We start from the raw sequence: 71,379 nt of genomic DNA on the forward strand, positions 1-71,379 counted from the left end.
TGTTTTCTCCACATTTTTGGGTCAAGGTACCAGGCTCCATACCTGATCTTCTCCCATTTGGGCTGGTAGACACCCTGCACAATAAAATCATAATGATTAGGAATATCCTCTAATCATGTTTGTAGGTCTGACTCACCTCCCACAATGTGTATGTGAACCACTGCCCTCTACTAGCTGGAATGGCAGCCCTGGTCAATGGATGAGATCAGGTGCTCAGGTACCATAGTGGTGAGTGCAAGATGGAGTCAATTGTGTCCCTTTCTGGTGCCTATAGCAGATGTAAGTCCTATCACTGCTATATAAGTGTGAGGTGTTTCACTAGCTACCCCTAGCAATAGCAATATAATAAAAAGTACTAATTTTCATCACCATTGATTCTTCTACTATTCATTAGACTTCAGATAGTGAAATCATTCTCTCCATGTTCTCCTACCTACATCTCTATACTAGTGAGTTGTTCTTTCTCATAGACAAGGACATAGACAGGAATTCAGGTTTAACTAGAAGCTGTCAGTTTCCCTTGGAAATATTCCTCAATAATAAAATAGAAAGCGAAACAGAGGGGCAAAATCTATGGGGGGAATAGAGTGGACAGGAAGAAGAGCGCATGGAGCTGTGGGAGGGGCTTCAGTTGAAATGAATTAGCGAGGAAGAAAGTTATCCTTTTCCATTCACTCTCCTGCACTCATCTACACTGAGCAGAAGGACTGCCCAAAGGTGCACCAAAAATAGAGTAACACAAAATATCCCAACACCTAACAGCAGCTTGCAAAACTCTTTATCTCAAACACCAGTCCCCCAACATAGTCAGCCTGTGCAAAAACTTGCACGTAGATCCTGATAGAGCCCTTGGGAATTAACATTGTCTACGCCCTGGGGTTGTCTGACCACTGATTAAAGCTGTGGTTCTCAACCTTTTCATACCAGGACCTGCTGCCCATTTAATGACATAGCAAGGGCAGGATGGAGACAACCTTATTGACACATGTTCATGCTATAGTAGGTGACAAAGCATCACCTTGCAGAATTAACGTATTTCCTTATTATACTACTTTAAAAATCAGACTGTTTTCAAGGATTATGAATAGGAGTATAGATGTCACTCCTCGTTGTATGTGACATTACAGAATGGCCAGCAGGTGGCATTTCAAGACCATTAGTCTGCACAAAAAGCTCCGCACCCTGTATATAGTGGAGAGACTATTTCCTTTGGTTTTTGTAAAACGGGCTTTTGAGGATCAATATTCTCCCTTCCCTCTGACCCCAATTCTTGTCCAAGGAGAGAATTTCTAATGATGACCCAACGAAAAGGAGAGGAACACATGAAAACAAAACTAGCAAATCTGGCGTTAGTATCAGAGGTCTATAATCAGTACAAGCTCTCGGAATGATCTCCTGGGGTCTATATATTCTTTACGTTTTCTGCCATTAAAAGCTTGGAGGCAACCACTGGAGAGATGAGTTGTTTCTCACGGGGACTCAGATGATGGGGTAAGTAAAGCACAAGCCATGCCCTTCTACATGGCTAGTGGGCTTCCTTTCAATGACTGGGGACCTAGTAGGCTTGAAAGGAGAAATATGAGACACTGCAAGATAAAAGTCATTTACTATGGCCGTGAAAATTCCCTGTTGAACCCTAGTAGAAACAGCTCAAAATAAGAGAGATCAAATCTACTATGTATGCCCTGCAGTTCCTGCTGAATCCGATATTTCTCTTCCTAGGCACAATAGCAAATATCATTTTACAGGTCATCTCTTGCCAGTTGTTTTAGAAACATAATGAGAGTGGTCCCAAACCCACTTTTGTTCCACTGAGGACAATGGTAGTTTTGCATGCAGTAGAATGGAAGAATCAGTCCCAACTGTGATAGCGTATAACAGAGAAGCAGAATGAAATACTAGCTAATACATACTAGAAGTAATATATTGTTTCACAGATTTGATTGCTGATAATAGACAGAGTATAGAATTGTGGACATTGCCATTGATTTGATGTGGAAGGCGCTCAGATACTATGGTAGTGCGTGGCAGTATAAAACGCTAAGACTAAGATAACATAACACAGTACAAAATATAGGGCCAGATCCTGAGAGGTGCTGAGCGCCCTGAACTCCCATTGAAGTTAATAAGAGCTGCAGGTGCAGCTTGTTTAGTTTTCCCTGGCCTGCTTACCTTAGGAGGACTCTTTATAGCTTTCAGGGAGGATGAAACCCCCAGACGCTTTCTCAGCTCCGGTGGCACATTGTTTATCTCCACCACTTCCACAGGCATAGTCAGCGTGGGCTTGGTTTCAAAACCGGTATCAAACAGCCTCATGATGGTATCTTCATCGAGGTTATAATGTTCTCCTCCCTGCCATAATACGCCAAGCGCGCCGTTAGGAGGTAGCAGGAGGCAGTTCCTGACGTTGTCAAACACACCACACTTGGGGGGTGGAGGAAATATTTACAACATACTGGTAGAGAGCTAGATGTTCAGCAGATTGGGGACAGGCACCATTGCCCAGCACCAGTTCCAGCCTGGCGCAGGACAGTGGTTACCAACAGCTGTTATCTATTTAGGCAGATCATTACCAATCTGCTATCTGCCCTGCTCAGTAGGATTGAATCCTGTTACATGCTGTGAGCTGGCCCTTTAAGGCAGTGGCCCTCAAGCTTTCCAGACTACTGTACCCTTTCAGGAGTCTGATGTGTCTTGGGTACCCCCAAGTTTCACTTTACTTAAAAACTACTTGCTTACAAAATCAGACATCAAAATGCAAAAGTGTCACAGCACACTATTGCTGAAAAATGGCTGACTTTCTCGTTTTATATAATTATAAAGTAAATCAATTGGAATATAAATATTGTACTTACATTTCAGCGTATGGTATACAGAGCGGTATAAACAAGTCATTGTCTGTATGAAATTTAATTTGTACTCACTTCGCTAGTGCTTTCTATGGAGCCTGTTGTAAAACTAGGCAAATAGCTAGATGAGCTGATGTTCCACTGGAAGCACTCCGCATACTGCCAGGGGTACGTGTACCCCTGGTTGAGAACCACTGCTTTAAGGGAATCGGGGGTCAGCCTCACCTATGACTAGTTTATCTCAGAGCAGGCAGGTCATTTGATGAGGGACCAGGAGACTAAGAACCAGGCCTGCTTAGAGATGCCCAACTCCCACTGACGTGCCGTGTGATTTGGATGCCAAACTCTCTTGCGTGCTTGTGAAAATCACAGCCTAGATTCCTAAACAGGCAGAAAGTGATTTTTTCCCCCAGGAACTAATGCTATTTCCTGGAGACAGATCCACATTAGACTAGAAGAGCAGGGGCTTCCAGAGACTGAAACCAAGTCTTGCACCACACGCCTTGGGACACAACTTCTTGTGATGCTAAGTCACCATGCCCCTCTTTGAAACGGTTCTTCTTAGTTCCTCTTTGCTTTCCTGGTGTAGGAATTCAAGAAGTATGTCAAAGGTCCCTTTACCATGTGCTGCTCTGATCAGAAAAAGTCCTTTCCCACCCAGTCAGATCAGCTATACAGTAAAACAAGACGTGAGCACATGACACAGTGCAACACAGGGGTCAGTGATTCTGTAACTTCCGGTCTGCTTTCTATTTTGAAACAGGTCACTGAAGGCCATTTGTGCTCTGAGTGGGATACGAGGGCAGTGCTAGGCATACAGTCCCCTGAGATTGACAGGTCTAGTGCCTACCATGGCGTTCTCCTAAAGTCCGGGAACCGGGCACAGTGGGGAAGGCAGAGAATGGCTAGCCTCTGAGCACTCCTTGGCACACTCCAATGTCAGGGGTGAGGACAGAGGTAGAATGGCCAATGCAGCCCACATTTCTCATATAGCATTTCCCAATCCTGCTCCCTAATACTATCCTGTCCATTTCAATCTCAATTTTAAAGCAATAGCACTTGGCCACAATGAACACAGAAAACATCAGATCATGTGAGAGTCTCTGTCACACGAAACAATGGCTTAGTGTGCTAGGAAAGTGACTGCATCGCTTTATCACACTCTTACTCTGCTTCTTAGAGGGGATGGAGCAAAGAGCCATGCCAGATAACTGAAGATACCGCTGCTGTGATAAGCAGCCGCACAGTTAAGGGATGCTGGACATCTGCCTTTCCTTCTGAACAGCTACTGGAACATCTATTTTCCATACTGGGCTAAATCCTGGGAAGTGCTGAGTTGAAATTACTGGGAGTTGCAGGTGCTTGGGGGGGTCAGGGCTCCCCGTTCCATGGAAAGACCTGTGGACATAGGCCTCGGGGAGGGAAAACTTGGCTATGATCCCCTTGGGGAGGGGACATTGCAAGGAAATCCGACTTCCTGCTCAGATGTGGCAGTAATGGGGCGCCTAGTAAGACCGATGATTCCGTGACTGGGCTGGGCTCCACAGGACAGAGGGATGGATCTGCACCCAGCAGATCCCAAGATCCACAGGAGGGCAGGACCGTGCGTATCCATCTGACTCTAGATCTCAGGGGTTCATGGAGCCCCTAATGGGTCTATACTCCCAAGGTCTCCCCTGGACACAGCTGCCCCCATGATCCTCCTTAAAGGGTTCTCCAGCAAAGAGGGGCTCTCTGTTAACAGTAATACAGGGTGGAGCTGCAGTACCTCTTCCTAGTAATCTGCACTGCTGTAATCACAAAGCGACTACCCTAGCCCCACCCCCAGCTCAAACTCCCAAATTTGTCCCCATGAGGACCAATTCATAACCCCATGGAGAGCCCTTTGAGGATCCCGGAAGAAGGGTGGGGACAGTGCTGAAGAGATGGCTTATCCCACTCCTCTGCCCCCATTTCAAGCAGAGCAGGAGGAGGAATCTGTGTACAGACAGCCCTCCATGCACACAATTCAGGGGCAGGTTCTGCTCCAGGCTTTGGGCCTGCTCCTGCTCCCTTTGAAGTCAATGACAAAACACCCATGCCCTGATTTTGAGAGGCATTGAGCACTCACAGCTCCCAGTGAAATCTGAGTTTGGACAGCACCAATGGGGCCTAGTCCATGACTGGAGCTCCTCGGCGCTACAATAATACAAGTAAATAATAATAGCAGGTCCTGTGGGCACTCAGTACCTCAGTGCTTTCCATGAGGCAGGACTGGGGAACAGGGCCCACTCCTTGCAACCTTGTATTTTACCCTCCCTTGTTTGTAATCAACCTCTTAGCAGCCCGGAAACAAAGGGTCCGTCTGTCCCCAGTGGCCCTGTCTTCCTCCAGCACTGCTCACATAGAGATTTTGCTGTGTTTCCAGCACAACAGGTGCCGACACGGTGGCCTTTTGTCCCCTTATCAAGCTTTACACACCCCCGGTGATAGGAGTCAAGGGTTATTTTGCAAACAGAGCCTCATTCTAGAAGCAGGTAGACATGAGCTCCGTTGCAGCAAGGCAAAGGTATTTTTAGCTAATGGCTGCTGCCATGCAGTAGGGGGTATTCACTCCTTACAGTCTCATTTCTAGGGAATTCCTTTCTGAGGGTACGTCTATACTTACCTCCGGGTTCGGCGGTAAGCAATCGATCTTCTGGGATCGATTTATCGCGTCTTGTCTAGACGCGATAAATCGATCCCGGAAGTCCTCGCCATCGACGCTGGTACTCCTGCTCCGCGAGAGGAGTAAGCGGAGTCGACGGGGGAGCCTGCCTGCCGCGTGTGGACCCGCGGTAAGTACCTTGTAGTTCGAACTAAGGTACTTCGACTTCAGCTACGTTATTCACGTAGCTGAAGTTGCGTATCTTAGTTCGAACTGGGGGGTTAGTGTGGACCAGCCCTCAGATGCACCATGGGGCATTTAAACATAATCCGCATTTGGAATTGGAGGGAAGACACACGCCACCAGATTGTTTGTTATCGTACAGTAGGTCCAGTGGGCCTCATAAGGTAACCGTATTTCCCTTTACGGTCTCTGTCCCGAGACCCTTCACAAGGCTATTGACATACATGATTTTCGAAGGATTTGTTGACACAATGGGTCAGATCTTCAGTGCCTCGGACATCATAAAGCAGACAGATACCTTTCCCTGGCACTGGGGAATTCCCAGCCTCCTGCCTGGTGTAGAGGGTTGTATCAAGGGTAGGAGGGGCAGGACTGTAACATGCTGCGCTCCCGCCAACCCTCCCCAGCAAAACAGCTTCTCCAGAGCCATTTCAAACTGGCCCATATTCGAACAACTCTTAGGCTGCTCTATTTTTGAGCCAGAAGCTGCCAGTCGCAGGATCAGGAGAACTCTGAGCCACCTTTGTCTCGCTCAGTGCAGTCAAGGATTGAAGCTGGTATTTTACTATTTGTACATATTAAAGCGACTAGCATGAATCCAGAGAAACACTGACATTGTTTTCTGCAAAACAAATGTATTTCTATTGAGCTATTTGAATGACTGAGCAAACGATAACATAAACCAGGCTAGCAAATGACTCTACTTAAAGCCTTCAATTCCCATGACATAGGTGAGACTCAAAGGAGAGAGTTTGGTCTTTGACAGAAGATGGACTCTTGAGACAAAGCAGGCACTTGTCTGGTCTGGAGACTACAGTCTGACTTAGATCCACAGATATAGATAGCCACAGTGAGAAGATGCTGTGAAATCCCTGGTTATCCAAGACCTCTCTGTACTAAGTGGCACACTATAAGAGTATGTCTGAACACTGCTATGTAAATATTCAGGATCCAGGGGCCTGCTCTTGCTCCCGTTGAAGTCCATGGGACTTTGGCCGCTGACTTCAGTGAAAGCGTAACCAAGTACCCCAGGTCTGAAAGCACTTGGGATGGGATTTTCAAAAGCATTCACCATGGTCCTAACTCTGTTCCCATGGCGGTCAATGGAATCTTTACCATTGACTTCAATGGAAGCCGAGTTAGGCCAATGCAGAGTGCTATTTAAAATCCCAGGCATGGCGTGTAGATAATGTTTTCACCCCTCAGCTCATAGAGAGCCATGCCAGAAGCATTCCCCAAACTCTGCCCTATCTTAAACCCACCTGATCCCACTGACATTTGTGGTGCTGCAGTAACACTCAAGTTAGAATTTGGCTCCTAGAGAAAGGGAATGTGCCGATATTTATTTGCACATTTTTAAACTGTGTCCATCATAGTAACCTGTGTTCACTAAAATCAATGCCTGAATTGCTGAGTCACTGTCAATCAAAAAAATTGGCCCTGAGTCCAAAATGAAGCAGTTAAATCTAACCAATAACTCCCCCTCCACACGTCTCTCAGGCAAATGCTTGAGTAAACAGATGGACTTGGCAGATTTACAGAATAAACTGATTTGCTTTGCATTTGGGCTACTTCAATTACACTTCTGTAAAAGCAGAATAAGGGTTAACATTGTCAGACTTGGGTGCCTCAGGTTAAGCACCTAAAGCCATATTGAGGCTGGGATTTTCAAAAGCGACTATGGGAGTTAGGCTCCAAACTCCCAGTGACTGTCAATGGAAGTTGGGCATAAGTGGCCTATATCTTTCAAGAGGTGCTGAGCATCCGCATCTCCCATTGCCGTCTGTGGAAGCTGTAGTGCTCAGGGCATGTTAGCTGAGGGACCCACTTAGGATGTAGATGCCCTTCGGGTACCCAAGTCTGAAAACATTAGCCCAAGTCATTACTGGACTGCTGGGATAGGAGGGTTTTGGTTTTCAACTTACCCAAGAAGCAACCCAGTCACAAAACTCCTTAGTCACTTGCTTTACGTTCTCATCAAGGGGAGGAACGTACCTCCGTCTGGCTGCCTTCTCTCTTGCTGCTACCTCTTTCTTGGAAAACAATGTGTATGGACTCTTGCCTTTAGACTGCTTGAGGCTGAAGAGATGGATATGACACAGTTATTCACAGTCTGTAAGTGCCTCTCATCAGCACAAATGCGTTCCTGCGGTTTCAGATCTGTGGGGTTTGAATAATTGTCTCTGTGCCTGCTGCTCCCAGCTTGCAATTCATACTTCCTTCTGTAAGGAAGATACTGCTGCTGCTTCTTCTGCAGAGTCCCCTTATTATAGAGCTGGCTGCCCTCAGCAGACCTACAGCACAGAGAGATTTACGTGCACATCTTTACGGTCTGCAGGGAGACCAGCAGCTAGGTTCTGAGACAAAGCCCACTGGAGTCTATGGGAATCTTTCCATTGGCGTCAATGGCTTTGGATCAGGCCCATAAAGACTTATGTGCTGAAGCCCTGCTAAGCCAGCCAGCCCCGGGAAGCCTCCTGGGTGTGTCTAATCAGAGGAACCAGGCAGAAGACTTCAATATCGACTGAGCTGGCTCTCCTGTTTAGCTAGAGCCCAGTTACTAGAAAGGTTGGGGTGTCCCCAAGACCTTTTAAAGCTGAACTGGGGCGGGGTATGGAAAACACCCACCCACAGAAACATTCAGCTCCTCTCTTTCAATACATTTCATTTCAGAGGAGAGAGACTGGACTGAACCCAGGCCCAGCAGCAGAAGGTGGATTCAGATGGCCCTGGGTGCTGCTCGCTCTGTCCTGTCCAGTACTCACAGTGCTGATGGCCTGGGGCTTATTTCTTTACTTTTCCCATCCTCCAGCTGAAACAGCTCTTGCTGAGGGGTGTGGCTCGCTTGGTCACGATCCTTGTATCCAGCTTTACTATGCAAGCACATCTCCGGGTCCAGGATGGTCACAACCTCTTTGAAAAGCTGAGAGCCAAACAAAAACAGAGCACATGTCCAAAAACACCTCACACCCATGGAGACTACATAGGAGACCCCATTACAGATCATGTGCCCTGCCTTAGCTTCCCCATCAGCATGTGATGAACCGTTCTGTGACCTGATCTCGCCATGAACAGAGCCAGGATTCCTTATTTATCCTCAAATTCAAGGGGCTTTCATGGCACAATGAATACAATCACCTTCATTGTCTTACTGCTTCTTAACCTTTGAGCAGTATGATCCTTCTCAGCATTCTGCACTGTACCACTGAGGATGAATATATTCACCCTGAGTTCGCTGTGGCCCCCAGTACAAGGCCTGCCATCTCCCTGCTTCTGGTCCCTCTCTCTCCAAAAGACCATGATAACCTTCCCCTATTCCACCTGAGAGTGGAAAGCTTAATGCTTCCCACGCACTTTCACTCCCTGCCCCCGGCTTGCTTGCATGGAGTCCTTCAGTGTCAACCCCCCCCACCCCAAATCATAAGTGCAGGTGTGCACTGACTAGGCCCTGTTGTTTCCCAACAGAAGAGAGGTTGGGAGGGACCCCAGAGCAGAGGAAGGAAGGATTCTGGGAAAAAGTAGTTATTCAAGAGTCAGGCCAGGGTCCAGATCAGGGCAGGACCCACATCAGGCAAGACTTTGGCCAATTTTAATACAAGAGAGGGATAATCCATTCATTGCCCTGGAACAGCCAGTTATATCTGGAGGTGTGCCCAGTGATGTAAACCAACTGATCGCTGTATAATCTACCAGATATGGAATCGTGTGGTAGACTATTAAAGGAGCCCATTTTTGTATAGTGGCCCATGTTGATGGCTGAGTGGGAGCAGGTTCACTGACTGAACACAAATAGTGTGACAAATCTCAGAATATTAGCAGGGTGTCTCAGAAGCCTGCCGGTGACTGCTGCCAGTTCAAATCTCTCCCTATCTTTAAGGTCACCTTCCCACGACAAGTCAGCTTTAGTAGACGTTCAATTTGTAGGAAATAACATTGTTTTAAAACACCCGATGAGAAAAGCTGGGTCTGGATTACTTTTATATTTAAAACATGCTAAAAGGATGTTCAGTCTTGAGGAAGAACAGCAGCAACCATGGGGACTTTACCTCTGGAGGGATGCTTTCTTCCAGATGAGGGTAGAGCGCAAGGGGGTGTTGGCTCAGGCAGTGTTCTGTCTGTGCAATGTGATCCCACCTGGCTTTCTGCAAAGGACTGAGCCCGGACTGTCTTGTAAACGTTTTCCTTGCCTTCTGCTGGGATGCATTATTAGGTAGAACAATCGGTAAAAGCCCCTTTGTGCCACAGATTATGATGTTGTCAGATGGAGCAGGGACACCACTTCTGAAATCATCCAGGCCACTTTTCAAGAATCTCCAGCGCTGGCTGTTAAGAGAATCTGAGAACTTCGCTTTGTTGCTGCGCTCTCGAAAGCTCTTAGAAGGCAATTTCTCCTTGTACCTGAGACCAAACGCTGCTGGTCAGTGCTTAAAGTAAGGGGGATGAGTTTTAACAAAGCACAGTAATATCTCTGCCACCTGTCCAGCTCAAATATGAACTCACCATTCCATTCCATTCCCTTGCCAGACTGAGACTCTGCAAAATACACAGGGAGGTGTTATATATATGGAGATATACCTATCTCATAGAACTGGAAGGGACCCCAAAAGGTCATCGAGTCTAGCCCCCTGCCATCACTAGCAGAACCAAGTACTGATTTTGCCCCAGATCCCTAAGTGGTTCCCTCAAGGATTGAACTCACAACCGTAGGTTTAGCAGGCCAATGCTCAAACCACTGCCAGATCAGAGCCATGTGCCTATGTTCAAATGGTCTGTCCTAAAATGCAGACCTGGAATTGTCAATAAAGTTGGCCTGATTTTCAGAGATGATGAGCAGCCAGGACTCCAGCTGAAGACCAGGAGAGCTGCAGCTGTTCAACAGCTCTGAAAATCAAGCCCAAATATTCATTTATTAAATCCTCTGATTTTAAAAAAATGAAGACTTTGAACCAAATTCACCCTGGGTATGAACAGGTGTGATTCCACTGAAGTCCCTGGAGCCACCCCCACTTACGCCAGCTGTGAATTTGGTTCATGCTGTATCGTTAAAAAACAAACACAAGTTTTATTGTTTTAGCATTGATTAAAAAAAACAGGCCAAAGAATGCAGTGATCTAATGTCCTCCCCATATTTTGAGTGGTCTGTGGGATTTGAGTTAATGGTTTAGACCCAAGTGTCCACATCTCAATGGACATTAATTTGGCAATGGGCATTTGCATCCGAAAGGCCAAACACTGAACAGCCAAGGAGACTTGCACTGCCACTGCCTGGGTTATTATGGCTGATAGATGGATCCAAAGAGCATGCCAATCCTATAAGTCTCTCAGTCTGGCACGTTTCCTACCAAAAAAGTCACTCACTATATGCATAGTGACTCAAACTCATGCACTTCATATATGTTAATAGCTGGTTAGATGTGCTCAACCCCTGCCTTCTTAAGTGGTCACAAAACATTTTAAAGAAAGGAGAAAAACTCTTCCCTATTTATAAATTTAAAAACAGATATAAGTATCAAATAAGCCCATGCCAACAAAAGTGCAAGGATCATGCAAGGCTCATGCCTAATTGAGGACAGTCTTGCATATCCCATGCATGATCCCAGCATGGGCCCCTCTGTAACAATGTAAGAGTAGGCAGAGGATTATTTCACAGTCCTATGCTGAAAACACGGCATGCCACATGGACAAGGCCCTTTACCAAGCAAGAGGGAATGGCATGAGTGTTGCTAACAGCACACGGCTCAGGCTTTGATATGTCAGCCCTGTTGTTTGCCACCCACTCAAATCAGGATGGTGAACGGCTCTGCTGTCTGCCTGGGGCCATGAGGGTGAGCTTCACACGCCCAATGTGAATTTGCCAGAAGGATGGGCACAACTAGGCAATGATGTACAGCCTCCCCACAAACCCCGCTCACCACGGGGCTGAGTCCATCCCTGCAGGTAGGAGGCAGCTGCTGCGGACCGTTGGTGGGACAAGGTGCTCCTCTCCCCCTCCCCGCCACAAGGCAGAACATTAGGGCTGTCTCCGTTCCAAGCACCGGCTCCAACCACCCAGGCTGAGAATGCTGGTTGCTAGGAGACCGTGGCAAGGGGGTGCATGCAAGAGTGGGAGAGGCTGTTGGGCAGAGTAACTGTCACATAGGCTTTGACTGACCCCTCTCCTATTGTATCTGCCCCCCAACCTCCCTCTCTTCCCCACCCCCATCATGTCTATCATGTTGGCTCCAGTGCACCACAACTGTTGGCCAAGCTTCCTCTCCACACCATGGCTGCCAGGCCTGGCCCTCCCCCAAGAGCAGTGTGGCCACGGGGCCTGCCACTTCTTGTGTCTTCACGGCCTGCCTCCCACCTGGGCACAGCAGTTCCAGGGCCTTCCCTCCAATGGGCGGTAAAGCAGTCAGGCCTGTTCGCTCCCCCTCACACACTGCACCCACAGGGCCAGCCTCCTCACTCCCCCATGGGCACCCACCACACACAGCGTCACTGCCGAACGCCACACCCGCCCGGACGTAACCACCGAAGTAGCTCAGCCACGTAACCAGGAAACATGGGGAGAGTTAAGGCCACACTGTGGCTGATCAGGGTGAGGGTGAAGAGCCGTGGGCTGAGGTGGTTCTGTCTGCCTGGGTTCTTACACAGGTGCCCTCCCAAGAGTAGAAACTACCCCGACAGCGAAATCAGGTTGAGAATGGGACCTGATGAATGGAGTGTAGCTAGGGTATTGAGCGGCTTCACAACTTATTTCCTTGCTTGCACTGCTATGGAGAGTCTTTGATGCACCGATGCCTTGGTACAGAGACAGTCAGCTTCCTGCAGCACTGCTGGGTACACTGGGGAGCTGAAGCAGCAGCACCAAGGGAATGATTCAAGGGCTGATGACTTGGTTTGGAGACAATGAGCTCTTCCCCCCACCACTCCACCTTCCAGTCCCCATGCAAAGCAAAAACCCTCCCCCCCAAGTCCCTGACACACACATGCACATACAACGTCTCTTTCCCACAGTCTCCATCCATCCCTGCTAAATCCATCCGCTTTCTCTGCATTCCTGCTGAACCCTCATATCCCACGATCAGGGCCGCCGAGAGCGGGTTCGGGCCACGCTGAAAAAAAATTTCGGGCCCCCTAGCAAGGGTGGACCGGCTAAACAAGGCCGACGAGGGGGGGGGGGGGGAGCCGGGAAAACCGGGCCCCCGCCCCCGTTTTGGGCCCCCGGGGGGGTTTCCCCCCCCCCTCTTGTCGGCCCTGCCCACGATGCCCAACCCGCTGCCCAGACTCACTGGACTATGTACAGAGGCAGCTGCTGAGTCAGGGAGGCAGCAAGTGAAAACAGAACTAGCTGGCGGATGTGTGTGGTTGTGTTGGCTAACCTCGGCATCACTCAGTTAGATGTGATGAGTAAGGGAAGTGCTGTATGTTTAATTTTAAAGTTTCTAATGTGACCTATGTCCCAGATGTTAGAGAGTGTGTGCGTGTGTGTAGCAAATTTCACAAGAGAGCATTGTTAAATGTTTCCCCTGCATAAGTTAGTAAAGATTTCACCAAAAAGATACATAGAAAATTCCATTGTCCCTTGAAAAGTTATTGTGCTAAATTTGGAGGTTAAATTCAGTCATTAAGATATGAAAGAGAGCAATTTTAGCCCTGTTCTAAATACAAACCTTAACTCAAGCCTTAACTATGGAGTCGCTACTGATGCCTCCATAACTTGTAGCTAAGTAGGGTGACCAGATATCTCGATTTTATAGGGACAGTCCTCATATCTGGGGCTTTGTCTTATATAGGCACCTCTTACCCCCCAACCTCTGTCCCTATTTTTCACACTTGCTGTCTACTCACCCTATAGCTAAGCCAAGAGGGGAACTGTTATTCCATATGTAGAATACAGCTTAGCATCTATTCACATGCATGTTAACTTTAATTCTTTCAAGAATAGTTGGTTTATCTACTATTCTGTAGTATTACAGGGAGTTCCTTTCCTATATGCCAGTTGCTAATTTGTAGTGTATATGAATAATAAATTAGAATAAAAATATTAACGTGAAACTTGCTTCCTAGAAGCTGTTTAACCTTCCAGAAATAGTCCCATGTCTCAGCCAAAGTCATATACTTATATTATTCATTATTTATATAATTCCATAAATTTACATGGCAACTTAAAGGCAAAGAAGAAGAAGCAGCTCCACCTTGTGCAGTCATTGATACTTGGGCAAAGAGGGTATCAAATACCAGTGCAAATACTTTGACAAAGATGGTATAAAATATCAGTGTTTGCAGGATCAGACAAATGTTGACTTTTTTGTAACTTATAGTCATTTTATATATTCAAGTTTACTAATGATTTAGAGTACATTTCACACCCATGAAAGGTGCTGGAGTAACACTCCTGAAAACATCCCCACAGAGTTGCACCAATATGCCTCGACCTTTATCTCGAGATGCCACCTCTTGGACTGGGAGGATAGTTCATAGCCCTGTATGTTTGTTTTCTCCATGGCCCACTCAGTCCTTGGCCACTAGACTGAGACTTCCAGCAAGGGAGCCAGTTAGGGCACTTTGTGATGGTGGATTTGTTAGTCATTGGAAGACTGGGATGTGAAGGATTTGGAAGATGCTGTAATATTTTATGACTATTGTGACAGGTTGGATCACAGAAAACCCCTTGGGAGCTGTCAACTGATGTGCTGAGACTACCTCTGAGCCCGTTTTCCCTGGCAGCTTGGGATTTCAGTGCCCTGTCTGGTTTGAGCCAGACACGCTAGCCTGCTGCAAACACAGACCCAGGTCTGAACAACGTCCCCCCAAAAGCTGCAGGCTCAACTGAAAACAGCTTAAGAAGTGTTCCTGTCTCCAGCACTCAGATGCCCAGCTCCCAATGGGGTCCAAGCCCCAAATAAATCTGTTTTACCCTGTATAAAGCTTATACAGGATAAACTCATAAATTGTTCACCCTCTATAACACTGATAGAGAGATGTGCACAGCTGTTTGTCCCCCCCGACCCCAGGTATTAATACATACTCTGGGTTAATTAATAAGTAAAAAGTGATTTTATTAAATACAGAAAGTAGGATTTAAGTGGTTCCAAGTAATAACAGACAGAACAAAGTGAATTACCCAGCAAAATAAAATAAAACACGCAAGTCTAAGCCTAGTACAGTAAGAAAACTGAATACAGATAAAATCTCACCCTCAGATGTTTCAATAAGCTTCTATCACAGACTGGACGCCTTCCTAGTCTGGGAACAATCCTTTCCCCTGGTACAGCCCTTGTTCCAGCTCAGTTGGTAGCTAGGGGATTTCTCATGATTGCAGCCCCCTTTGTTCTGTTCCACCCCCTTATATATCTTTTGCACGAGGCGGGGATCTTTTGTCTCTCTCTGGATTCCCACCCCTCCTTCTAAATGGAAAAGCACCAGGTTTAAGATGGATTTCAGTTCCAGGTGACATGGTCACATGTCCTGTGAGACCCCAAGCCTTCATTCCTCCCAGCCTGACTCACAGGAAGGCCTGCAAGCAAACAGAGCCATCCGCAGTCAATTGTCCTGGTTGATGGGAGCCATCAAAATTCCAGACCACCATTAATGGTCCACACTTTGCATAATTACAATAGGCCCTCAGAGCTATATTTCATATTTCTAATTTCAGATACAAGAATGATACATACATACAAATAGGATGACCACACTCAGTAGATTATAAGCTTTGTAATGATACCTTACAAGAGACCTTTTGCTTGAAGCATATTCCAGTTATATTATATTCACACTCATTAGCATATTTTCAAAAAATCATATAGAGTGCAACGTCACAACTATTACATATTCTGTCTGAGAGTTTGATTATAGTTGTGCAGTTTGCTAGATGATTACAAAGAGATTCATTCTAACAGGAGTTGTCTTGCAAGTATGGAGGAAGGGAGACCATAAGCTCAGATAGCATCATTCACCAATACTGAAAAGAATAATACTGGTGTCAATCCCTTTGAAGTTTACCTCTGACCATGTTGAGTTCAACGGCTCTTGTTTGGTATTTAGGAGGGAGGAATCCAGGTAGGAAACTGAAACAAAGAGCTTGGGAATGGATAAAAATGGTCACTGAGCCCCTGGGACACAAGGGAGAGAGAAATGGGGACTACTGTGAAACACACTGAACCCCAGTCCCCAGAGGTGGGGTGTCTGGAGAAGCTAGGCCTACCTGTACTTTAGGTAAGACAGATGCATGTAGACTGTTTGTTGTGTTAAAAATTCTTTTCTTGTTGTGCTTTGAAGGCCGTTTTATGTCACTGTATTCACATACTGTCCACAGCTTCCAAGGGGAAGAATTGCAGGGCTCAGACCAAGTCAGGCCTGCTGGGGAATCACAGGGATCTGTATCCTGGTTCCCAACTCTGAGAGTGGGATACTGCTAGATTCCACGCCAGGGATATGAAGGCCTACAGATGAAAATATAGAGGTCTAAATCCCAGAGGGGTTGCCCTTGACAACAAGCAGAAGAGGCTAGAGGTACAGCTGGCCCTGAACTGTGACACAGACCACCAGCAGGACCAATTTTCCAGCATCTGTCCTTCATTTGTTAAAACATACATAAAACATTTACAATGGAAAGGGTTTGCTTTATGATTAGAGTCAGGATTCCTGGCTACTTTTCTGGCTCTGCCACTGACTTGCTCGGTGATTTACTACTTTACTAGATTCTCTGCTTGACACACGCCCTTTTGACGATCTGTTGGGGCCAATTCAGAGAAGCTGCATCTCTAGTTTAGGTAAGTCATAATTTCTGATGCTTCCTTCTCAAAGATCTTCCCTGTGCATCTGATGGGAGGATTCCATCCCTGGTTTAGCTTAGCATGCACAGGGGTGCTTGGACTGCTTCAGAGTGTGGAAAGCACTTTGAGATAATGGACACCCTTTCCTCCTCCCCCCCCAAATGCTTCCACTTGGGGGCATGAGGATTGCACTTCAGATGATAAGTCACAGGTTCTACCTCCAAACTTGGAGGAGCCTCAGAAACCTGAGTGGATCACAGAGCTTGCGCAGGAGGATAGGCCTCTGTGTGGAGGCTCCATGCCTACCCACTGATTCTATGTCCCTCCTCCCTAGCAGCATGGAGACATCAGAGCCACACTACCATGGACTCCCACTGGCAACAGTTGCCTGCAGGACCCCTACTTAAAAGGATATCCCCCTGTGGGCGGGGCTCTGCAGAAAAGGTATTACAGACGCTTGCTATCTGGCCTTTTCTGGGAGATCTCAATGGGACTGAAGTGGAGGATGATATGCATTCACACTTGTCCTGCTCCCCACCCTAAGTCTCCCCAGTCCCCTCCTTCATGCAGATCCCAACCCTGCAGAGAGTCCATCACAGGCTACAATGCAGAGGACCCTGCCCTAGAGATGGCTAAGCACCATTTTGTGCATAGAGAGTGAGATTCATGCATAGAAGGGCCTGTCTGCACTTGGATATTGGCCCATTTTGCCTGAGAGAGTGACACTATCACCACCATTAGTTACTCAGTGACGCCCCAGTGCAGCAAAGTGTTTTGCTGAGGAGGGATGAGATGATTATTATTTATGATGTTTATTTTGGTAGCGCCTAGGCACCAATCCCCATTGTGCTAAGCACTGTACAAACATAGAGTAATAGACAGTCCCTGCCTCCATAGAGCTTACAATCTAAATAGACAAAACTGACAAGGGACGTACCATACAAGCAGAGAAAATAGAGGTATGGTTTGCAAACATCATGTTAGTGCCAGAATTCTTTAGGATTTGTGGGGTGGTATTTTGCTAAACAGAAAGACAAAGGAAGGGAGAGAGGATATCGAAGGGAAGTGGGTGAGAAGACCAGGGCTGGAGGGGGGAAAGGGGGGAAGTGGGAGCGGAGGGAGAAAAAAGATAGCAGGATTGTTACGATTAAGCATGTGTTTAAATGTTTTGCTGAATCAGGGCTATCATGCCTTTTCCCATTGGCAATGTCATGCTGAAAGGAAGATAAGTCTCTGCTTGTTCTGTGATTACAACATATTATGACACATTGATCTAACATTGCACCCACTGTCTTCCCACACTGTACTTCAGGTGTAGAAATTTTGTCAGTTATGTACTTTAAAAATATAATCAACAGTGAGCCGCTTCATATGTATTTTTAAAGGTGAAATAACTTTCACCAAACCAAGACTTCATATAAAGAATCTAGAAAATCTGTATGGCCAAATCGTACAGGTATACTTTCTATGGGCAGATCTTTATGGATGAGAAAAAATACTAGCACAAACAAGACTGCACAAAAAAGCCTTTCAAGGCTTGATCCCACAAATCCTCAAGCATGTGTCCAACTTTAAACATCTGAATAGTTTCATTAGCTTCAAGGGAGTTTTATTTCTTTGCAATAATAAATTAAATTTAGTCTTAAGTGATCCAGTCAAATCTCAGATTCCAATTTCCATTTCAAATGTGCTGTTACCCTCCAGAACTCCAACTGCCTCAGTGTTCCTGCCTTTCTATTGATTCTCATTGTTTCTAATGTTCAGCTAAAACAGCATTTTCTTTAATTGTATTAATACAAAAAGCTTCACCACTATGAACATCAGATTTCACAGGAGAACATTGCATTTAGCTACAAGATTCAGATTTTTTTTTTCCCGATTTTGTCTTTGATTTAGAGACTAGGGACTGATTCTCTTCTCACCCAAGGCTTGTCTACATGGCGAGTTAATGTGCAGGAAGCCAGAATATGAATCCACACATGAATCCAGCTTGTCACACACTAACTGGCCATGTGGACCCTACTCCCGCTCACTAAAAGTTCCCTGCTGTTTGAAATGGGAGTACGTCAAAGTGCACTATAGAACTTTTAGTGCAGACAGTTAGCATGTGGCAAACCTGTGCACTGTAAAGTCACATCCTGGCTTGCTCTTCACTAACACACCATGGAGACAAGCCCATACACTAGTGTGAATCAGGAGTAACTCCCCCTAAAACAGTGGAATTATCTGATGTGAAACCAGTTTAAGTGTGAGGAAAAACAGCCCTTTGAAAAATAAAGGTTTCTAGTTTGGAAACAAACTTCTGCTGCATTGCTTCAAAGGCCATTAAAACTGTGTTTAATGCAATCTCTAAAGAGGCATCTGTTCTTGAAGAATCCCCAAGAGATAATACATATGGTATAGGGGAGAATTTGTAATTCCAGTGGTTGAACTCATGAGAGTTTTCTTTCCTTGTTCCAATGTTTTATTCTGTTGTTTGCATTTTGGAACCATTATAAGAAAACAGAATTAAATCACCCCCTCAAAACTGAAATCTAATAACCTTTCACTAAATTAAACAAAGTTGCCCATAAAATCGGACACTTTTTTACTTCAGGGGGTAAACTACATTAATTGTAACTTGGTTCTTCCAATTTCCCCATACATGTTGAATGTGGTTTAGTATCTTTTAAGAAGCAGAAAAATGCATACCACAAAAATATTCCAACATTTGCTGCAATAAAGGAGGGTGCAACATTAGTAATTTAAAAGAAAAACCCACATGGTTGTAGAGAAAAGCTTGACATGTGAACCCCAAAGGATCAAAACCCAGAAGGCAAACAAAACAAAACTTTTTATTTTTTAAATCTCATGATTTATTTTTTATTTTTTTGGAGGCCTGACTTGTGATTTTTGCATCTTGTGGTTGGAAAACTAGTGCTGCTAGCGCCATTGTTCCCTGCTACAGGAAAGGAGTCCTCTTAATTGACAGGGCTCACTTTCCCCTTGGAAATCACTGGGGCCATAATGGGAGACAGCTAGATCAGTAGGCACTGCTGAAGGGAGGGAGCCTTTGCTTTCACAGGGCTCCTTACTCTCTGCAAAATAATGACATGTGAAGGTTAATTCAATACTGAGGCAATTTGTGTGTGTGTGTTGATCCTATGACAATGGGCTTTTTCCCCCCTTCTGCTCTCCCGTCTGGGGTATTGTTGTTCTTCCACTTGTTCACCGGTGAAACTTTTAAATAGCTGGATATATTGTATAGCTAATATATGCTCTAACAAAATTCCATGCGCAATAGGATCCCTGCCAATGGGAGCATTTACTGCAAGCAGTAACCATAAATTCCACATGTCCCTTTTGCTAGATTTTTTCCCCCTGGTAGATCAGGCAAATAACGGTTGAGGGTTTTGTTACTCTTGAAAAACGTATGGGCAGCTCATTGCCCTGCCAGGGCCTGCTTAGTCCTGGACACAAAGATTGTTGGTTTTGCCTTTCTGGTATAACAAACAATCAAGGATTTTCCCATGGCCTGTGTGCTCAGGAAAGGGTACTGGATAAAGTGATTTTTAGCAATGTAGGCATCTCGGCCTTCTTATGCAGTGTAGTATCAGTGCAGTGTTACACCACAGTGGTTTATTCACCAGCAACTTAATTCAGAACTTCTGATGAACAGATCTCTGCAATAACTGTATGATAAAAGGTTTAGATCCATTGGGTGCCTTCGCCAGTCTTCTCAAATTTTAGCTCTAAAGCCACAATGACTATCTTGCTGCCTAGCATTTCTCTGAAGCAAAGAGCTTCAAACAATGCTCATATGAATCAGAATCTCCATGACCCCAGGGCACACTTGTGCAGATGGCCTATAATCAAGCAGCCAACCAGGTCAAGTCTGAGGATATGTCTACACTAGAAATGCTACAGTGGCATAGCTATAGTGTAGACACTTCCTACAGCGTCAGAAGGGGTTCTTCCGTTGTAGTAAATCCACCTCTCCAAGAGGCGGTAGCTAGGTCAAGGAAAGAATTCTTCTGTTCAAGAGGTGTCTAGACCAGGGCTTGGATCAGCTTAATTACATCACATAGGGCGTGAAATTTTTCACAGCCCTTAGTGTTGGTGTCACTAGGCATAGCTACCAGGTAACTCGGGGGAGTGCTGCCTCCTCGGACCCTTTGGGCTGGCAACATTAGTGATGTAGTTAAACCGTCCTAAATGTGTTATGTGGACCAGCTCCAAGGAAGTAGCTTACAGTTCTCAGGCTCTTCATGTCCCACCTGTGCTCTGTGTGGGTACTGTACTGACACTGTCATAATCACTCAGTCCCAAGTAAGTCAAATGAAAACGAATCTTCAGAGATCCCCCCTGCCCAGAGTCATCCCAGTGCATTTTTGTCTCTCTCCATTTGATTGTATTTCATGTTCTGTTGCTGTTACTCACTCAAACTATCTCACCCTGTCAAACTGGCTCTCCCAGCACTAGAAAAACCAGTCTCCACACACGAACCCACAGATGAAATGAGCTGATTGCTATATAAATACAACCCACAGAAAAACAGATGGGAATGGCCAGCCTGATCCAGATCAGCAATCCACCTCATCCAGTGGCCAGCCCCAGCTGCTTCAGGGGGGAGAGGCAAGACCCCTTCCCAAACCGGGCATTTAGGGTGATCCGTTTTGGGGGACTTTTTCTTATACAGGCGCCTATTATCCCCCACCCCCATCCCATTTTTTCACAGTTGCTATCTCATCACCCTATGGGCATGAAACATTAAGTCTGTGGGACATAGGGGGGCCAAACAGCAAGTGTGAAAAATTGGGACAGGGGATGGGGGGTAATAGGCGTCTATATAAAAAAATCCCCACACATCAGGACTGTCCCTATACAACTGGGACATCTGGTCACCCTGGTGGGACAATGCTGCAGAGGGGAGGCCAAGGGCTGGGCATAGGGTGACCAGATGTCCCGATGTTATAGGGACAGTCCTGATATTTGGGCCTTTTTCTTATATAGGCTCCTATTACCCCCCCGACCCGATTTCCACACTTGCTGTCTCATCACCCTAGCTGGGCGGGCGGGCCTAGGGCCTGGCTGCAGGGGCCTTAGCCCTGCCCAGGTGCCCAGCCAGCGCGTCACTGCCCGGCGCCCTCGGCCCGGCCTCGCCTCCCTCCGCCCTGCCCGATTGCCCAGGAAACCGAAACTCGCAGCATCCCTCCCCGGGCAGCAGCGCCGCGCTCCCCCGGCGGGCGGCGCCTCGGTGCCCGGCCGAGCAGCACCGCCTCAGGCCGCCAGCGCGCTGGCGTAGGCGGAGAGCGGTAGCCCGGCGGCCCGGCAGCGGCAGGCTCCTCTCCGGCTCCCCAGCAGCAGCGCGGGCTGTGTGTGTGCGCGGCTCGGCCGCCCGGCGCCCCCCGCCATGAGGAAGTTCTGCCTCTCCACGGTGGGGATCCTGTCCATGACCCTGCTCATCGCCAGCGTCGCCCTGCTGGTGGCCCACGTCCTCCAGAGAGCGGTGGACCTGCAAGTGAAAGAGGTGAGCGTCCCTCCCGAGCCAGCCAGGGCAGGGGGGAGGCTTCGCTGCAAGCGCAGCCCGGACCCGGCTCCTTCGCAAGCCGCAGGCGGCCTTGGCTAGCTCGAAATATAGCGAGGGGCGCAGGGGAGAGGCCGGGGATGGCGCTTGATGGCTTCCCTCGAGGCCTGGGTAATCCTAGGCAAAGCATCACTGGAGTCCAGGCAGGGTGGGGAGCAGTGCCATGAAATCAGGCTCGGGGGGAGAGCTAGAGAGGTTGCCCCTGAGCTGCAACGAGAAGGCTCAGAATAAATGTATTTTAAATAAGGCTGATTTTACATGTCCTGTTGCAATGCAGCAAAAATCCTTTGAGACTGGCAAGGGCTGCCTTTAAAACAACCATCCTTTGTTAATAAGCCTCCCCCCTTCCCGGGGAAGCCTACTGTGAGATGTGTGATTTTAAAATAGTGTGAAATGTAATCAGATGCAAGTAGCTTTAATGACTGTAATTAAGGGACACACTCCAAAGCAGCAGTAAGTAAGTGGTGAAAAGCATATAAAGCTTTAAGTACCTGCTGTCTTACAGTTCATCTTATACCAGGGGTCGGCAACCTTTCAGAAGTGGTGTGCCGAGTCTTCATTTATTCACTCTAATTTAAGGTTTTGCGTGCCAGTAATACATTTTAACCTTTTTAGAAGGTCTCTTTCTAGAAGTCTATAATATATAACTAAAGTATTGTTGTATGTAAAGTAAATAAGGTTTTAAAAATGTTTAAGAAGCTTCATTTAAAATTAAATTAAAATGCAGAGCCCCCCCGGACCAGTGGCCAGGACCCGGGCAGTGTGAGTGCCACTGAAAATCATAGGTGCCATAGGTTGCCTACCCCTGTTTTATACGATCCTAGTGACATTTATCTTGAATAATTCTGTCTTCATGTTTGCTGATAAATTTCTCTCAACTTTTCCTGACTTTTGTATGGATCAGTGCTTTATTTGTTGTCAGGCTAGGATAGCCACGGCAAATCATTAAAATATATTCAGTATTTTTAAACCTCATAACACGTGGCTATCAATTTTTAAAAGCATTTAAAATTAATTCCTGGGTGTTATTTAGCATAGTTTTTTTTTTTAAGCCATTTGTTCTCCCCTCCTATCTGCCCTTTGTTTCTGAATGGTTGTTGTCCAGAGTTTCTAGCCTGGAGTCAAGATGGGTCAATTCGATTAGCATTAATGGTTACTTTTAAAAAATGGTTATAGTAGGAATCATCATTTACTGATATCAGCCCTAACAGTAAGTGCACACTCTTCATGCCAATCATTAATAATATTTGGTTATAATACAGTGCTATTCAATTCTAGATCACAAAGCAGGGTGAGTGTCCTCATCCCCACTTTTCAGCTGGGGAAGCTGAGGTGCAGAAAGATGAAATGATTTGGCCATGTCCATACAGCAGTGGCAGAGCAGGGATTAGAAATCAGGTCTTCTGAAGCTCAGACCAGGCTGCCAAGCACTGCGTGGTACTGTTGTTGTAGCGTTGACAAAGGGCTTGTCTAAACGCAGAAGCTGCACTGGTTTAACTTAAAATCAGTTTAGTTAAGCCTGTCTACTTGTGGGTGAGGACTCTCTTCAGTCTGTTTAAAATTGATTCTCTGAGTTTAGCTTGACCCTGTAAATTTACCAATGCAAGCTAAATGGATATAAGACGGGTTGAGACTGATATAGGAGAGTTCACATGCAAAGTTGCACCGGTATAAGACTCACACAAAAATAGTGCAACTTTGCGTGTAGACCAGGCCATAGTCTCCTAGCATAAAGGGTTAATGGTGGGGCGGAAGAAGGAGAAAATCTGGCTAGTCCTTGTGCAGCACACAGCAAGGAGTGCAAGTGAAACTGTGAGTGGAGGGTAAGCTTAGACACAAGTAAAGTTTCAAATTTTCAAAAGCACCTAAGTGACTGGTGCACCTAAGTCCCATTGACTTTCAGTGAGAATTAGGGATCTAAGTCACAGAGGAACTTTTGAAAATTATGACTGTATTCCTTTGCACTAAGTAGAAGTTGGTTGCACCACCACTGTATGTATGCTCACTCTGACTTCAAAGGGTGTGAGGTACAACAGAGCTTGGGATGGAGAATGGGAGTGTCTGTGACAGACATGGGCTTATGTGTGATTGTCCTCATGCTGGTGAAGCCCTTAGCTACATTCTCTTCTTTGGCCTTACTCCTGTTATTAGGTAAGAATAAATTAGTACTGGCGCAATGGTGCTCTCGCTACTGTTGGATTGGGTTCCCTTGTGCTCCTCTTGCTCATCACTTTTTACTTTGTACTTATACACACCTGCGCTATGCAGGGTCAGGTACTCTCTCTCCGCTTACCTAATGCACCCCTCCTGGTCGGATCCAGGTGCCACATGCAGAAACCGAAGAAAAGCCCCCAAAGATTGTGCTCGCTATCACTCCATTGACTCTGCTGTTTACTTAGTGGGGTTGTTCATACTTGTTTGCATGCTAGGAAAAAGCGTCTGGCTATATGATGTAGTCAGTGATATTTTAGGACATCATGTGCAAACGGATGAATCTTGCATTGCATTTGAAATGTGGCAAGATTTGGGCTTTCCCCAGTCCCGGATGGGGGAGTTCCACAGTTCAGAGTCTGTGCCAAAATCCCTCAGCTCCAAGCTCTCAAGAGTTTTATTCTGGTCTCCGGCAGCTGCAACAACTCCATCTGCTCACAGCCGTTGAGGTAGGTTGCAGGGGGAGAGGCTGTCTTTGTGACAGATGAACCCTAATCCATTGAGGGCCTTACAGCAAAACTGGAATTGCAGCCAGGTATGATGATATGCTATGATGGGCAGTCATCAGTCTGAATTGTGTAGTAGGAGGAATGGCCAGACCTAGGACAATCACTGTAGGCTAGCCTGGGGGTGATGAAGCTGTGGATCACTATACTTATCTCATAGAGCTGGAAGGGACCCTGAAAGATCATCGAGTCCAGCCCCCTGCCTTCACTAGCAGGACCAAGTACTGATTTTTGCCCCAGATCCCTCAAGGATTGAACTCATAACCCTGGGTTTAGCAGGCCAATGCTCAAACCACTGAGCTATCCCTCTCCCCCTGTGCAGATAACATGCAGGCATATAAGACTGAATGACCAGTTTAAATGTTACTTTAGAAGTGAGTATTCCCTAGGAGATGGGGAAAATATACCTAGACTTGAGTCAAGGAGTCCTACTCAGAGTGGTTGAAGAAGTTTACTCTGCTGTTCAGTTGTACTCAAACCAGGAGTGTGGGCATCTTGAAAAATCAGAATGAAACCTTGCAGGAGGGGAACATAATTATTCCCAGGTGTTACAACTTCTTAGGATCTTTGGCATGCCTATGGGGAAACAATGAATATTTAATCCACTAGCATGAATTCTAAGGAAGGACCAGTGGGGCTCTGCATGGGTGCAGGAGTCCACCTGCATGGAATGAGTTGCAGGATCAGGGCCTAAGACATCAGGACCTACAGGAAACAGGATGTCAGAAATACTGGGAGTTCCCATGGAATTAAAAAATAACTCCCCAAAACATTTCTAAAATAATGTTTTCGTAATACATGTGGCATATTCAGAATACATGATTTGAAATCCTTTTATGAAAAGCACCCTGTAACTCCTGTGTATTACTATGGTTATGCTGTGGTGTGCTACATGACATGATGGGCCAGATATCCCCTCTCAGGGCGTTTGCCACAGACTCTACATCCTCCATCTCTAGATGTCCACTCCCACCTCCTTTATATCCACAAAGGATAGAAATCCACTCGCTTTGGTGAATCAGCAGAACCCATTTAATTTAGCATTCCTTTGCAGGACCAACATCTCTCAGTGGAGGGGTTTTCCATGCAAACACTGCAGCCTGTTACAGGCCTTTAATCCTTTGTCCCAGATATCAGTGGATGTGCCTAACTCCCGTTGGTATCAGTGGGAGTTAGGTGCCCAAATACTTTGGAGGATCTGGGCCAGCTTGCTTTCCCACTCAGAAATCTTGCGGCCATCCCAAGCTCATTCTATCAATTTAACCACTCAAAAATAAAAATGTAAGTGGAAAGGAAACAGAAACTGAGGCTGGGAGACCCAGAATGCGTCTGAGAAACAAATGGTGTTGATTATGGTGTCATAATTCAAAATGATCTGGACAAATTGGAGAAATGGTCTGAGTTAAACAGGATGAAGTTTAACAAAGACAAATGCAAAGTGCTCCACTTAGGAAGAAAAAATCAGTTTCACACATACAGAATGGGAAGAGACTGTCTAGGAAGGAGTACGGCAGAAAGGGATCTAGGGGTTATAGTGGACCACAAGCTAAATATGAGTCAACAGTGTGATGCTGTTGCAAAAAAAGCAAACATGATTCTGGGATGTATTAACAGGTGTGTTGTGAGCAAGACACGAGAAGTCATTCTTCCGCTCTACTCTGCTCTGGTTAGGCCTCAGCTGGAGTATTGTGTCCAGTTCTGGGCACCGCATTTCAAGAAAGATGTGGAGAAATTGGAAAGGGTCCAGAGAAGAGCAACAAGAATGATTAAAGGTCTTGAGAACATGACCTATGAAGGAAGGCTGAAAGAATTGGGTTTGTTTAGTTTGGAAAAGAGAAGACTGAGAGGGGACATGATAGCAGTTTTCAGGTATCTAAAAGGGTGTCATAAGGAGGAGGGAGAAAACTTGTTCACCTTAGCCTCTGAGGATAGAACAAGAAGCAATGGGCTTAAACTGCAGCAAGGGAGGTCTAGGTTGGACATTAGGAAAAAGTTCCTAACTGTCAGGGTGGTTAAACACTGGAATAAATTGCCTAGGGAGGTTGTGGAATCTCCATCTCTGGAGATATTTAAGAGTAGGTTAGATAAATGTCTATCAGGGATGGTCTAGACAGTATTTGGTCCTGCCATGCGGGCAGGGGACTGGACTCGATGACCTCTCGAGGTCCCTTCCAGTCCTAGAATCTATGAATCTATGAATCTATGAAATTAAGATCCTATAAGCACCAACCAAGAATTGGCAGTTCTCCAGGCCTTTCTGCTTTTGAGCTTGTGTTTACAATATTTAATGTGATTTCCCAGAAAAATAAAAGGAGCGAATGGAGATGTGATCCATTTAGTTGCAGATTATTTCCCCCTCTTCTGCCTCCTGGTGATGTAGCATTGAAGATATGGTTTTCTTTGTGCCTTTTTCTTAAATAGTTTAACTTAGTGGGTCAGATTTATCTCTGCATTGACTTTAGTGGAGCTGAAACCATTTTCCCCAATATTGATTTATTTTCTCTTTTTATAGCACTGCTGCATTACAGCTGTAATGTCATTTTCAAAACAAAATGAGCACGTTTGGAATGAGACTTATATATCATGTTTCTAGAGGAAATGTAAAAAGGTGGCATTCTGACACCGACCCCGCAATTATAGATGAATTGCCGATACAATAGTTAAGTGATTCTACAATAACAGGGATTTATGGACATTCTTATATAGACTTCTATAGAATACAAGATGAGCTGATAGCAGATGGATTTGTGTGCATTTTTTTGTTAGAAAAATCTTTAATGGGGGTGGGAAAGGAACCCAGGCCCAGCCAGGGATTTTGCTAAAACAGCTGTTAAGTCCTGGTCCACATAAATGTGAGGACCCTCAGTAACTTGCAGGCTTGGAGCCTGAGACTAAGTGCTCATGCCAGTCTGACCTAAAACAAATGTCACACGCTGCAGAGTCAAAACTTCACCCCTTTGCTGGAATTGGGTTTATTAGCAAAGAAATTAACAATAACGCAAAGCTCAGCTTCTCTCCTAGTCTGAGCACTCCTAGGGTGCCTGCCTCAGGGCTGTTTGCCACAGACTCTGCATCCTCCATCTCTAGATGGCCACTCCCACCTCTATATTCGCAGAGAATAGAAATCCAGTTGCCTGGGTGAATCAGCAGAACCCATTTAATTTAGCATTCCCTGGCAGGATCAACATCGCTCGGGGGGAGGTTCCATGTAAACACTGCCGGCCTGTTACACGTCCTTAATCCTTTGTCCCTATTTTTACTAGTGCAATGCAGTCGTCGGAAATTGTTCTAGTTAGAAAACTAAAAACAAAGGGTTTGAAAACCCCCAGTGCAGCTAGCTGTTTCCGTTCCTGCTTCCCCGCCTCCTGCTCCCGGTTTCTATGAATTAGAGAACCCAGGACCCCAGGGTGCATACTGGTGGGATCCTGTCAGGTTATACTTGGTCATTTATAACAGGATAAAGCTTAAAGCATGTCACTATGGTATAACTACATCTGACTTGTAATAAGATGACAGTCAAAGACAAACCTCCCTCAGTTTATGTAAATTCTGAGTTGTATTTATATGTATACAGATGGTTACATTCACCTCTGTGCAACACTCTATTCCCCACTTAAGCATAATGGTCCCAATCCTGATCTTACTGAAGCTAATGCAACAAGGAATTTACAGTCTAAGGCCTTGATTTTCAGAGGGGCTGAGAAATGCCTAAGGGGTTAAGAAGTGTGGAGGGGTGCATTTCACCCAGAATTAATATAGGGACAGATTCTGATACCCTGACTCTGGTTTAGTAGAATCTTACGCTGGAAGAAATCTCTTGTGGAGTAAGGCCCAGATCCTCAAAGTTATATAGGTGCCTGAATACCTTTGAGGATCCAGGCCTAAATGATAATTCACTGTGAGTAAGGGTGTCAGAATCTGGCCCAAAGTGGTATTCAAGAGGGACCTACTACTTGAGGACAATAAGGTCCTTTATTTCAGTAATATTTTAAAAGATTTCTGTGCCCCAAATAAAACCAAATGGAGGGGGTGAAGCTGTTCTCTCACCGAGGCACAGGTGTTGCTGTACCTCAGTAGCCAGTATTGGCTGGTATGGACATAGTTCATTGTGCTGTGGCTGGTAAGTCTACATGCCAGGGAATTTAAGACACAAACGTTTGAGGGAAATAGAATGAGAATTTCTGCAGCTCTAGGCCCCGGCCTTGCGAAGTCTAATGCACACGTTTGATTTCAGTGGGGCTACTCGTGCTTAAAGTTAAGCCCATAGAGAAGTATTTGCAGGGCCCAGGGCCGCCTCAGCCTCAGTCCAAGGGCAACTCACGAGTCCGTTTCTTCTCTCTCCTACAGCGAATCTTCACAGAATGCCCAGCAACCGTGTGATTTTCTTTTTTTTTTTGTTGTGTAGGGAACAGTACTAAAGAATGGTACAGAAGCCTTTGACCTCTGGGAAGACCCTCCTCCACCAGTCTACATGCAGTTCTACTTTTTTAATGTGACCAATCCTCTAGAAGTGGTCAGTGGAGATACCCCTTTTGTGGAAGAAATAGGGCCGTACACCTACAGGTAAGTCTATATTGCTTACTGTATTTGCAAAAATAAAACTTGGGAGGGTTGGGGCAACCATGACAGGTTTCTTAGCCAAAAAAACCCAGTTGATATGTTATGTGCTGGAGAGTTTACTCAAGGGAGGCAGGATGTTCTAGTGGCTAAGGCACTGGACTGGGACTTGGGAATCCTGGGTTTAATTCATTGCTCAGCTCCGGATTTCCTGTGTATGACTCTGGACGAGTCACTTAATCTACCTTGTGCATCAGGAGCGGGTCTGGACCACGGTTGTGACCCAGGGCCAGGAGCGGGACCGCATTGGGGCCGGGAATCAAGAGCCGAGCCGGGAGCCGGGGCCTAAGGCTGAGGTCAGGGCCAGCGCGGAGCTGGAAGCAGAGTGGGGCTGCTGGCTGTTCTAGGCCCCTCCGTGCCCCCCTGAACGTTCCTCTGCCCCACAGTTTGGGGACCATTGGGTGAAAGGAAATTAGGCCCCTAGTGTTTGAAGGGATGCTAGAGAATTGAAGGGAGAGCCTGGTTTGTTAATGTTTCACAGCCACGTTGATCTTTGCACACGCCTTTATTACCCATGTTATTTCTCTCCCTCTGCCTTTCTCCTTCCACACCTCAGCATCCTCGTTCTCTCACTGCCTCTCCTGCTATTCTCTCATCTTCCTTTCCCCTCCTGCAGTCTCTGCCTCTCCTCCCTCCTTATTTCATCACGGTGGCCAATCTGGTTCCTTCCATATATTCTCCCTCCAGCCCTTCTGGCTCCCATCCCAGTGCATTGGAAGCTTTGCTCATACAGCACCCATGCCGCTGGGAACCACTGCTGCAGCATCTCTGTGTGAAGTGTTCTGGCAGAGCGTGGCACTTACAACTAATCAGAGCGCTCTCCTGTGTATCAGACAGATAAACAGGGCTCTAGTTTTTGTAGAGCCCTATGTGAAGTGACACAGAGTCCCCCACCTCCTGGTACTCATGACACATGCCTGGGTGCCACCTTCCTGTCATCCTTCTCAGGCTGTAATTCCCTCCCCGCCACATAGCCTTCGCCAACACATATTTGTGAGACTGCACAAGCTAGAAAGCCAGCAGGTAGAACTGAGTGGAAACCTTCTGACTGGGGAAAGGGTCCTGCGAGAATTCAGTCTTTGCCAAGGCCCACTGGCCCCAGAGTCAGTTGGGATGGAAGACGGAGGATCAGGTGTATGCATGTGGAGAAACACAGCATGAATGGCTAGTGTGTAGATCCCCTGGCAAGAGCTCTCCCATGACATGTAATTTTGCAGTCAGTGTGCAGGAGGCGGGGCTGGGTGGTGCAGGCTCAGTCTCAGTTACTTGTGTGTATGATGTGGGTAAGCCAGGGCTGCACATTTCAAAGGTCTGTGCTTCACACACACTCTCTCTCTCTCTCTCTCTCTCTGTCTCTCTCTCTTTTGTTTGGTTTGCCCTATTTTGACTTGTCTGTACAGGATAGGGTCTGTCTGATACAGAAACACTGGAAGCCGAAGATCTATTTTCCAACAGATTGATTGGCATTTCCAGGGCTGTGGGTTGCTGACAGCACCAGCTGTGTCACGTGGGGGCCATTGTAGACTGCTCCCCACTGGGACGGAGGAGAAATATCAAGCTGCTTGCTCGGGCCACAAGCCAGCAAAGCACAGAAGTGCATGCTTCTCTTTAAACACATGAGTGCTTAAACCATGCTTAAAGCTAAGCCTGCGCTTGTGTTTTTGTGGGGGCAGTGCAGGCTGGCTTGATAGTGGACATGTTCTGAAATTGGGCAGAGGGAGAACAGTGTTGTGACTGACGTAAACAAGATTGGACAATACTGAAGGGCTATTTGTAAACTCAGCATGCTGGACAGATGACGTAGCTTTAAACAAATCATGTTTTTGATTCACAGACTGTAAACCCAGTAAACACAGGGACATTCAATAGGACTGTTGTAATTGCAGAGATGGGCATAAGCTGCAAAATTCAGATCTAGCTAGAGCCAAAAATAGTATTAGTGAATGTCTCTCTAGTCACCTGAAACCATATTTACTGGTTTTACAGGATGGAGATCAAAGGAGTAATTTATTGTAAAGCACAGCCTGCTCATCTGTCCAAACTTGCTGAGGTGGGAAACGCTCTTTAATTTTGTCTGGTTTTGCCATATTGAAGATTTTCCTCTTTAATCTTTGCGACTCAACCCTTGGAATCCTGAGGGGTGAGTTTTATTTTCTCCTCCAAGCCTTTAAGGAGTGGGAGATTTCTCAGACTGATTATGACAGAAATTGGGAGCCCTCTACAAGTTCTTCTGCCTCTCCCCTCCAATTCAAGTCCTGGCTTCCAGGGGTGATTATTCCGTGATAGTCTGTTGCCAAGTCAAATGGGAAGAGTTGCCAACTCAAAATGTTCCCAAATAGTGAGGATGCTGAAGTGTGGTGGATCTGTCATGTATAAACATTTGGGACAGGGGGAATGGCTGGTTTCTAACTGGAATATTTTCCATGGAACATAAGCATCTCTCTAAACAGCTTAGAGGTTGAACCAGTATCCTGAAAGAAAAAAAAATTAAATGCAAATATAGCTGTATGTTCGTGTGTGTGGATTAGAATGCTCTGAAGATTCTTGTATGCACTGTTGTTGTACCTGTATCGCCCCCAGGATATTGGAGAGACAAAGTGGGTGAGGTAATATCTTTTATTGGAACAACGTCTGTTGGTGAGAGAGACGAGCTTATACAGAGCTCTTCTTGACCTGAACAAAAGCTCTGTGTAAGCTGGAAAGCTTGTCTCTCTCACCAACAGATGTTGGTCCAATAAAAGATATGACCTCACCCACCTTGTCTTTCTGAAGATTCTTGTGCAGTTGGCATAGAACATGGGAGTTGAAATGTATGAAATACAGCATTGATTATGTTTGCTCAGGAAGAAACCCTTGTAAAAGGCAACATATGATCCTTTTAACTCAGGAGCTGGTGTGGAGTTAGTGAGATGTAACCAAATTCTTACACAGCTATAAAGAAATGCTGGCAAAGCATGTACCCTGACATTTATATCTTCCTCTTCTGCTTTTGTTTTGCAACAGTTCTAGGCACAGTTAATTTGGGAATTGGGCGAGCCAGCTCTGCAGAACTTCGTATATATTGTTTGTGAAATGTGGTGGCTGCTAAAGTTTGTAAAAGGGTGGGGCATACGTTTCAAAGTATTGAAAACTGGAACTCTGATCAGATCAGCTGGCAGCATTCCACCCCTATGCGTTAGGCTAGTTTATGAGCAATCCTGGGACATCTGCTGCTTGGGATGGTAAACAGTATTATAGAGGTGAAATCCTGGCCCCACTGAAGTCAGTGGAAAAAATCCAGTGGACTTCAGTGGGGCCGGTGTTTCACCTGGCGTATTCAAGAACCTAGGGTGAAATTCATCCCTGTGCAGAGAGCAGCATAAGGCCTTGTCCACAGTCTTGTCTCACATAAGCCTATAGGACCTGATCTAAAGTGCACTGAAGTCAATGGAAAGACTCCCCTGTTGGTGTCAATTGGTCTTGGATCCGGGTGATGAGGCTTAAGCAGAGCATACACCTTGCACTGGCCTTCTGCACAGGAGGCGTGAATTTTGCCCACAGTGAAGAGGCAAAACTATAGTTTTCAATCCATATTTCATGTGCAGAACCTTAGATTGGGCCTTTAAATCTTTTTGTGTGGTCTTGGGCTATAATCTTTCTTTTTTTCCCATTGTCATTTATAAAGCAAAAAAGTATACATCACTAGATTGCATTAAGAAGATTGGGGGGTGAACAGGATTTTAAAAAGTGCTCAGCATTGATCTAACTCTGCCCCCTTTGGATCCAAAGGGATCCAGACTTCAGTGAGAGCAGAGTTAGACCAGTGCTGAGAGGGTGGGATTTTCACAAGCATTCTCTTTATGCACTTAAAGCAGGAGTTCTGTAGTCATAATAAATATTATTTGTACCATTGCAAATTTTCTGTCTCCCAGAGAGTACAGGCCAAGAGTGAATGTTCATATTTTGGACAATGGCACCAGAGTCTCTTCTATGAACCCAAAGACCTATGTATTTGAACCAGAGAAGTCTGTTGGAGACCCTGAAGTTGATCTGATCAGGACAGTAAATATTCCTGCAGTGGTGAGTTCTGTTGTATTTATGTCTGGAATATTACTGGCATGTGGCTACAACTTGTACTTATATGCATGGTATTTCTCATCTTCAAAGCGTTTTGTTAATTGCCAACTCATTTCTTCTTATGACGACTTCTTGAGATAGGTAAGAATTATCCCCATTAATGGATGGGGAACTGGCGACAGAGAGGTTAAAAGGCCATTGAGGCAGACCGTGTCAGAACAGAGATTGGAAATCAGGCATTCCTGGATCCCAACCCTCTGCTCAGACCACTGGACCATACCGCTCTCAGTCCTTTCATAGGCTCTACTGTCTCATTTTAAAGGATGCATTACCCCATTTAAAAAAAAAGGAACTTGATCTCTGAAGTCCTCAGATACTCTTAAATGTGAACTGAGTCTGATTCTCCATCGCCCTGCACTTTGTGTAGTCATGTCCACCTGTTCAAATACATGTAAAATGATCCCAGATCACAGTAGTAGCATTTTACACCCACTTTGCACTGATATAATTGACTGCACAAGGTGCAGGGTAACAGAATCAGGTCCATTATCTGACTCCGTTCTACAGCTCTTGGCTATACCCATAAAGGCAGGACTTATACTAAAGAAATACGCAAAAGCCAGATATAGTGGTTAATATTTTAATGTTTTTTTGACTAAAGGTTATGTGTTACAAGAATATTGTTTCTTGTCACTGTGACAGATAGGGCAATTTCCTGTAATATCTTTGAAAGACCTTATTTTATTATGTTTATGTATAAGTGTGGGCTGGGATTGCATATAAGTTACCTCTCTAAGGAGGAGATGTGACAAATGCAAGACCTGGGAATACCAGAGACTATTGAAAATGTGCCAGACAAGTATGGACTTTTCGGACAATATGTGTTAAGTGGATTTCCTGGGGAATCCATAGGAAGAGTTTAATGCAGATCCCCTGCTCTGGTTATGCAAAACCACAGCCTTTTGAAGCTATGCCCTGAGCAGAGGGTCATTGTCTGCTGATTGCCTGTTACAGAAGGCCAAGGTCAAAGCCCAAGCTATATAAAGAAGCGGCTGATACGCCCAGTCTGTTGTCGTTCTGGATCTAAGACAGATGAACTTGTAATCACGGGGAAGCCCGGTTGTGGGTTTTGACCAGAGCTCTAGGTTGGATTGGGGGTGACCTCTGCTAAGCTTTTTAGCATGCGCGTAGGTTCTTTTATGGTTCTAATGTGTTTTCTCTGTAATGCTTTTACCTTAAGAATAAATGTGCTTGCTTAGAAGGAGCTGTGTGGTAACTTACAGTACTCCGGGCAATACTCTGGTCATAGCCCTTGGAGAGAAAGCCAAGTGCAGGTGCTGGCCTGTTAGGCAGTCTGGCTTGCTGGGGTATCACAGTGTAAGGTAGGGAGCTGTGTAGCCTGGAAAATCCGCAACAGGTTAAAGATGGAAACAAACCTCTAGAGACAGAATATGGCTCTGCAGAGAGCCATGACTTATAATTTGTTGTGTGCAGTGTTGTTGTAGCCATGTTAGTCCCAGGACATTAGAGAGACCAGGTGAGTGAAGTAATATCTTTTATTGGATCAACTTCTGTAGACCTAGTGCTGTCTACACCAAAGATTAGGTTGGTGTAACTGCATTGCTCGGGGGTGGATTTTTCACATCCCTGAGCGATGTAGTTATACTGACCTAATTTCCTAGTGTAGACCGTGCCTAAGCTCGAAAGCTTGTCTCTCTCACCAGCAGAAGTCAGTCCAATAAGAGATATTACCTCACCCACCTTGTCTCTAATATCCTGGGACCAATGCGGGTACAACAACCCTGCAAACAACAAATGATAAGTTGTGGCTCCCAGCTTGATCGGGCACCAGCTCCATCTTGTGGCTGTCTGCAGAGCCATATTCAAAGGCTTGTTTCAATCTTTAACCTGGTGGGCTACGTTTTGAAGAAGATGAGGTGGAGTTGCACACCTAGAACTATTCAGTGTGCACATAAGGGGGTGCTCAGTTGCAGTGTAGGCACCTGAACATTTAACGCGTGACAACGATGTTAATGAAACAATGTCATGGCCAGCTTCTCTTAGCTGAAACCAGCCATAACAGATCTTTGGGGTCCTCTCTAACACAATTGATACTGCGTGAGTCTGCTATCCAGTCCCTATTTGTGTAGTCCTAGAGTGCATACTCAGGCAAAAATTCCTATTGACCTCAATAGTAGTTTTGCATGAGTAAGGACTGCAAAATCAAGCATTTTTTCAATGTCAGCTATTCAAGACAAAGGGTGCTGTCTCCCTGACCCACCTGCAATAGATTTAACAGAGTGGCATGCAATCTAAAAATTGCACTTTTAGACTCAACCATACTAATAATCTCTTGTAACTCTGTTGCTTGTTTTTATTTGTGGTTCAGTTTGCAGTTAAGGTGGTGAGGGGTTGGCATTAAAAAAAAATGGTTAAAAATAAGATTTGAGGGTTTTGACGTTTCCTCCTTGTTTTTTATGTAAAAATCAATTATTTTATGTGGAAGCTGATAATTTCTCCAAAGAGCTAACAAACCAACAACCCTCAAGTGAGTTAATTTGCATTAGCAGTTGGACTTTCAGCTCGTGTGCCAGAATGTAACTTCATTAGGTTTGACACTAATTCACAATACAGGGCAGGGGACTTGGGTGACTGCTAGCAGCAGAAGCTCAGGCAGCAGTTTTGTTGTGGTGGAGTTGGATGCTCAATGATTAGGGCCCTACCAAATTCAGGGTCCATTATGGTCAATTTCACAGCCATAGGGTTTGAAAATTGGTAAATTTCACGTTTTCAGATGTTTAAATCTGAAATTTCACAATGTTGTAACCATGGGGGTCCTGACCCAAAAGGGGATTGTGGGCAGGTCGCAAGCCTGTTGTAGGGGGGTCATGGGATTGCCACCCTCACTTCTCTGCTGCCTTCAGAGCTGGATTCTGAAGGCAGCAACCGCAGAACTTCCTGCAGCCTCAGGAGGTTCCCGGAGTTGGAGGTGAGGTCTGATTTCCCTTTTCCCCCTCCCCCACCGAGCAGCTGTGCAGGGGATGGACAAATCCTGTCCCTCCCCAGCCCAGCTGGAGGTAGGAGCCTCCTTTGCTGGGGTGCTCCTAGGAACAAGGTGACCTCGGATTTCATGGGGAAGGGCTTATTTCACAGTCCGTGACGCGTTTTTCATTGCCGTGAAATTGGTAGGGTCCTATCAATGATCATTTGAAGACACTGATACATCAGTGTAAAACATACTGCTGCAGAGCTCAGTGTAGACACTCATTACAGCGACAGGAGGGGTTCTCCCATTGCTGTAGTTAATTCACCTCCCTGAGAGTGGTAGCTAGGTCCACAGAAGAATTCTTCTATCAACCTAGAGATGTCTACACCGGGGGTTAGGCTGGCTTAACTACATCACTCAGGGGTGTGGATTTTTCACATTCACGAGTGACGTAGCTGGGTCGACATAACTTTTCAGTGTTGACCAGCCCAGAACCTTTAGTTTAGAAGCTGGCTATCTGATGGCCAGCACTGAATATCTGAGCTACTGGCTAGTCAGGGCACAACATTATTTGCCAACTGCACAAGGGTTCAGAGGGGGATCAGGGCTGGGGCAGGGGGTTGGGGCACGGGAGGGGGTCAGGGGTGTAGGCTCCGGGCAGTGCTTACCTCAAGGAGCGGAGGCATGGCCAGGCGGCTCTGCGCGCTGCCCTGTCCGCAGGCGTCGCCCCTACAACTCCCATTGGCTGTGGTTCCCGGCCAGTGGGAGTTGCGGGGGCAGCGTGCGGAGCCCCCTGACTGCACCTATGCGTAGGAGCCGGAGGGAGGACATGCCGCTGCTTCCGGGAGCCACGCAGAATGGGGCAAGCCCCAGACCCCGCTCCCCGGCTGGAGCTTGAGGGCCGGATTAAAATGTCTGGAGGGTCGGATGTGGCCCCCGGGCCGTAGTTTGCCCACCCCTGATCTAGACATACCATTTAAGAACTCTGAGGCTTTCTGTGGTTAACAGTACCCCTGCTTGGGGCTAGCTTAATACCAGAACTAGTTTACAACAACCCAGAGTTCCAAAGCGCATACCAACAACACAAAGAAAAAGTACATACTTAACTGGCATTTTCTCTCACCCCTCAGGGCTCTTCTGTCCTAGTCTGATCTCCTGGCTCTCCCTCACTGGGGCTCTGACTTCCAATCCCAGAGTCAGGGTTTCCTGCTCCCTCCCCCGTAGCCTCCTGCACACTGGGCTTTACCCTCCAAGTTCCCTGGTGTCATGATCCTGCAGGAGCCTTTTTTCCCTGCAGTGTCTACTGACATAGCGACAGCTCTTTGGGCTTCCCCTTTTACTTTGTAGGGACTTGCCCTGTTCCCCTCAGTGGGGCTCATTCCGTAATCAGGGTTGGCTTAGTCCCAGGCTCTCCAAACCGTGGGGCAAGCCACCCTGGCACCCCAACGAAAACTATTTCCATCGATAATAATCAAAATGTACAGCTAGGCAAAGTAAGAAAAACGCTGCGTAAGAACGTATTGGAGTTTGCTTTAAGGATATTTACATTGTGACATGCGATGTTGCCAGTTTGAGTTATAAAGCTTTAACTTTTTGAATCTTGGGGCAGGTCCACACTGGGGCGGGGGATCGATCTAGGAAACGCAACTTCAGCTACGAGAATAGCGTAGCTGAAGTCGACGTTTCCTAGATCGAACTAAATTTACTTACTGCGGGTCCACACGGCGCAGGCAGGCTCCCCCGTCGACAGCGCTGCCTCCTCTCGGCGAGCAGGAGTTCCGCAGTCGACGGGGGAGCGCTTCTGGGATCGATCTATCGCGTCCAGATGAGACGCGATAAATTGATCCCAGAAGATCGATCTCTACCTGCCGAATTGGGCGGGTAGTGTGGACCAGCCCTCAGTGTCTGCTGTCGTTCAGTAGTTATTGTCTGATCACGTTCATAAGTTCCCACAACTGTGAAAATTTAAATTGATAAAAATTGAAAAAAATGCTTAAAAATAACCACTGATGATATCTGTCAAAATGATAAAATAAAAATCAAATTCTGCCAAGCCTAACTCTAGCCCGGTCCACACAGGGGTCATTCATGTTAGTGCATTTGAATGCAGCTCTTGCAAGCACGGTTTCCCTGACCTGGACGAACGAAGGTTTCTTTTTTTGAGGGCGACGCTACAAAAACCCTGTTGTGGACTACCTAGGGAAGTAGTTTCTTGCACTGTTTGACTAACACTGTTCCCTGAAAAGAAGCCCTGCCCACACCTGTCTGGGAAATCAGGCTAGAAACTTGCTAGTAACAACCGTGTTTTCATTCTGTTGTTGATAGCATGATTTGGATGCCATAAGTAATCATTAGCCCTGCCATGAGTGCCGGGGACTGGACTAGATAACCTGTTGAGGTCCCTTCCAGTTCTGTGATTTGTACCAACCTGTTCTTATGTCAGTTTTGCTCTTTTTTCACATAAGAAACTTGACTTTTAACTATCTGTTTAACTTCACTTCTTATATTGAGCTGTAGAAAGTGCAATGTACCACAGGTTACAGGAAAAATAAATTCCATTCCGTTCAGCATATACTGTCTTCACTAAGTAAGTGATGCAGCCAGTCCATGCGTTTTGGAGAAGTGGCCGCCTTTTATAGAATTTAATCCGCATTTGGTTTCACAACTCTGAGCCACATCTTTTTTGAAACTAAATTTCAAACACTTCTCAGGTCAGTAGGCTACTGTGCTTCAGCAAACCACCTCTGTTTAGTAAAGCATTTTTGCATGTACTTTGGTTTAATGCCTCGGAGCCATAACATCTTGAAACTAAAATTCAGTCACTCTAGCCAATAGGTTACCGGGCTTAAGGACCATCTCGATTCAGCAAATCACTTACACGCATGTTTAACTTGATATACATTCTTAAGGATATGCTTAACTTAATGGAATGAAACTTATGTGCTTTACTGAATAGGGATGGATTTAAGCAAGGGCTTAAATGTTTTGCTGAATTGGGGCCTGTGAAAGCAGATATCGATAAGAACATATCAAAAGAATCCCAGTGACCAGTAAATTACCTGTTATCATTAAATCATAAGGTTGAAAATATGCTTCATGCCTATACACTGTTCTGCTATTGTGTGTATAAGTACATTTTATTTTAATACTGTATCAACTTGTCCTTGATTCCTCTCTCATATCAGACTGCAATGGAATGGGCCAAATCGACTTCCCTACGGCTACCCACAGAGATTCTCCTAATATTATACCAAGAAAACTTGTTTATGACACACACTGTCCACGAATTACTGTGGGGCTACAAAGACAAACTTTTGTCAACCCTTCATGTGCTTCATCCTGAGATTGATTCAGAGTTTGGCTTATTTAATAAGGTAACTTGTCTACGATGTCTTGCTTTCCGGAGCTTTAAATTAATGGCACGTTACTGATGCAAAGTTGAGCCTGTAATTGCTGGGCCAGTTGTAAAGGGTCTATCGGGGTCACACGCAAGCATTATGGGGAGGTTGTGGGGAAACAACTGAAGAGATGACAGTGGGGATAGCTGAAGGACTACATCTGCCTTTTGCTACTCGGGTTCAGAGCCTCTGAGTAGAGGGCAGCAGAGCCACATATGCTTGGCTAGGAGGTTGCAGAGTTTCCTTATTCAGATGTGGACCGTACCACTGTTGCTCATGCCTTAGTCCCCTATAATGCACTGTTTGTGGGACTAGCCTTGAAAACCACTGGGAAAATTCAGCTGAGACAGAGTGTGGCTGCCCACTTACTTAATAGCATGTCATTGTGGGAGCACATAAATATCTGGGCCCTAGAGAGACTGTATTGGCTGCCAGTTTGTGTCTGGTTGCAATTCAGAGTGTTGATTCAGTCTCTAAAGTTCTTTATGGCTTGGGCCATAGATATCTTGGATACCCCTTCTCTCTCCTTGAAATCATCTGGAATACTTCGGTTGACCGTCCCTCTCTGTCAACAATTAGCTTGCAGCCCCCAGCAGAGTCCAACACATGGTAACAGGGTGGCACAACAGTAGACACCTACCACCCTGTTCTAGTGCATCAGCTAGTTGCCCTAGGGAGTGACTGGCCCAGCACTGTGCAGACGAACTCTTCTGTGTTTCTAGATGAATGGAACGGATGACGGTGAATATGTTGTTCTCAGTGGGAAAATGAACTACCTTAACTTCTCGAAGATCGTGGAGTGGAAAGGAAAAGAGTAAGTTGTCGAATCGGACGGTGTGAAACTTCTCACTTCCTTTGAGACCTTTCAGTCAGCAGAGACAGCGCCTTTCATTTCTAATATTTTTACAAAGAAGCCAGTTTAGTGACAGGCTCTCTGCACACCCCAAATCCCACAGCTCACAGGAAGTTAGCCTTTGCCTGCAGAGGACAGAGGCAGGCAGAATGCACCTGCAGGGTGCTGAGGGAGCAAAACGACTACTATACCCTTTACATGGGTGCTGCATCCACTCCCTCCACCATTGCCCTCAGGCCACCAGCTGGTGCAGAAAGGGGGCTGCGGTGTGGCCATGCCCCCGCACAGACACATTGCACCCTCTTTGAGAGATGTCATTGCTGCTGGCATTTCAGGTGCTACAGGGATGGAGCAGTATAAGTACCTGGGTGGATAGATGGGGAGAGAGAGACACTCCCACAACTTGCAGTTGGTCAGGAGAAGCCCCAGGATTTTGATTGCTGCCTGCACGAGCAAACCTGCACGCTGGGCAGCCAGAAGTGGGAGGGGTGGATGTTGGAGCCGATACAGTTTTAGTGAGTGTAACTTCTCAGCAAACAGGGCTGTTTCTGTCGTGAAAGGAGAGTTTAACAACTAGACCAAGTCCATTCTATCTGGGCACTTGTCTTCCCTGGGAGAAAGGTGAGTTTTTAAACATGTGTTAACCTGTCCTGTGTTCAGCTAGCCCATGGTACAGTCCTAGTAAAGAGGGGGCAGTTGTAGTTTTAACCAGTATTAGATGGCCAAGGTACATAGGTTAAAACTGCAACTGCCTCATTGTCACTAGAATTGTAGCAGGGGTTAGTTACACAAATCATCTTAGGTTACATCTTCACTGCGCAAAATGGTCTGTTTGTGCATTGGTGCGGTTGATTTAAAATCCTAGTGGAGACAAGGCTCTAGAGTTTTGACTGTGATGTAGCTAGGCCAGGTCAGCTGCAGGTGGGGTTCACCACCCCCCCCCCACCTCAAGGGCTTTCTTACTTGGTTAACATGCATGGGTTTAGTTTGTGATCCTTTTGGTCTTTTGACTTGATATCAAAACTCTACTGAAAAGCTGGGGACTATAACTACAAACTCCATATAGGAACTGACATATTTCTCTGCATACTGATTTTACAGAATCAGCTTGAACTTGAAAACTATTGCCAATAATCTGCTACATCATATTCACTGAGTATTTAGCAGTATTGTGGGCTACTACTTAGTTTTCCCTTTGATTTTATTAAGTATACAATAAATATTAATAAAAAGGGTGGTGGAGCTTGCGTTAATCCATTCAAGCTGGAGATTCGCTCCATGTGTTTCCTGCTAGTCAACATCCATCCATGTACTCTTGCAGATTTCTATAATACAAATGACATTTATCTTTATTTGGAGTGAACATACTTGGGTCCTGCTTCCATTTGCTGTTTCCCTCCATTAAATTTTCTGGTTAGTTGCTGTTTTCTGGTGGCTTTCACGCAAAGGGGGAGATTGTGACTTTAGATACAGTAGTGAGCAAGGGGTGGTGCATAAAACTGCCCCTCCCAAGAGACATTGCAGCTCTGAGTCACAGTCATCCCCTGCTTCCTTGCTCCTGGGGAGAGCTCCCCACACCCTGCAGCTGGTCAGCTACTCTGGGTTGCAAGTAGTGGGGTGGAGCTTCTAAGGCAAGGCTCAGACCATTACCCATGTTCCCAGCAAGTAGCCCTGCCTACTCCTCTGCGTCCAGACCCAAGGTCTGGGGAGCCTGTTATTGGCACCAGGGGGCTACTACCCCTGAATGGATCTTTAATGGCTCCTAGTGGAGCAGATTATTGTCATACCAGTGAAAAAGGTCCACAGTAATTATCTTGCATACACAGCACTTTATTTGAGAAGGAATCACACCAGCGGTAAAAGGTTACATTAAGCACATAACTCCTATGTTAGACATTAGAGAACTATACAGTAAGAGCAATACATTCCTCTTAGCGAGCCTCTCATTCACAAACGTACACAAACAGGCCCTGTGCTAGCCTCACGCAGTTCCTGCTTGGCAAACAGAGAAGGTGGTCACCAATTCTATGGACGGCTTCTTCCCTCCAGGTTTGGTCTTCTCAGCACTCTGGTCTGTCTCGATTCCCTCGAGGCCAGGCTTGGCTACCTGGAAACCCCTCTGGTCACAATCCTACTCGAGCCCACGGTGCAGAGTTTTCGCTACTCTGTCTAGCAGCTTCTTCAGGTGTCAATTAAGGAATCCCCCAACAGTAATTTAATTTGCTTGATTTTTATACTCTTTTTCCTCAAAGGAGTCACATGTCTTAAAAGCATGCCCAGTGGGCGTGTGGTTACTAATTTTTACCTGGTTAGTACTTTCGGAGGAGACTGCAGAGTGGTGCCAACTGAACGTTACCCCACATTCACTCCCTTATCAATCATTCACATCAGCCCCCTGTGTGATGTCCTTTAACAGGGTTGAGATGACCCCGTCAGCCCATGCTCCACTCAGGATGTTCTACACGTGTTGTTTGCTTTCAAGTGGACATATTTGCTGACCCAAAGATCAGTATTGATCATACACGCAGCATGGAGCCAATCAGTTTCACCTCTGGCATCTGCCTGATGCTAAGAGGTCTAGAGGCAGAAGAGGGTTCCTACACACTTGCTTGACATGTGGTCTGGCTCATAAACAAGCCCAAAGTGAATAACCCAAAACACCGGGCTGTTAATTAAAATGTCCGCCAGCAACTTTTTGCTTGGGCAATATACTCCGAGCCAGATTCTCAGTTACACTAAGGCCCCAACGTAAAGGGGATGTAAGTGTAATTTATGTGCATTTTAGGCCCTGTATACACTGCCAGAGCTATTTCCATTGCGCTACGGGTAGGTCTGCACTGCAATCCGAGGTCTGATCACAGCGCAGGTAGACGTAGCTACACTAGCTTTAATCTAGCTAGCGCAGCTAAAAATAGCAGTGAAGCCACAATGGCATAGACCCCAGTATGGGTTGTACAAGTCCACCCAGAAACCTGGGTGTGTACTTGCGTTCCTAGCCCGCACTGAAGCCGTGCCAGCGTGTCTTCACTGCTATAGCCATGTTAGCTCAATCAGAGCACGTGCGGATACGGTTACCCAACTACAATCACACCTCTGACTGCAGTGTAGACATACTTTCAGTGTGAATGAGAGTCAGGCCCTCCCGGTCCTTCCCACACCAACCAAGCAGTATTAACTCACCATTGCTCAATAATTCTTTGGTTCTTTCGTTCCCTCTCTCTGCTTCTTTTACTGCAGGTCACTGAACTGGTGGACCACAGAGTCATGTAATATGATCAATGGGACAGATGGAAGTGCTTTCCACCCATTGATAAGCACAGATGAAACAATTTATGTCTTTTCTTCTGATTTCTGCAGGTAAGGAGAGGAATTCCAAAAGTAACGTATCAAACTGTTCACACTGGATCCTTCTGAGATTTCAGATGAAATCTTTTCCCCTAATGTTATGTTTTACAAGCTCTATTCCTGAAGTACATTTGTCCTTTATTAATTCACTCTAACAAGTAGGAGTGAGTTAGCCCCTAAAAACCAAGTCACATCTAGTTTAAAAATGAACTATTTGTGACAAAAGTAAAATGAAAATTTGAGTTACATCCTGAAATATCTGCTGAATTCCCTCACTCAGCAGGATGAGAGGAAACAGCACAAGCGTGCTAAACAGATCTTATTTGAAACTTCTCTTTCCCTCTGTGAAATCCTCTTTCACTTCCTAGTTTGCTAAAGACATTCCAGAATGCATCATTCTGTGACATCACTTCCACCATTAGACACATGCACACATACATAAATAATGGGATATGGAAGAGCCTGGGATTTTTCTCTTGCCATCCTACCTAGTAGCCTCCTTCCTCCTAGGTTTCTCTGCCATTTGAAAACAAAATTGACACGACATTTTCTTTTTAAAATCAGGAAAATAACCCCCATTAGATGAATCCAGGGCCGGCTCCAGGCACCAGCATTCCAAGCAGGTGCTTGGGGCAGCAATCTGCAAGGGGCGGCAGTCCGTGTGTTTTTGCGCCCCAAGCAGCGTGCCGAATTGCCGCCGCGGACGGCGGGGGCAGTCCATGCGCCATTAGGGCGGCACGCGCGTTTCCGCGGCCGCGGCAATTCGGCAGCAGCTTCTATGTTCAGTTGCCCGCGGCGGCAATTCGGCGGCTTCTGTCTTCCTGCTGAAGACAGAAGCTGCCGTCGAATTGCCGCCGCTGCGGAAACGCGCATGCTGCCCTAACGGCACACGGACTGCCCCCGCCGTCCGCGGCGGCAATTCGGCACGCTGCGTGGAGTGGCAAAAACAGTAGAGCCGGCCCTGGATGAATCCAGGTAATGTTGGGAGTTCAAGAATTGCCCTCTTTGGGGCCTGCTGGTACTGTCTCCCTCGTCCATGCTTTTCATTGTCACCATTGTGGTTGTGAGATCTGTGGCACAAAAACAGCTGCAGCACTACTGAAAATCGTATGGCTGAAAAGATAATCGTGAGGACTTGAGAAACCCAAGGCTCATGCAACACCACAACAAGGTGTATAGGACCTGATCCAAAGCGCATCGAAATTAGTGGCAAGGCTTCTGTTGGTTTGAGTGGGCTTTGGATCAGGTCCGTAGCTTACCGTAAATCCAGATGGGCATATGGATGCCACTTTGAAGGTTATACAGCATAGGCTACTAAGTTCTTGTGTCTCTCAATTCAGAGTCTTGCTTTTCTTCCCCACAGATCTCTGTATGTAACTTTTGATAGCTTTGTGAGTGTGTCTGGAATCCCTGCCTATCGGTTTGTGCCCCCTGAAAAGGTGTTTGCCAATACGTCAGTGAACCCAGACAATGCAGGATTCTGTGTGCCAGCAGGAAACTGCCATGGCTCAGGTGTTCTGAACGTCAGCGTCTGCAATCAGGGTATGTAGCCAAGGAGTGTGGGGAATACTTCTGGGGCAACACATTTTCACGTTTAACTGAAACACGTTGGGGCTTGGTTTGATTGGCTTGATCCTGTGAGGTCCTGGGCGCACTCAAGTCTACATGAAGTCATTGGGAGCCGAGAGAGTCCAGCATCGTGCCAAATCAAACCCAGTATCACCAGTTGTTATTAAAAGGCTCCAGTAGTGAAGAAAACTGATCTGAAATAGCATTCCTGAAAGATGTCGTCTGCTCACGCTCTAGTTTACATCATATAAAGACTGGAGTCAGAAGCACATCCTAGGAGCCGGACTGTAAAGTTAAAAGCAGTCACAGCCAGCCATGCTCTACGCAGCACAGTCACTTCTTAGTGGGCAAAATTCAGTATGGGGCCTATATACCACTTGACCCTGGTGCATAGGCCTCATGCTGGCTGGCTGTACTGGGTGAATTTCCCCTCCGTGAAGATGGGGCATGTCAATCAGTAGCCTCTGCCCAGGTGACCCCTTATGGCCTCCAGGCAGCCCTGCCAGCAGCTCCTCACCTCCAGTTCCCCTCTTGGTTCCTCAGTAAACTCAAAAAGAGACTTTTACAAATCCAACAACAGCTTTCCTCAGGGTCTGGTTTATTAACTTACATTTCAGAAACTGAACACAAGAGCCTTCCCTCCACCATTAAGCTGGGCACAGCCCCAAACTCCCCTGGTGTGCAGGGTCTTCCCTGCTTTGGCAAGCTACTCCCAGCCTTTCCTAGCTGGAGCTGAGCCTTCAGGCTCTGGCTTCCAGGCCCCACCCTTTCTCCCAGTTAGGGGCTCCTGCATTATTAACTTAACAACACATTCCAAATAGAGTTTTCAAGTCCATCCATTCTCCCAGGCCATTTCTTGCCTGTTGCCTCACTCGCCCAGCTTCAGTTTCTCTGCTAGAGCCTAGTCGCTCCCAGCTACTTCTGTTCTCCTTGAGAACACCTGCTGCAGGGCCAGGTGTTTCCTGCTCAGGTGTGCCTCCTTACTAATCGGAGCTGGCGGGCCTTGGGAAAGTTCTGCTTTGGTAAATGTCACTTCCCCAGTCAGCGTGCGAAAGTCGTGTTCTGTGCTGTCTTCAGTGCTTTCTGTGTGTGCTTTGTGAAGGTTAGCTCTATTGGCATGAAATTTGTAATCACACCTCTTTAGAATGTCCTTAGACCCAGTCTGTGTTGGGAATAAAATAGTCCTAGTAGAATAATTTTTCATCAGTGCAATGAGACTGCTCACGTACTTAAAGTTACACAGGTGCATAAGTGACCGGACTGTACCATGAGTGACACCTCAGAAGTGTAGTGTGGGCTCACAGCATGGATGACACAAAGGGCTAGATCAGGGGTGGCCAACCTGAGCCTGAGCAGGAACCAGAATTTACCAATGCACATTGCCAAAGAGCCACAGTAATACGTCAGCAGCCCCCCATCCGCTAAACCCCCCCCCTCCAGCACCGCCCACCCATTGGCAGCCCCATCGATCAGCACCTCCCCTTCCCTCCCCACGCCTTCCGCCCGCTGCAATCCGCTGTTTTGCAGTGCGCCGGAGGTTCTGGTGGGGAGCAGGAAGGAGCGAGGGCATGGCAGGCTTGGGGGAAGGGGAGGAATGGTGGCAGGACCTGGGGCAGAGCAGGGGGTTGAGCAGTGAGCACCCCCCCGGCACATTGGAAAGTTAGCATCTGTAGCTCCAGCCTCGGAGTCAGCGCCTATACAAGGAGCCACATATTAACCTCCGAAGAGCCGCATGCGGCTATGGAGCCACAGGTTGGCCACCCCTGGGATAGATCCTCAGCTAGTGTCAATTAATGTAACTCTTTTGGCTTCAGTGGGACTGCCTGTGTGCCCAAGTGCTTTGCTGGATGAGGGCCTAACCCGCGGGAGAGAACAAACTACATGTGACAGATGTTAGTCACCTTGCTTAATGCACTGCTGGAAGGCCCTCGATGACTGAAGTGATGAAAGTGTAAGAACCTAGATCGTATACACCAGGACTAGGTTGGAATCTGTTACGTTGATGGACCATAAGAATATAATAAATAACAATAGCCAGCTCCGATATAGCACTTTTCATCGGTGGATCTCTTAGCACTTCACAAGGAGCTTGTACGTTATCCCCATTTTATATATGGGGAACTGGGGCAGGGAGAGATGAAATGATTTGCCCAAGGTCACCCAGCAGGCCAACGGCAGGGCCAGAAATAGAACCGAGGTCTCCTGAGTCCCAGTTCAATGCCTTATCCACCAGGCCATGCTGCCTTCTGTAAAGTGCTGCCAATGAAGTGAATGGGCTCCAGAAGAAACCAGTTTTCTTCAGTTATTTATTACTGGATTCTGGGAATGTATGTTAGTGATGATGGTACTTACTTTTTACTATTGGAAGTTGTTTCATGGTGTGTGTGCGGTATCTTATTTTTGTTCCTGGCCACACTGATAGGCTGGATGGATGGGGATCTGATGCATTGTTCTCTTTAGAAGATAGTGACTTCGCTGTTTTAAAATTCCAGGTGTCCCGATCTTTTTATCGGCCCCACATTTTTACCAAGCAGATGAGAAGTATATTAAGGACATACAGGGCATGCATCCCAGAAAGGAGGATCATGAAACATTTCTGGACATCAATCCTGTGAGTATGTGCTTCCCTCTGAAATGGCTTGCAGGGTATCTGATTCTCCCTCCACTAGATGAAGTGAATAAATGAAGGCAGCCACCTCCGGTTAGCAATCTGCCCCACAGTGACTAGGGGGCATCACAGAGTCCTCCTGTCCTGTTGATACCAGACCCTTGAGAGAGAAAACCAAGCTCTACCCAAAAAAGCAATACAAGAGTACTGATCTGTGCACTTAGAGCGTTGTGTTTGTAGATCCAAGACTTCACCAAAGATATGGGCTTGCAGAATACACTCCCTAGGCAAGGAAGGAAGGAAGATGCTAAGGCCTGATTCAGCTCCCATTGACTCAGAATTGAGTCCTTAAACCTTATTCCTTTAGGCATCCAGTTTGTGTGTCATGCCATGAATGTTATGGCTTAGATAATGGCAGGCCAGAAGGTTTCACAGTGTTTATTCTGGCTTCATCCCTGGTCTGACAATCTCCTCTCTAAGCGCTGTTCACTAGCCCTCTCCACTAGTAGCCTGGTTCATACGATGAACCCCAAGACTAACCTTCTTCCAGAGGAGGAAGGCAGAGAGACACCCCAGCCAGACCTCCTTAGAAAGGCACTTCCCACTCCAAGCCCCAGGATCATTCTGCTCCAAATTCCACAGCTCTCAGTACCAGAAAGGATCAGTTTGATGTTCGCGATATCTCAAGCTTTCCCACCAACCCACCCACACTAGGCAGCCTCCTCAAGGACAGGTTTTGACAGGAAGTTTTCCCTTTGTGTGGGACAGGATTTCTTTTTGCCTGAGAAGGGTGGAGATTGTTTCCATGCAGTTGGTGGTTTCCATCGTAGCCACTCGATAGCATTCCAAGAAAAACCCCTCCCTCTTCGCTTGGCTCTCTTCCTTCTCACTTCCTGGCTCATAGAGCGACGAGCAGTCCGCGGGCTCCAGCTTTCGTCTCATGTTCACCAAAGCCATCGCCCAGTTTCCCCTGAGAAAGAGGAAGTGAAATCTTCTCTATCTACTTCAGGGCCAAAAAATCAGGAGACTGAACACCAATCTTACACCTCAAGAGGCTAAATCCATTCATACTGCCCCAGAAGTTCAAGATAGAGGCTCTGCATTCATCCCTGATTGTCAATAAGCCCAAGTAGTTGCTGGCCTTGGTCAAAGAGCTGTTAGCTGGGTTTACAGCTATTTTGCATCCCAGAGGAGTCGCAAGGTAGCTGGAGTTGACCACTGAATCTGGCACAGCATTTGTATTATTATTGTACCTATTGATCCGTGGCTTTAAAAATCTACTCTTCCATAAATCCACGCAACAGAGCAGTGGCCTGGAAGTGAAAATGTGAAAGAGTACAGTGGAGAACAGAACAGTAAAAAAACAGAATGAGGGGAAAGAATAAAGGAATGACCAGCATAATGACAGGGGGAAACTAATCCGACTCAGGATGCTGGGAGGTACAATTTCCTTCTGCTTCAGCAAGGGCAGCTCCTTTCCGAGCACTAGTGCACATGCTGTTCAGAATCCAAACTCTTGGTGCCAGCAGGTTCTTGATTGCCCAATCCCTTCTTACCCAATTCTTTCTCAATGTGTGATTGACAGTCATATGAACTAACCCCTGCCGCACCAAAAAAATTAAAGCTACATTTTGCCACCTCTACACTTACAAATCTCCTTCCTCCAACACGTCAGACATTGCAGCATTGATGATGATGATGATGGATTATTATTGCAACTCGTAGAAGAATATTTTGCACAGATCTTCTCAGTGGCAGTGCAGCCAGCTTCATCACTCTATCTTGGGTTGTAGTAGCAATTTGTTTTATAGTTAAGGCACAAGGACTCTGGGTTCAATTCCCAGCTTCGCCACAGACGTCCTGTGTGACTTTGGTCCTATCAATTTAACCTCTCTGTGGCTCAGTTCTCCATCTGTAAAATGGGGTTAATAGCACTTCCTTTCTCCCACCCTTTGCCTTTCTTATCTGTTTACACTGGGACAGGGACTGTCTCTTAACTGTGTGTTTGTACTATGCCTTATAGAATGGTGCCCCAGGCTCAGTTGGAGCTTCTAGGGACACCATTAATACAGAGTCTCTCAGGTTCTATAGTAATGAGGGTCATCTAAGTATCTGGATGGATGGATACAAATAAAAATAATCCCCTAGCATGCATCTACCTAATTCTCCTGTAAAGAGATAGGAAACCCATCCAGTTCCATCTTAACTTGCAGATGTGTTGTTTTATCACCTTAAAAGCAACTCCTTCCCACTGTAAAAATTGGGCAGAAATCATACTTTTGAAAAAAAAATCATAATTTTTTACTCTAAAAGTTTCCCTTTCTTTCACAGCTGACGGGGATAGTTGTACAAGCAGCCAAGAGAATGCAGATCAATGTTCTTGTCAGAAAACTAGATGGATTTATGTAAGTATTCTCCTTTAGCAGTGTGGATTTCAGGGTTGCTTGCCTGACTTCGTATTTGAAGTGACTTTGTCTGCAGAGTCCTTGGGAGAAATATTATTTGTAGAGATAGTTCAGTCCAATAGAATCTGACCTAGAAAATGGCAGGGTAGTTCCTTTGTCTCGTTTCACATTCACAGTGGCAATTTGTAGTTATTTCAACAACCTGAAAACTCAGGGGTGAGCTGTTGCAAGCTACGGTGGCCCTGCTATGTTTTCTGAACATATCTTTCAAACTGCGAAAGCCAAAATGTGAAACACACTATGTGACAGAGAACTGAAACGTATTGGTGGCATGATTTCTGTGAAGTCAATAAAATAGATTCACAACGACTGAGGATCTGGCCGACTGTCCTTATGTTAGTTATAAGAGAGACACTGTCACAGGAATGCACGTGTACCCACACACAGCCACGATTTCTGCCACAGCAAATGCCAAACACAGTCCCAGCTGATGAGGCCAAATTGGTGTCAGAATGGTAGCAGGAGCTAGTTAGAAACTTTACAAGAACTGCCATTCACTTTCAACTTGACACTTCAAAGTTCCCACATGAGTCTGTATGTACAAGGCACTTTAAAATATATAAAGGGTGGCATTTTATCTGCCCAGATGCCTTTGGGGGACTGGATCCTAAGACAACATTTCCTCATATCTACTGTACTGTACTTTCTAGTCGTTATGAGATCTCTCATATCCCAGTATTGCTGGCACCATTAACATAACTCCACTGTAATACCAGGCGTCACTTTAGCTGGTGTGTGTCTCTTATAACAGCATATGTATATTTCACAGATCTGTATAGCCTTCAACAACCGCTCAGGTTAGTGTTCCCATTCCCTGGCACAAACTTTCCATGAGGTCAGCTATTAATAAGCCTCTCATGGATCGTTTTTTTCCCCCGCTCCCCAGGAAACCCCAGTATATTTTATTGCTTTAAAAACAAAGACTACATTCCAGTTTCTAGATCTTGATTCTTATCCCAATCTGGGGGAAAGGAGGGTTAAAAGTTTAAATAAAGATAAGAAAGGTCTAGAGTTTTCACATGGGAAAGTCTCCCCCCTTGATTGCTGTGTTCTAATCTGTTTGGAGAAAGCTGAAATCATTGCAGAATCTCAGAGCTTTGTTGTCTTTTTACACAGTGAAACAGGCAGTGTCAGAACATTGGTTTTCCCCGTGGTGCATGTAAATGAGGTAAATATTGTAAATGGGGAATGTGTCCTGTTTCTCCTAATTTTACAGTAGCAGCAGAGTAGGAAATAGTTCTTTGTATAAAATTTCTGGTTGATGGTTGTCCAAGGTCCCAGTCCTGCAAACTCCCCTTCACATGGGAACTCCTATTGACTTCAACGATACCTTTCATGGGCGTAAGAGCTACTCATGGGGAAGAAGTTTGATGGATCAGGCCTTTAGTTTGTCAGACTTCCAGGGAGGTTTCTTCCCTGAAGATGGATCCCTGAATTCCTTGGATTTGTGATGCAGTCAGTGTTAAAGGGGACTTTGCAAAGAGGTTTAGGTTATCTCTGCGCATGAGCTTTATCTCACTGAGGATCTTCATTGTGGCCTGCTGCAGAACCGTAACTAGCTATTTTTGCGCCCGAGGCAAGAATATAAAATTGCGCCCTCCCCCCTCCACATAAGAAGAAACGGCACACATGGGGTGACCAGATCACAGCAGTAAAATAGGACCCGCCCCCTCCCCGCTCGGCCCCACCATCACACCCCTCTTTGGGAACTGGGATTGTTTAGTCTGCAGAAGAGAAGAATGAGGGGGGATTTGATAGCTGCTTTCAACTACCTGAAAGGGGGTTCCAAAGAGGATGGATCTAGACTGTTCTCAGTGGTACCAGATGACAGAACAAGGAGTAATGGTCTCAAGTTGCAGTGGGGGAGGTTTAGATTGGATATTAGGAAAAACTTTTTCACTAGGAGGGTGGTGAAGCACTGGAATGGGTTACCTAGGGAGGTGGTGGAATCTCCTTCCTTAGAGGTTTTTAAGGTCAGGCTTGACAAAGCCCTGGCTGGGATGAGTTAGTTGGGGATTGGTCCTGCTTTGAGCAGGGGGTTGGACTAGATGACCTCCCGAGGTCCCTTCCAACCCTGATATTCTATGATTCACCCCCTAGCCCCCAGCTGGCTTGCTGCATCCCTCCTAGTCAGTCCCCCACCCACCACTCGCCTCCTTTCACCTTCTCCCTCCCCTGCCAGAAACCCCCATGCCCGCCCCTAGAACCCCTGCTGGCTCACTGCTCGCCTCTTTGCCCACCCGCCACTTGCCCACCCGCTCACCCCCTCGCCCTCCCCCAAGTATAAAGCCTCATTCAAAGACCCAGGGGTCACTATATTACAGGCCCTGCATCCATGTCTCTTCATGCTCTGAACCTGAGAGGTCTCACAAATTAATGCCCAATCCTGCATATAGTTACAGCTGGGAGTAGAGCTTACTGTCTTGAGTCCCACTGACTTCAGTGAGACAACTCCTGGCAGCAAGCATGCCACCTGGCAACAACAATTTGCAGGATCAGACTGTGGGTAAGGTCAAGCGAGGTCAGCACTTGAATGGGAGACCTCCAAGGAAAATCTTAGCTATTGCAGGAAGTGTGCTGGTGATTCGTGAACCAGTCCCTCCGTGGGGTGCTGGAGAGAAAGCACCTTCCCTTTGAAAAACCAACCCTTTTAAGGTGTCCCACAGTTGTGCACACAAAGTCATTAGTCACTTTTGAAAATGCAGACCAGTTTACCCCTAGAGCTTCTAAACTAGAGCTAGCAGTTCTAGTCAGAGGCAAGACATATCAAACAGTCATTATGGCAGAGGGGATGTTGCTGTTTCCTCTTATGCTTATTCTAAGTAAGAGAGCGAGGTATTGAAATGTATCATTTTTCTCTTTCTCAATGCTCCCTGCTCCTCCAGAGTGTTCTGATTGACGAAGCATCTGCCAAAAAACTGAAGAGCGTTCTGTTTGAAGCCACGGTTGTAACCAGCATCCCCTTCATAATCATGGCATTAGGAGTTATTTTGGGGATTTGTTTCATTGTGCTCATATGCAGGCCCCCTGGAACAAGGGAAGAGGTTAGTAGCATCTGACGTTGAACTTCCTTTCTCTGTGTTTATCTGTGTTTTATTTGCCTGTCATTGATTTTACCTTTTGGGTTCCCACAACGTTTTTGCTTTTTGTTTTTGTTGCAACTGCTCTTTCCAGGTTAGAGAAGTGTTAATAGACCCAGAGTAAGTGCACCCAAACAAAGCTATGCAGCCAGTTTAAGATACATGGTAAGGTGGGTGAATATAAATATTTTGTTTTGTTCCTAATTCCTTTGCTAGCTACAAACACTAGTTGTAAAAAGAAGCCTGTCTAGTGAACTCTGAAGGGTAAGATCCAAAAAACCCACATATGTGATTGACATTTTGAGCCCTGTTCAATTTGACAGTTGCCTTTTGAGGAAAAAATATTAAATTGATTTTCAGGTTTTCTTGTAATACTTTGGGCTGGGTCTAGGCCCAGTGTTCTTCCTAAACCAACCGAAGGCCAAATCGGCATCTAAACTAACAGCCCAATTCTGAACACCCAGAAACTACAGACAAATTCAGATTCTTATCCCAGCTTTGCCACTTGGGCCATTCAACAATACTGTCCCCCTCAGAGAACTGAAAATCACTCCATAATGCACAACCTTAACTCTGACCGTACCATATTTAACCATTCAATGGCAATTATAATCTTACAACCTGAGCATCTCCACATGTCAATATACCTGATACAAAGACGATACAAAGTGGATCAGCTCCTCCAAATTACTTCTCAAACGCACAAACTTATGCTATATATGCACATTACGACTTCAAAAAAACCCACCGATCAATTGTACAATACAGTACCATACACAGATAATAGTGTTCCATATGTGTATTCTGATCTGTTATATTAAAAAATTGGCATTAAGGTTGTCAATGCTGTCAAAGATTGTGAGCCAAAACTTCACCCTACTTCAGTGGTCCTGTATGGATGCTAAATTAGGGACATCTTCGTGATCCGAGACAGGGTACCCTAGTAGGCTTTTTCCACTTCTAGCTGCTGTTGCTCTAGGACCGTCTTGCTTTTTGTGTATTTTGCTTTCTAAACGGGTTCTTGCAACTGCACGAAAAAGCACACGCAATCTGCCTCCTGAATTCACACCCAAACCGTGCGTGTGCTGTTTCTCAGTTTGTGAGGACCTGGGCATGCTTATTAGTTAGCCTTGTGGTGGTGGTTTTGTGGCAAGACCTCAAGAGAGACACCTGTGTGATCTTTCTGCAGCCTGACAGACTTTTCCTCAAATGTTGACTGCTCCCACTTGGAAACTTTTGCTTCATTCTTGCACCCTGCTCAGCTTTTTGGCAATGGATGTTTTAATGACTCTGGTCCTGGTTCCTTTATGGGAGAGGCGGATCCTGTTTCTCCTCAGCACCTGAGTTTCTTTTTCCCTTCCCTGTCTGGTTGACAGGCTCAGCCTGAGAGCCAAGCAGCAGGCCTGTGAGCTCCGGCCAAGGCCCCAGCCCTACCTGCTCTCTCCTCTCAACCTCAGCGAGATCAATCACAGCCACGTTTCTCAGGCTTTTTCCTGCAAACTGTGAAATCTGTAATGGCCATGAAAATCATATAGCCCTGGTTATACCCCCTTGTATTGCACCAGTTCTTTTCCCTCCCTCCTGTTTATGGCCTTAAACTATTTGTAGACTATTATCATACCGCTGACCCCACCCCTCAGTTGTCATTTCGCAAAGCTCAACATATTTAACTCTTTAAATCTTTCCTCTAAATCTGTCTCTCCAGCCCCGCATCATTTTTGTTGTTCCGTTCTGAACTCCCTCCAGTCTGTCATTAACATACTAGGTGCCCAGAAGTGAACACACACATTCCAGAGGTGGTTTCAGCCACATACAGAGAAACTCTCACCTCCCTGCTCTCTGACTCAATATTTTTGCAGACGCAGCCCAAGATTGGCCTTTAATTTTGCAGCCTTATTACCCTGCCTTCTGTCGCCCATAAGTCTCCAGCATTACTGGTTCCCAGGATTCTCCCTCCTGTTGAGTGCGTGTGTGTCAGATTATTTTCCCCAAGATGCATTATCTTGCATTTTTCCAAGATTTCCTGCCTTTGACCCTGCCGCTCTGTAGGTCCCTTTTAATTATCTCTGTTCCCACTGGCGCAGATAACTCCTCCCAGTGTAATCTCGTCAATATGCTGTTCGCTTCCAGCATCATCATGGAGGATGTTAAATAAGCCCTGCCCTAACGCTGGTCCCTGTGTCACCCCCTAAACATCTCCAAGGAATGCAGACAGCGTGTGCCTGCTGCAGCATTCCCTAGGGTGATGCATCACGCTCCCCTCTCCGTGGCTGGCCAGCAACACTTGCCCATGCAGAGAAGAGGGGGGCATGTCCTTTTCTCCTCTCCAGCCCCTTTGGGGCAGCTTTCCCAATGGGAGCCCTATGAGGACCAATCCGCATGCTCACAGTAGAGCATATGCGGTTGTGCTGGTCCTGGCATAGGGCGAGCAAAACTGAGGCGGCTTCTTGCATCATCCCCCTTGAATATTTATGCAAACACCACTCACAATCTGCCCCGCGGTGCTTTTTTTAGCTTAATAGTTGTTCCTGTATGGCACAAGGGATGGAATTCGGACTTAGGGGATGATGATAACCAGGATCACTCTTCTTTGCTGCTTTGAAACTCAGTCTTACATTTGCTGTCCTCCAGCTGTCTAACACCCTGCAGTTAACTTTTCTGCTTTGCCATTTTGTATTTCAGAGTTCTGAAGAGGAAAGGGCTCCGCTCATCAGGACATCCTAATCTTCTTTTTTTCCCCTTCCCATGTGAGCTTGGTGAATACACTATGCAAGTTGATCTAATACCGAACACTACCCGGCATTCAGCATTCTAAAAACCCACCATGCTAATTATAATTATTTGTAGTACAGGGATGGAAAAAACTAAAATGCTAGTGAATGAGGAAACTGTTCTTCTCAGCTGCTAAGTAAGTTTTAAAACCAGATATTAAAATGACTTGAGATCCTGCTTTATTAACTAGTGTTTAATATTCCCAGTGCTGTTGAAAGCCATAAAAGCTCAGAACCACTATATCAGTGAGAGTATAATACCCTGATTCATGTATTAGAATTACGTGGGATAAACTTTGTAAATGGACCTTAGTAATGTGGGCTCCTAAGTCCCTTTTGAAAATGGAACTTAGGCATGTTTGAAAATATTGCCCTAGGTCTAATTTTGTCTTTTGTGTAGAGTACACTTGGCTTCTTATTAACAGAGTGTGAATGGATTGTTTTAGTAGTTACACATCATGCCTTTCACCTCCAAAATTGTTTTGTGAATCTAAGCCAAAATGGTAAGTGAGGCCTATTTAATCATACCTAGTTTTCAGTTAAGAAGCCAAGTACTTCATAGCACATTTTCATACAGCACCTTGATCTGTCCCACTATTGCTTGAAATCCCATTGTGTGGTATTAATAAAATGCCCTGGCAAGTTTTTTAATTTTTAATTGTTTTTTACACTGGAAAACAAAGGGTTGGTTAGCTGAGGGTACAATAGAGCGTTCTCCTTTTTCCTGTGTCTGTGTCTCACAAATATCTATTCTGTGGAGCACTGTACAGGCAGATGTTGCAAGGGTATTTGTAATTGCATTCAACATTTAGGAAACCTACAGACCTTCTGTGTTGAGGTATGTTTGGAACATAAAGGAAAGCAGCATAAACGTTTTTTAAAAATACCGGTAGTTTAAAATATCATAAGGGTACCTTTTTTCTCTCCGTGAGGAAGAGCATTCTCACAAATATATTTTCATCAAATAAAGTCAGTGAAAAATTGAGACCTACTTTTTTGACTGGCTGAACACTCATGCGTAGGATATGTATCAGAGGGGTAGCCGTGTTAGTCTGGAACTGTAAAAAGCAACAGAGAGTCCTGTGGCACCTTTAAGATGCGTCCGACGAAGTGGGCATTCACCCATGAAAGCTTATGCTCCAATACATCTGTTAGTTTTAAAGGTGCCACAGGACTCTCTGTTGCTTTCCACATGCGTAGGATGTTAGCCTATCAATTGTTCAGCAATCCAGACCATTTTGGGCTGGCCCAGTCAGAAAAGCTCATTATTATCACTATTATTATTTATTATCTGTATTACTGTAGCACCGAGGAGCCCAAGTCCTAGACCAGAGCCCCAATGTGCTGTGGTCTGTAGATTTGTACCAATCACAGAAGGCTAGAGAAACTGGCATTGCACCAGGCTGACTTCTTCAGCCGACTGGCTCCTCTCCTATGCAAGCCAAAACCAACCAAATAATAATCATCCAAATTCAGGCATCTGCCGCGCTGCCTGGCTGAGGATAAGGGCTCCTGTACATACTGGAGCTCCCAACCCATCGTGATCTGCAAGTGTGTTCCCAATGAGTGAGAGACTCAGGCTAGCCAACTACAGCCATTCATCTCAAGGGATTTGCTCTGCAGTAATGTCTCCATTTAACCTCATGAGAGGAAACTGTCCAGCCCTCATCTGCCTGGTGATTGGCCAGGATGAAAATAATGCCATGTGAAAACTCTTGTGGGTGAGGGGGTTTGGAACTCTGCCCTACCTTTACCCCAAATGTTGTTCTGCGGGAGGGGAGACTCTTCCTTTGCCACTTGTGTAGATTCCAGTTGCAGATACCCTCCTCCCTATCACCCCAGTCTTTGAGTCCCAGGACCCCTTTATTTCTTTCCTTGGCTGACCTTTGGAATAAACCTGCCAGCTAAGGAAAACCCAATAGCTTTGGCCCAGGGTCCCTTTTAAATTCTTCCTTGTATTCGGAAAGGGGCAGCTACAGAATGCCCAGTGCTGCTGGTAAAAAGCTACATCCCCCTCAGATGAAGGGCCAGCCTTCCTTAGCTGGGGAAACTGAGTCAGTAGCTGCAAAGCCTGTGTTCTGTGAGTGGGCCATTTGCCTTTTGCAGTACGTTTTGCTAAATCAGGAACTCTAGATCACCTTTCTGTCTCAGTCTTTATGTTGTACAGGCCAGATCATTGTATGATCCACATTGAAATATAGCACCTTGTGGAAAAGCTATCTGTGCACAACAACGGTAACCTACAAATCATCTACAAAGCCTCGGGTATTTTCTGAGGAAGTCATTTTGAAAGCATTATTCCTGATAAAACGACAAGGCCTCACAGGGTGAAATTCATCCTAGCGCAGAGGACCAGCAGAGAGACAACGCACTGCTGCAAAATACCAGTCCTCATGCCACTGTCCAGACCAAGCAGTCGTGGACTCGGCTGAGATGTCAGGAACAGGTTTTGTCCCAAGGACTCAACTGATGTGCAGGATCCTCTGCCCTGGGGTGAATTTAACCCCAACATATCCATTTAAAAATGTTACATTCTGCTTATTGGGTCAGATCCTCAGCTGATGTAAATCCATGGAGCGCTATCAAAGTCAGTGATGCTGTGCCAGTTTACATCTATTCAGGATCTGGCTCATTATTCCTTTCCATTTATTGATTAATTAGCTGAACTCTTCAAATGTCTGAATGACTGTGTCTAGATGACAGGTTTCATGCTCTAATAAATTTGTTAGTCTCTAAGGTGCCACAAGTACTCCTGTTCTTTTTGTGTCTAGATGTTTGTGTATATGCTACATCAGATTAAGCTGCTTCTTGGTTTTGTTACTTCATTGCTCCAATGTTTCCATTCTCTACCTTGCTCTGAAGAATTTCCCCCCCAAGGAACATCTGTTTCTTAAATCTCCACTAGACCATAGGGAAGAGGTCTTATCTGTCTAAAATACAGGAAAGGTGGTTATTTTAATAAAAGTTTCCATTTTATTTTTTGCATGCTTCTGCTGTTACGTCCATTCCTGTACAGCTGTCCTGTTTCGCTGCGCCTTCTAATTTTCAATGTGCAGTTGGAAATCTGTTAAATGTCGTGCAAAGTGACTTTCATCAGGTTTTAAAACACGTGCATGTCCGTTAGAGGTGAGCACTGTGGGCAAAATGCCAACAAAATCACATTCAGTTGTACTTTATAGACACAGGCTTTTAGTCCATGGAACATCTAATTCTTTCTGGAACTTCTCAGCTACTAACTCACATGTAAGAAATATAGTACGTTCTGTATTACAAGCGGGATGTGCCAAAGCGCTCAGCAGTGGCCTGACGCTGCTCCCACTGAAGCCAGTGGGAGTTTGCCAGTGTTGTCAATGGGAGCAGGCATAGGCCATCAACAAACACATTTTAAAATCCCATGTGTTACAGATACAAATAGACGCATAGATATTAAGCAGTTTGGAGAAGGGTGTGTGCATTTCTATGTAAGGCAAGAGCAAAAATAACTACAGAGTTAAAAGCTAAAACCCATTGAAGCAGGATGCATGATACAATTTTAGAGAGTGTTTTATTTCCTTTTAGTTTTGTGAAAACGGTACATTGCAGTTTGATGCCTCTTAATGGAGCATTCCACCCCCTCTCTCAATCCAGCACATACAAAAAGTCAAATATACCTGTGGGAGAGCCATTTTATTGGATGCCAGACCTTCCAGCTGTGTTTTATAAAGGGTCAGTATATTTGATATGCAGGGACAGTTATCCTTGACAGGCCTTTGCACTGTTTCTTTGTAAACTGTCCCCTGGGTACCTTAAAAATCCAGAATCCCATTTGTTCATCTTTCTCAGCTGTTAACGTGTAAAGAAACACTACAAAGAATATCATTCTCTGGATGCACACATGCAACTCACAATAGAAGCTAATTAACACTGAAAGGCAGCACAGTCTAGTCATTAGAGCCCAAGGCTGGTTGTCAGGAGACCAGAGTTGTAATCTGTAGGGTTATTAACATTTACCTATATATATATATATATATACCATCCAGAGGTGTTGTGGGGATGAATTAATATTAGTAAAGTGCCATGGGCTTGATCCTTCAAAGGACAGCTTACTTCACTGTGAGTCAGACACTCAGTACCGTGCAGGAGTGCTAAGATCACTGTATGATAGTTCCTTACATACCGTGACAGTTCCTTATATACCTATTATTAATAACAATTACTTGTGCCTGCATCCAGGGAAGATTATCCATCTATAATCCTTTTGTTCAGCTGTTCTGTAAAGCATTGTTTGTTTCACACAGTGGAAGTGATTCCAGGCAGTGTTAGATACTTTTTTAATTATTGAAGACTCACGGGAGATAATTGTCAACTGTTATTTGTTGATGGATTTCGTATTTGTTTTCCTGAGGCTGACCGTTGAAGAGGAGATACTCACAGCAATGATCAGTATGTTTGCACACTTGATTCACTTTGTGACTCTAGCCATTTTTGTTTCCACTATTAATGCAGATCAAGTGTTGCATTAATAAAAGTTAATGTTTCTATAAAAAGTGTGATGAACTTGGTATTTTCTTTCACTGTACAACTTCTGTGTTTATGTCTGTGTATCTGGCGCCTTTTGAAAGAGAACAGTTCCTAGCCAATATTTTCAAACTTAGCTTTTGGCTCTGAAGTGCTGAACACCAGCAGCTCCCACTGACGTCAGTGGGAGTAGTGGACACGCATCACTTTTAAAAGTCAGGACACTGATTTAGGTGCCTGAAGATGGATTTAAGAACCTAACCGGGGGATTGTTGCAGTAGTGCTCAGCATTGGTCTAACTCTGCTCTCATTTTGAAGTCAAAACGGCCCCTAACTCTAATGGGAGAAGATGGCACTGAAAGAGAAAAGTAAAGCTGCTTGTATCTCAGTGGAACATGGCTGTGAGACATTTATTACACCCAGAGAGTTGGGATTGTAAAATAAGGATTATGTAAATTTCCAGGGAGGTGCTGTGATTTAGAATATTGATACCTTTGCTGATAGTTTCTCACTAGCTTGTTCCATAGAGAGGCAGGTTCACAAAGAGCAATACAGTGAGTTGGATGTCTGTAGTTAGGGGGAACCACCAGACACAAGAGCCTACTGTTTAAAAAAGTGCCCACTGATTTTGGGTGCCTCATTATTTGGTACCCAACTTGAGATGCCTGGGGCCCCATTTCAAAGATACTGAGTCCCCACCATTCCAGTTGACCTCAATGGGGCTGTTGATGCTTGGCACCTCTGAAAAATAGGCTGTAAGTGGCTCAAGCTGGGTACCCAAATTAGTGGACTGTTATGAAAATGTTGACTTTCCTCTGCTCTTTGAGTTATGGCTACAAACTGGTGACTTGGGATGCTGCTTAGAGGGGAGTGAACCCCACTTCTCCCCCCAACACACCTGTATAGCTGGAGCATATATTCCAGTGAGGCCTAGTAAGTGTGTGGAGCAGTGTGTGGGATCTGGGGCTAGAAGACCGACAAGAAATTGCCCTTGCAGCATGCTTTTCTTCGAAAAACACAGTAAATACCTTCTGAATATAGGACTCCAGAGAAGTCGGTACCATTTTCTGTCCAGAAGTGGGTGAAAAATAATAACCATTTTGTATGGAGAACTATTTCAACTGCAAGATAATTTTTAGGGAGTTACCAAGCACCCTGATTTATATTCCTTGTGTACCCAAATCTCGTATTCTGTTCAGTAGGAGCTGTGGATACTCAAGGAAAGGAGGATCAGGCCCCAAACGGTGACCTGTTTGGTGTGGAAATTTCAGTAGAAAAGGTACTGTAAGTTGCCAGTATAGATTTGCCCATGAGCCTGAGTCCCATCTCTGGTAGAGTCAGTGGAGTTACCCCCGCATAAAGCCGGTGACAGTGAAAGGAGGGTCTAGCCCAATGGCTTAAATTATGATGGGTTAAGCTGGGGTGACGCCAGTGACTTCAACAGGGTTGCTCTGATGTAAATGTGAAATTTGGTCCGTTTTTGACCTGGCCTCATGGGATAGGTGTTAATCTAGGGTTAGGTAAAAATTATTTTAACCACTTGTGACCCTGTTGCAGTTTTCTAATTGCCGAACATGTGATGGCGGGTCTGTGGAAGGCAGTACCCCTGCTGGCTCCCTTGTCGTTTGAAATCTGTAACCCCATGGCGCGTCAGAGTGCAAGGGCCAGGTGGCTGTCAGGGGCAGGGTGGGGGTCTCTGTATAGCATGCAATGGGACGGCGTGGGGGAACTGTCCCGCAGCCCCCTACACCCTGCGGAGAAGCGGGGTGAAGTTCACCCCACGCACCCGCTGACATCAGTGGACGCTAGGTGCCTACACACCTTTGGGGATCTGGGCCCACCTCGCTTTCAGGCCCCCCCACCCCCCCCCCCCCCCACTCGCAGCGCAGCCAGCAATGGAACCCAGGAGTCCTGGCTCCAGCCCACTGCTCTAACCACTCCGCCAGTTGCCACAAGAGGGCACCTCCCCCTCCTAGGCCACATGGTATGGCCCTGAGTCCGTGATTTCCGCCCTCCCCCCACCATTTAGCCTGATTGGTATATTCCACAGCTAATGTTCTCTCGCCGCTCTCCCCCTCAATCCCAGCTCCGCTTCTGAGAGGCGCGCGACACCCATCCGTCATAGCTAAGGCGTAGCCGAGCGCAAGGTTCGCCGTGCCACGTGATCCACGCATCTATTTTGGAGGTAGGGACTGGTCGCTCGTGCGAGGGACGAAACACAGCATTTTATTACGTCATCATTCAGCGCCACCCTCTGAGTTCAGGCGCGGGTTGCTGGGGCTATTACTGTTTCCGGGAGCGGGGCCGTCACCCGGAACCGTTCCCCTTGGGGTGACCGTTTCCAGCCGGACCCGGCGGCGGCTGCACCCCGCCAACCGCGCCGCCTCATGGCCTTCAACTTCGGGGCAGCCGCCGGCGCCGCCGCCGCTAACCCGACAGGTCAGTGCGGGGCGGCCGCGGCCGGGGCGCGGAGACCGGCTGCACGGGGGGGGCGGGGCAGTGGGTGTGTCCGCTCCGTGGCTCCCCAGGGCGCTCGCCCTAGCAACCAGAGCGGTGCCTCGTCGGGACGGGAGCCGGGCGTCGCTGCTGGAGGCATGAGGCAGCGGGTCCGCCCCCCCCCCCCCCCCCCGTGACACCGCAGCCGTTCCTGGGCAGCCGCCGGCGGGGCGCCCTGCCCGAGCCCTCGCTCGGCGTCAGCCTCGCTCCTCCCCCCTCCCCCTTCCGGTCCCGTCCCGGTGAATGGAAACGAAACCGGGCCTGTCGGGCTGCGTAACCGCGGCGGTGAGTTCGCGCCCGTCGTGTGAGCCCTGGGCGCTGCTATCGCCCCACGGGCCCCCCCAGGGCTCATTGCCCCCAGCTCCCCGGGCGCGCTGCTCGGTTCCTGCCCAGGAAGTGTCCCTCTTAACTCTCCCTACAACTGAAATGACTCGTGAGGGAGGGGGCGGGGTAAATGTTTGTAGCCGTCCCTCCAGGGTTCGTGCAAGCTGCTTCTGCAGATCGTGTCACAGTATGGTCTGTTCTTTTCTCAGTAGAGCCAGTTGGAGGTTCATTACCTCTGCAGTAAAGGGGGTCACGAATGACCGAGCAGTGTGTTTAAAAAAAAAAAAAATACCAGGGCTTGTCTCGAATAGAAAATGTTAATGTGATTATGAAAAGTTTAATCATGATTAGCTGAGATGAGGCTGTACGTGATGTGTACTAGTTGGCACTGATTAGTCAGTCATGATAATTATCAGGTACCTCAAGTATTCACAAAAGTCTTCATGTTCAAGCACAGTAGTTTTTTTATTTATTTTTTAAAGAGACGTCCCTAGATAGTTTATCATTTGTGTGACATTTTCTAGGGTGTGGGGAGGAGGAAAGGCTACATCTAACTTGAAATCAGAGGAGGGGAATGTTCCTTTTAAGCTTTGTAAATGTGTTTGTGGCTTGTCTAGGCATAGGTCTATTTGTGAACTAGACACCAAAGCTTTAAAAGGTTGTGCTAAAAGGCAAGTCATTTCCAGCCCCTTCAGAGCACTTAGATTTGTAATACACCTCTACCCTGATATAACGCTGTCCTCAGGAGCCAAAAAATCTTACCGCATCATAGGTGAAACCGCGTTCTATCAAACTTGCTTTGATCCTCTGGAGTGCACAGCCCCCTCCTCTCCACCACCCCCCCGGAGCACTGCTTTACCATGTTATATTCGAATTCGTGTTATTTCGGGTCGCGTTCTATCGGGGTAGAGGTGTACTTTGTCTGCCCTGGCATTTATCGTCGCTGCAGAGGTAACTCAGGCTCTTACTTGAGTGGTGCCCCTAGTCTTGTTCCCATCCATGCACAAAAACCTCTTGCCTGACTGGTGGTGGTGTTTACACCCAGGCTGGCTAGCTGGCCTTGGGTACAGGCTAAAATCTGGGTGCTCCTTACACTCAGGCTGGTAACCCACCCATATTGCAGTGTAGATACAGGCTAAAACTCTCAGGTGCTGATAATTTTCCAGTGCTTTCCCAAAAATCCTCCTGAAAAAACAAACGGTTTCTCCCACAGTTCATTGAGAGAGAATTGTAGAGTGATTAATCTTATTGTAGTATTAAGAACGCTGGGATATAACCATGAAAGTCCTAGTGAGTATAGTACCAGTGTGGACACACTTGAATATGGCTTTGCAGTGTTCCACTCACACCCAAGTGCTGATCACCCAAATTAACTGCAGTGAAGACGTACCCCTGGAAAGTTGTACTGCTTTAGCTATACTGGTTGTACTAGTATAGTTAAAATGCTACAACTCCCCTAGTGTGGACTCTGTTACATTTGTGTACATGCGCTTTTTACATGTAAAGCTTTTCCTATATGGGAGAGGGAATAACTAGACCAGCATGTCACTTGTATACTGATATAACTGCATCCATGCTAGGGGTTGTACTGATGTAACTATAGCAGAAAAAAATCATGCCTCTGACATAGTTACATGACTATAACTTTCATGTGTAGATTAGGCATAAGTGTGTGTGGGGGGGGGGGAAGAGAAGTTTTACACTTTTTTTTATTCGTGCTTTAGCTTTTTAACCTATGCTGTTAGCAGATACATAGCAGAAAGCTTTGGACTACTCTGTTTGTGTTAAATAAATGAATCTCATTTGAAATGGAATAACTTCTCTCCTCTATGCTTTTTATTTCTTTAACTATTTCTGTTTTTCTTGTCCCTGGCTATGGAAAACACAATATTTTTTTTGTTTCAAACTAATGCTGCCTGCTCTCTTTCTGCTTCCCACCTGTTAGGATTTGGTGGGCTTGAGACTGCAAACTCCACTGCCAGTGGGTTTAATTTTGGGGGTTTCGGATTAACTGCCAATCCTGCAGTGAATTTTAATATTGGGAATTTCGGTGTGTCCACTACCTCAGCGCCACCATTCAATTTTGGTAACAGTCTGGCAAGTGCAGGTAGATAACACACACACTTGTTTGTAATGAATGTTGATAGCAGGGGTCCAAGAATTCTTTTCAGATCTCTGGTATCTAAGTATAAAAAACTACTTTAATACTTTTCGTACAGTCCAAATTAGGGAACAAAGCTTTTAATAACTTGTAGCAAAATCTTTAAATAAGACTTTAAAAACACTTCCACTAATTTCTGGATTTCGTATGCAAATCCAGTGAAATAGCTGTTGAAAAAAAACTACTTGGTCTGTCAAATGCACATTTTCTCTAAAAACAAAATAGACTGGCAGGACACCATGGTTTAAATCTAAGTCTTGATTATTTAGCAAATGGTCAGGTTTACTGGCAAACTGTAATCTCAATTCTTTGTTCAGATATTGGTAATACTGAATAATTACAGAGTAAATCTGTAAAGCCACATTTCCTTACTTTAGATTCTTGGACTACTGTAGTCATGTTTTTCATCTTTCCTATGTCTCTTCATTGGACTTCAGTTGGTTATCATGAACACACCGCACTTAACTAGTTTCTCTGGAGAAACAAATTTTATACGATCAGCACAAAATCAATAGCCCTGCTTTGTCTCTGTCCAAGTACTGTTGTTCATCTGCTGAAATAATGCACAGATGCAGGGTTGCCTTTAAAAGATGCTCTAGCTTTTTTGTTCTTCTTCCTAATGTGGACACTGGTTATTTGTTGTGAAGGGAATCGGCAATCCAGTGTAAATTAGTCAATTGAGTAATCACATTGATTTATTTTAAATTTAGTCTTCTCTTTTTTTACGTGAAAATATTTGTGCCTTGTATGGTGGTATACTATTTCATATGTTTCCATTGATGTAGGGTTAGCCCTGGGATCTTGTTCTTGCAGCTGCTCGTATAGGAATTATATGCATTCCACAGTCTTACCATTTTTTGTATTTTAGCACCCATGTCACTTTCATGCACCTGATGAATAATGTAAATCTTGTTTAACTGATGTTACTCTGGTACAAATTCTAATGAATTGCCTTTTTCTATTGGATATGAGCTAAATTAAAACCAAACCTGAGATGCATGTTTTCATTGTATTAACAGTTTAATACTACAATTATCACTGGAAACCTTTTTCATCCAGTTGCATAAAGCTGATGCTCTGAATGAGTGAAAGTCAAGTTGGGTTGAAAATTAAGTCTCTGGTTTGTTTCATTCTGTGTGCACAGGGATGGTAAATCTAATAGATTTATAAATAAAACATTATTTGTTTTGATTCAGATGTAAACTGTATTTTGATAAACTGACATGTCCATTGCCAATGACTATCCATTTGTTGAATCATGTACACCGTACTGTTTGATATTTCTATATAGAGCTCTTGCTGATTGAATATCATTTTGCAATTTTAACTAAGATTGTATAACTTTGCCACTCATAACTACTTTCCTATCATACATAACATGCCATTTCAAGCTGACTGTTTCATTACATTAAGTTTAAAAAAAAATTATTTTATTACATGTAACTTACAAATGGCTTTACAACATCTGGTCTACGTAGTGGACTCTTTTAGTTGGGGTCTGTCAGGTGCTGTCACTCCTGCTCCATATGTGTATAGGAGGCCCCTGGGGGAGACTAATAAGTTTGGGCTATGATTTCATTGTTTTCATCTGACCTATATGATGTTGTATCTTTGCTTTTCTGCTGCCTGGCCAAGTTCAGGAGTAAGATCAGAGTGGACTGATGATCCAATTTGCTGAGTTAAGAAAGGATCTAAAAGGTATAATGGGATGGCTTATTTGGGCTCTGTTCAGGGAGAATTTCTATCTTTTGTCCACGAGTACAGTTTAGAATTACTTTTTGACGTCTTAATGCCCCAGGATACCCAAGTCTTGTCAGTGGAATAAAGTATATTTTTCATCTTTTGTCCTCTAATAAGGTGATGGTTACTTTCACACATGTCTGGATCAGGAATACGTGCCTGAGCAATTTTAGATTGGATTATTGCAATGCACACCACACACAGTTACCCCTGAAAGCCTATCGATGTTTGCAGCTGGTGCAAAACACCACTGCTTGCCTGCTAGGAAAAGGAGCTGCAAGGAGCTGCTTAGCCCCTTTTTTGGATAAATGCACTGGATATGCTGCTCCGTCAGCTGGTCCTCTTTTCCCTGGGCTCCTCTAGACATACTACCTTGTTACCAGGACATGATTCTGCTGTTGGTGACTCCAAGTTCCTGGGGACTGTTCCTGTTTTTTCTGCTGTGTAGCAGAGGCCCCTAGTAGAGGCATCTAGTCTGGCTTCTTCATGTTTCCAGCTGCTTTTACAGACTCTTATCATGAAGAGCCTGAACACCTGTAGAAGCAGCAGGAAACAGAGGGGATCCAGCACCATATGACTAGCTAGCTGTTCATAGACCCCAGTTTGGGAACTGCTGACTTAAATTTTTAGCTAATAAAAGTAAAACCTCAAGTATGTTTGCTGGACTTCATACAGCCAGTAAATCTTGGAGGATGCACGTGTTGCTAGCTCTTACAGATGCAGACCAAGGGACATCCCAAACAGAGTGCACTGCAGTAGTGTAAAGGGGGGATCACAAAGGCATGGATTACCCCTGTGAAATCCATACCCACAAGGAAAGTTTGCAATTTCCAAATATTTCAGAGATGGAAGAGGACCACTCTTTGCTGTTGATAAAAGATTGTGGGCTTATGTTTAGCTGGTTAAGAGTAATGATTCGAGGTGCCTGGGATTAATGTCAGGGTAAAGGCACCCATTGCGTATATGAAATCCTGACAGCCCTTCATCTTATTGGCAATAACTCAATCTTATCCAATCAAGTCTTTTAAAGTACTGCCTTGTATTTGTTCTGCTGTTTTGGCCAGGCAGTGAGATGGCACAGTTGGCGTTAGAGACTTGAAGAGATTGTATTATAAAATTGGAGGTGCTATCAGTTTACTGAGGACATTTCAGCCCATGCTTCTGAACTTGAGATATAGATATCTTACATGTTAGAGGTTCTACTGTATGGTCCCTTGACTGTTCCTCTCAAGAACCGAGCACTTCCCTCTGCATTGTAAACTATTCCGACAAATCCATCCTCCTAACAACCTGTGTGCCGCGCTGTGGACTTGATCCTGAAAACTGATCCACACAGGGAGACCCATTCATCCATGGAAGTCAGTGGAATTCCACAGGAGTCTACCCCATAAATCTTCTTGCAGGATTCGGACATAGAATGTCATCCTTCTGCTGACACGAGAGACACTGCCTTTGCCACGTATTCCGGGGTTTTAGGCCATCTTTACTATCTGTGTTCTTACTCACATGCAACCATTGTATGTAAGATGCTTAGTTCTACCCAAGTGTCTGTAGCTCTTATTTATATTTTTAATTAAATGATCCTTTATATTAAAAACGTACCACCCCGTCCCACAAAAATCCAGTTATTCTAGACTCTAGAGAATTAATGTGACAAAAGTTAGTACTAGCTATAATCTTCTGTAAATGGGGAGAGCACATCTGGCACTGAGCAACTTAAGTTAACTAAAGCCTAAGTGTTTGTGTGGTTTTTTGTTTTGTTTTTTCAATATCCATAGGTCACTTGTCACAAGCTAAATGTGTATTGCTTTCTTGTCCCCACTTTCTCTCCTGTTTACTTTATTGTCAATAAAGTAAATAACTGGTCAGAAAAACTTGCTTGTGCCACAACACTTTCATCTGTCAGCATCTGCCTTCATAAAACTCATTGCGTTGGAGTGTGCAGTTTATCATGATCTACAAGAGATTGAACCTTGTGGCAAAGCCACCTTGTTTATTTGTACAATTTATTTACTAGGTGCATTTGGAGGATTTGGGACAACTACCACCGCTCCTGGATCAGCATTTAGCTTTTCTGCTCCTACCAACGCAGGCACCACTGGTGAGATACCATCATTCTGATTTAGAATTAAACTTAAAACTTCTAAAAGACTGATGCTATCTGTTTTTGCTGTTCATATGTAAATCTTCTGTTTATCTTTGATTTTCTCCCCTTCTCTAAGGACTGTTTGGTGCTACCCAAAACAAAGGTTTTGGATTTGGTACTGGTTTTGGCGCAGCAGGAACTGGTACCGGCCTAGGTACTGGTTTAGGAACTGGGTTAGGCTTTGGAGGATTCAGTACCCAACAGCAGCAGCCCAGTAAGTACAAAGACTTCTGTTTCTTTTAAAAGCTATTGTTAGTAAGCAAAATATCTCTTGCTCATCACTCCTGAGTAATCAAAATATTAGCATTTTACTTGAGTAATGGACAAATAATAGAAAATTCTAGCAACTTAATATATTAAGCTGCTTTTTTGTGCCCCCAGAACCATCAGTGAAGGGTTTACAGATCTCTGCACCCTTCATAGTCTAAGCCAGGGGTTCTCAAACTGGGGGTTGTGACCCCTTAGGGGGTCATGAGGTTATTACATGGGGGGTCGTGAGCTGTCAGCCTCCACCCCAAACCCTGCTTTGCCTCCAGCATTTATAATGGTGTTAAATATATTAAAAAGTGTTTTTAATTTGTAAGGGGGTCACACTCAGAGGCTTGCTATGTGAAAGGGGTCACTAGTATAAAAGTTTGAGAACCACTGGTCTAAGCCTTTTACACAGAGCACCAGAGCCTGAAGAGGGGGATGAGGCAACTAAACCTCACTCACAGCACTAAATTCACCTCCAAGCCCCAAATCTCACTAGTGGGGAGATTGCTCTGTTGTGGAAGAAAAAGACCAAATAGCCTGGACATTTTAATGTGAACACTTAAAAATTCACCATTTGGCAGGCTCCACACTTCAAGTGCCTCTTGCTCAAATTGCTACAGGTTGCTCCATGAGAACGAAAAACTTTGGCACATTCCCAGTAGTTTCAAGATGTACCAGTAAAGTGTCCATCCCCTTGGACCAAAAAAAGAGATGGATCACTTTTCTTTTGAGTTATCTGCTACCTATCTTGCTGATGCTGTTCAATGTCTACAACAAGGGATCTCATGGAATAGATGGAGGAGCAAGGGTTCAGAGCATCCTGGAGAGTGTTTTCGTTTTGCAGTTAGGGGTGTAAAATAGTAAACGATTGAACAGTTAACCGATAAGCATTAGTCTTCCCAGTTAACCCAGCCTAACCATTAACCCCCAGCCCCGTGGGTGGGCCCCTCGCCCTTTAATCGGTTAACTGGGTAAACGATATAATTTTAATCAGTTAACTTTTTAAATGATATTTACATTCCTATTTGCCACATCATACCCAGGTACCTTCACAACATGCCTCAGGATGGCCTTTGCTGTTCTGTTGGCAGTGTAGCCATCCTTATTGTTTCCTGCAGAGCAAGCTAAACCCTATGGTAAGGTAGTTCTTTTCCAAGTTTAATATTGCCCTTCCTTTCCAAGAGGGATATCTTTGGGAATAGCCTAGATCAGGGCATGGGTTCCATGTCTTAGCAAGGAAAGACTCTGTAT

General features: G+C 45.6%; 3 protein-coding genes across 3 annotated transcripts in view; 2 read left to right on the top strand and 1 right to left on the bottom strand.

The window, feature by feature from the left end:
* FAM47E (family with sequence similarity 47 member E) overlaps window positions 1-11,647 on the bottom strand; it is a 16,814-nt gene extending 5,167 nt beyond the window's left edge. The window contains exons 1-6 of the mRNA XM_026653276.1: window positions 11,631-11,647; window positions 9,765-10,116; window positions 8,484-8,641; window positions 7,644-7,797; window positions 2,173-2,352; window positions 1-74 (exon numbers count right to left, since the gene is read on the bottom strand). The exon at window positions 1-74 is cut by the window's left edge and continues 79 nt beyond it. Coding sequence (XP_026509061.1) covers window positions 1-74; window positions 2,173-2,352; window positions 7,644-7,797; window positions 8,484-8,641; window positions 9,765-10,116; window positions 11,631-11,647 — 935 coding nt within the window. The remainder of the gene's footprint in view (window positions 75-2,172; window positions 2,353-7,643; window positions 7,798-8,483; window positions 8,642-9,764; window positions 10,117-11,630) is intronic.
* Window positions 11,648-21,624: 9,977 nt separating this feature from the next.
* SCARB2 (scavenger receptor class B member 2) lies at window positions 21,625-57,608 on the top strand. Its single transcript, XM_026653254.2, has 12 exons — window positions 21,625-21,987; window positions 29,167-29,324; window positions 33,290-33,437; window positions 39,606-39,794; window positions 40,541-40,632; window positions 43,909-44,028; window positions 45,380-45,558; window positions 48,078-48,196; window positions 50,525-50,598; window positions 51,775-51,826; window positions 53,544-53,702; window positions 56,421-57,608. The coding sequence occupies exons 1-12, from the start codon at window positions 21,871-21,873 to the stop codon at window positions 56,460-56,462; spliced, it is 1,449 nt and encodes a 482-aa protein (XP_026509039.1). The 5' UTR covers window positions 21,625-21,870; the 3' UTR covers window positions 56,463-57,608.
* A 5,729-nt stretch (window positions 57,609-63,337) lies between these two features.
* NUP54 (nucleoporin 54) overlaps window positions 63,338-71,379 on the top strand; it is a 24,709-nt gene continuing 16,667 nt past the window's right edge. Inside the window, exons 1-3 of the mRNA XM_026653326.1 lie at window positions 63,338-63,445; window positions 69,745-69,828; window positions 69,950-70,087. Coding sequence (XP_026509111.1) covers window positions 63,394-63,445; window positions 69,745-69,828; window positions 69,950-70,087 — 274 coding nt within the window. The 5' untranslated portion in view covers window positions 63,338-63,393. The remainder of the gene's footprint in view (window positions 63,446-69,744; window positions 69,829-69,949; window positions 70,088-71,379) is intronic.

The sequence above is a fragment of the Terrapene carolina genome, unplaced genomic scaffold (assembly GCF_002925995.2).
Source record: "Terrapene carolina triunguis isolate 2854851 unplaced genomic scaffold, T_m_triunguis-2.0 Scaffold136, whole genome shotgun sequence".
In the NCBI taxonomy this organism is placed as follows: domain Eukaryota; kingdom Metazoa; phylum Chordata; order Testudines; family Emydidae; genus Terrapene; species Terrapene triunguis.

Bases quoted from the DNA above. Each gene is read 5' to 3' on its own strand.
- SCARB2 (XM_026653254.2), top strand. From the start codon at position 21,871: ATGAGGAAGTTCTGCCTCTCCACGGTGGGGATCCTGTCCATGACCCTG. The intron at 45,559-48,077 runs GTATGTAGCCAA...TTAAAATTCCAG, and splicing joins CGTCAGCGTCTGCAATCAGG to GTGTCCCGATCTTTTTATCG. The intron at 53,703-56,420 runs GTTAGTAGCATC...TTTGTATTTCAG, and splicing joins CCCCTGGAACAAGGGAAGAG to AGTTCTGAAGAGGAAAGGGC.